General features: G+C 38.4%; 1 long non-coding RNA gene across 1 annotated transcript; it reads right to left on the bottom strand.

The window, feature by feature from the left end:
- Window positions 1–31,239: 31,239 nt before the first annotated feature.
- LOC116528913 lies at window positions 31,240–42,120 on the bottom strand. The gene is made up of 3 exons (XR_004259276.1): window positions 42,020–42,120; window positions 32,304–32,312; window positions 31,240–31,251 (listed from the first exon to the last, which is right to left on the bottom strand). It is a non-coding gene; the product is annotated as an uncharacterized LOC116528913 (long non-coding RNA).
- Window positions 42,121–72,089: the final 29,969 nt, after the last annotated feature.

Raw genomic sequence — 72,089 nt, 5'->3', positions numbered from 1 at the left:
ACAGCATGCGTGTTAGCAATTCCACTGTGTTTTTCTGAAAATCAAAACTTTGGCAGTTGTATTGAGATTCTTGTCAGATTTACAGAAGTGTTAACTCTCATTTTCAGAGCCTAGCTCTTTTGCTTTTTTATTCTTTATTTCTTGGAACCCATATTTTCAACAGGTTCACAGGATTTTGAACCTAAACACCGAGGTGAAAGTTCCCCACTAGGGTTCAACTCCACTTTTCACTACAAAATCAGTAGATTTTCTTTTCTGCTAATTTATACATTTTTTTCTTATTAATTATATTTGGTCAAAAAGCACAATGTTTTATTGCACAGCCATTTGTTTCTACATATTTTATTAAGATTTTAAATGTACACAATTATTGGCTCCCACTAATTATTAAGCTGCTTATAACTACTCTTTTTCCAAAACTACTGTAAAACAAAATAACAAAAGGCCAGTAAAAATAAAATGACCAATCTGGTCTCATATGGTGAGATGTAGGCTTTATTTCAATATGGAGATGAGGATCAATTACTTTCCTGTGAGCAAATTACTTGAAAAGAAAAATAATTGTTGGGAACCCGAACCAGAACCAAAATAGGTTCTCTAAAACCAAGGTAACCCAAACTGGCAATAGTTCCTTTCTTCATAATGTGATGTGGATAGTTCAGACCAAAACCATATAATGTATCTTCATTTTAGCAAGATATTTCTTCAGCAAAGCATTTAAGACTCTCATATGAGTTTTATGAATGAAAGTCCTAGTTTGAATAGGAAGTTCTGGCTCTGTGATGCTTGCAACGGGTTAAATCCATGTTTTGCAGAGTCCAGGCCACACATTGGGTCTCTAGTAAGAAGACCAGGGTGTTGATAATGCCCACAATATTGGCAGTAATACCTGGTGATACCTGTTGGGTGGCAACAGACAGGGAGATATGCAGAACCTGAGCAGGACCTGCTCAAAGGTTTTCTGATTCCTCTAGAAGGCCCTGATATCTGAAGAGAGTCACTCTATTCCCATTCCATCTCATTGTTGTGGACTTTGTGATTACTCGAAACTTGGGAGAATGCAGAATTTTCTATTTTTCCATCACACTCCAGCTAATGGTTCAGTGAAGGAAAGGAAACTAGAAAACCACAAATCAATGCTTCCACGTGGTTTCAGAAGCGTCTCTATTAACATGGATATTCTGGATTAGAAGAGAGGATCACACATCATATTTTCTTTAGAAATGTATTCGGTTTGCAGCCAGGCATGGTGGCTTATGCCTGTTATCCCAGCACTTTGGGAGGCTGAGGTGGGCAGATCACCTGAGGTCAGGAGTTCAAGACCAGCCTCGCCAACACAGTGAAACTCCATCTCTACTAAAAATACAAAAATAAACCAGGCATAGTGGCATACACCTGTAATCTCAGCTACTCAGGAGGCTGAGAGAGGAGAATCGCTTGAACCTGGCAGGTGGAGGTTGCAGTGAACCAAGATTGTGCCACTGCACTCCAGCCTGGACAATAGAGGAAAACTTCTCAAAAAAAAAAAAAAAATATATATATATATATATTCAATTTGCAATTAACCAACTGAAATATTTTTGTGAGGAATGAGGAAAGGTCATAATCTTTACACTTTAGTCACACACACACACACACACACACACACACACACACAGAGAGGATGTTTAATGTAAGAACTCATACAATTATGTATTTGGATTTATCCATTTTTTAAAAATCGAAATGTAATGACTCTTCTAAAGTTAAGATCAACTTGCTGGATTAGTCAGGCCCCATCTTCTCTCCTGATGATATACTAAAATTCAATGCAGTTTTATACTTAGTGATCATTTAATTTTAATGTGGAACAATTTAAAAGAGCTTCAGTGACCTTACAATGATTCTAGTTTCACAATGGTAGAGCCTCATTATTTCACATTTGTACACAAACACAATTTGGGGGCGTGTGCAATTTGTTTTACTTGATGATGAAAACAAATTCAGTTCAGTAATATTTTAGAGATAATAATGTATGATAAAGACCTGTCATATGTGTATATATATGTGTGTGTGTGTGTGTGTGTGTATCTATATATATATATACTTTATCTTTCAAAACATTTAACTATATTCAGCTTAGAGTGAAAATAAGTAGTAATGCCTTTGAGTAAAGGCAAATCACGAGGCCTAGTTTCAGTTCAAGGACCGATGGGAACAGCTCAAACTTGGCTAGTGTTACTTCCACTTGGTATCATAATCAAATGTGTCAATTCATGGTGCAAATTCATGAGATCTCAAATATATGGTGCCATGTGTGGGCTTCCCCGTGCCTCCCTCCTTCCTGATGCATTGGGAAAACACCAGTCCTGGTTGAGGCGGGTACTGCAGTTGCCACTACTTTGTAGCCAGGGGCATTTGGGACAGATGGCAGTCTAGCATCCACTGCTCGCCATATTGGCACAACCTGGTTACTTCTGTGTCTCCTTTCTTACTGTGTCTTCTGTACTTCTTTCATGGTCAGAGAAAAAAGCCTGGGTGTGGCCTGTGACAGGCATAACACTCAAGAGAAATACTTGAAACCACTATTAATTTTAAAACCGAGAAATAAGTTAAACTACTAGTCATGAAGTTGTTGGAATATGTCTAAAAGGCAGACACTACACAGAATAAATTGAGAGGCAGAGGAAAAGCACTGCATGAGATTTCCAACTTTCTTTGGGAAGAAGAGTAAGGTAGCACAGGGGTTCAATAAATGTCATAATGCTCTTGAAATAATTTAAGCAGATAAATATCCCAAATTAATACATTATTTTAAAGTGTTTGTAAGTGCATGCCTTTGGCTGTAGGGTACTGGTTATGGACATGCTCTGTGGCTCCATAGTTATGCTACCAAAGCTCAGTGTGTTCTGGTGCAAGTGGCTTAAATCATCTGTGCCTCAGTTTGCTCATCTGTAAAATGGGCAAAATCATAGCAACTTAATATCTTGTACATTTGTTAAGAAAGTCAAATGAATTAAAAAATGTAAAGCCCTCAGCGAATGCCTGTGAAAGTTAAATATGGAAACTAGTATTATGATTATTGCAGGATTCCTAGACACTACAAAATGATCGTTTAACATTTATAAATTCACACTGAATTCCACTGCTGTTTATCCTGTACTGAACACATTGCGATTTTCACTGGGACAGTTTCACCCTTCTTAGCTCTTTCTTTTGGAAATACACATGAAGTGAAGACAACCTACTTTGTTTCCTCACTGTGAGCGCTGGCTGCTGTCATGTCTAGCAGGAGAAGAGGTAAAATGACTGAGTAGTTACAGGTTTGGGAACGTTCTGAGGTAAGAGGATGGAACCCACAAGTGAGATGGAACATCCTAAAAGCAAATGCTAAGAACAGGTCCTGAAGATAGTTCAGCTCATGTGCTCTTTGATCATCTAGTCAGCTCTCAAGGTCAACGGTGGCTTCCTAACGCATTAAATAATGTTAATGGTAATGATGATAACCGTAGCAGGAGCAACGTTGCCATGTAACTGACATAGTTCTGACTACGCCAACAAATGTACTCTACACGTCATCAAAATATTAGCCTGGTGCAAAAGTATTTGCAGTTTTTTTTCCATTGAAAGTAATATTAGCAGGGACTTTTGCTAATTCTCATATTATAATGAAACTTAACATAGAAGAAACTTGCCCAAGGTCACACAACTTCCAGCTGGAGGAATGTGACCTGAAGTTCATATCCTTAAATAATAAATACCACAAACTCACTCCCAGTAAGTACTTGGAATTGAGAGACACGGCAGGAATTTTAATCAAAATTCTAGGGTCATTGATGGAGAAAGAAATCTCATGACACAGAGCTCCTGTGGACACACTGCTTTGCCTTCTGACTAAAGTAAACTTTGAAGGTACGTTTAAACCGTACTTAGAAGCAACAGTTTCACTGTCATGCCTTACTACTTGTTTCATAAAAAGAATCAGAGTTTAGAATAGACTTTATGTTTCAAAGTAAAAATAATGTAATTGCATACCTCTACTTCCTTTGTTGTTATCACTTCTAAAATATATTATAGGAAGTATTATTACATTCAGTAGTGTAAGAGAAGCTGTCCATTTTGGATCATAAACAATCCCCTAGCACTTAATTTTAAATCTCACTTAAAGCAAAATGCAAGTTCTTTTGTCTGAGATTACCTTTGTCAAGGAAAAAAATGAAATAAGGTTATAACTGTCCAATCGCATCCTTCAAAACCAGTGTTTTCTTGTTGAAGATAACCCAGTTATACATGTAATTATCTGAACAGACTCTAAATATTGCTCACTGCATAAACCAATTATTCATTCATGTCTTCATTCATTGAACAGATACATAATGAGGGACACAGAATGAGCAAGTGAGCAGAAGGGTGTGAGAAAGCAAGGAAAAGCAAGAAAGCAAGAGGAAGGAAAGGAGGGAGGGAAGAGAGAGAGAGAGAAAGAAAGAAAGAGAAAATGAAAGAAAGAAAGAGAAAGAAAGAAAAGAAAGAGAGAGAGAGAAAGAAAGAAAGGAAAGAAAGAAAAAGAAAGAGAGAGAGAGAAAGAAAGAAAGAAAGAAAAGAAAAGAAAAGAAAAGAAAAGAAAGGAAGGAAGGAAGGAAGGAAGGGAGGGAGGGAGGGAGGGAGGGAGGGAGGGAAAGAAAGAAGGAAAGAGAGGAAGGGAGGGAGGGAGGAAGGGAGGGAGGAAGGAAGGAAGGAAGGGAGGGAGGGAGGGAGGGAAAAAGAAGGAAGGGAGAAAGAGAAAGAGAGCAATAAAGGATGGGAGGGAGGGAGAGTGAGTGAAAGAGAGAGAAAACAAAATACTGAAAGAAAGAAGGCTGTGCTGAACATTATCAACACAGACCTGCTGTGGATAGGTTGGTTGGGGAAGGCCAGCTCTATTTGCAATTGGATCATGAAATAAATCTTACATTTCTAATGGGAAAGATAAATTCCATTTTCATGGTCTACTTTTGATCTACAGAAATAGTTTTCAAACATCAGTAATTCCCACATAGTCTCCAAAAGCAGGATCAAAACACACTCTAAAATAGGTCTTTGTTTTGCCTTTTTCTGTTCAGAATGCTTCATTAAAAGATATCTAAAAGAAGCCCCATCCACCCACTTAAATCCTAAAGAAGCACTGACTTACTCTCTGTTGGTTATGTGTTGTGCATAGTATTCATGAGAACAGCTTTGATTCAACACTAACTACTTTTCTGGTTTCTTTTATTTGAATAAAAGATTTAAAAACGCTAACCTAGGCCCATAGTTATAACCTTACCTGTCAATAATTTGGGTCCCTGCATTAGTTGATTTCCATTGCTATAAATACCAGAGGCAGGGGAATTTGTAAAGAAAAGGCATTTATTGGGCTTACCGTTCTGCAAGCTGTACAAGAGTCAGGGTGCTGGCATCTGCTTCTGGTGAGGGCCTCAGGAAGCTTCCAATCAAGGTAAAAGGTGAAGGTGGGTTATATGGTTTGGCTCTGTCCCCACCCAAATCTCATCTTGAATTCCCACATGTTGTGGGAAGAGCCCAGTGGGAGGTAATGGAATGATGGAGCAGGTCTTTCCTGTGCTGTTCTCATGACAGTAAGTCTCACGAGAGCTGATGGTTATTATAGAGGGAAGTTTTCCTGCACAAGGTCTCCGCTTGCTGCCATCCATGTAAGATGTGACTTGCTCCTCCTTGCCTTCCACCATGATTGTGAGGCTTCCTCAGCCACATGGAACTGTAAATTCAATTAAGCCTCTTTCCTTTGTAAATTGTCCAGTCTTGAGTATGTCTTTATTGGCAGGGTGAAAACAGACTAATACAGGGGGCATAGCTCATGGCGAGAAGGAGCAAGAGAAAAGGAAGGAGGTGCCAGTCTCTTTTAAACAACTAGATCTCGTGTGAACTAATAGAGTGAGAACTCATGCATTATTGCAAGGACAGCAACAAGCCCTTCCTGAAGGACCTACCCCCATGATCCAAATACCTCCCATGAAGACCCCACCTTCAATACTGGGGACCACAATTCAACATGAGATTTGGAGGAGACACATATCCAAGCCATATGAATGTCTGAATACTTTCTATGGACATATTAGAGAAGCTTGTCCAGCTAGTGACAAAGGAGGACAGCAGCTCTGTTTCCCCTGCTTCTAAGCACATGTCTCTTCTTTGTCTTATAAAACGTGAGTCTAGAAATGTTCTATTTATTTGGCATACTTTCTGTTAACAATTAAATGTGTGTGCTAAGGAATAATTTTGGAAGTTAAAATATTTGATCACTGCTTGAGATCCAGAAAATTCAAAAATTTTATGTTCTGGAAGAAAAGTAGCACCAGGCTGCTTTTCAGATACTTTCATATGGTGAGCTGTATGCCCAGGCTGCTTCCTAAATTGGGATTCTTTATCTCCTATGTGGTACACAAATATGTTTATCATTTCTTTCTCTACTATTATAAAGGCAATGCATGCATAATATGGAACATTTGAAGGAAAAAGGATTAAAAATATAAGTTATCTGTATCTCCACCACCCAGAAATCATCATTATAAACATTTTGGCATATATTTTGCAAATGATTCTCTTCCAAAATTAAAGACATATTGCTCCTACTATGTGTATTTTTTTACACTATAAAATATAGCCATGAGAAGTGTCCTGTGTCTTTAAATATTCTCCAAGAAAATAACTTTTAATGGTTTAATATTTTTAAAGTGAAAAAGCTGGCTGTAGAATATTCCATCACATAAATGTACCAAAACTCGTATTTAACCACTGCTCCATTATTTGACATTTTTGCTGTTTTCAAGTTTTGTAAGTAGAACTGGGATTGATGTCATTGCACATAAATGTATCACTTTACATGTATCACTAATGATCTCCTTAGGATAAACTAGAAGTTTGATTAGTGAGTTAAAACACATGAAAGTTTTAAATGCATTTTATATGTCTAGCCAAAATTTTTTCTAAAGGTTTTCTCAAGTCACACTCCCACTGGCATAGACTAAAAATGTTTACCACTATCTCTTTCATAGGAACTGGTTTTACTGTGATGAAATTTGGAACACCTATAGTCTTTGTAGTAGGAGAGGAAGATACATATATTTGGCCACATGGCAGTAATTTAAAATGTGGGTAAGGCAGTACTCAGACCAAATACAAGAAATTAAGTATTTATGCCACTAAACAAGAATGAATTAAATTAAACAAAGGTGTATCCTGGGAATTTAGTGACAGCACTTTCAAACTAAAACGAAGGAGATAAGAAGCAATGATATAAAACCAAAATAAAGCTAAAAATTAATTATCTGACAACTCTGATAGATTGCCTCTTGTCTACCCCAGTGGTGTCAACATCATGTGCTAAAGTTTTGTCCCAGTGGGCACAGTGACTGGAGACTGTAATCCCAGCACTTTGGTAGGCCAAGGTGCGTGAAACTCTTGAAGTCAGCAGCCTGGCCAACATAATGAAATCCCGTCTCTACTAAAAATACAAAAATTAGACCGGCGTTGTGGCAGGTGCCTGTAGTCCCAGCTACTCCCATGGTTGAAGCATGAGAATTGCTTGAACCCAAGAGGTAGAGGTTGTAGTGAACCAAGATCATGCCATTGCACTCTAGTCTGGGGAACAGAGTGAGACTCCATTTCAAATTAAATAAATAATAAAGTCTTGTCTCCAATGCAGAAAGAATATGAAAGCTACATTTTCCAGGATCATCTTCTAAATATGATTTCAGATTTTAGAGCCTATCAGTAAGAGGATCTCACTCTAGATTTGAAAGGAAGGAGGGAGGTTAGGGGCGGGGAAGAGACGGGGAGGGGAGAGGAAGTGTACTGTTGGTTGGCGGCTCTACCATAGCAAAGTAAGGTCTGAATAAACATGAAGATAGCATAAAAAAGGAAATAACACATCAAATTTTGAATTTCTTGCAAAACAAAATAGAACCCAACATACATTAAAAAAAAACAGCCTACAAAAATACAGATTTATTATAGCAAGGCAATTATAGTTAAAGATCAGGTGAACTATAAAAAGTAAAACATTTACATTTCATTTGATTCAAATAACATTTGAAAAATCCCAACACCCTTCTTGATTACAGAAAAAAAAATTGTATAAAATAGGAACAGTTAAATATTTCTTTACTTGATTAAAAAAATCACAAGTAAAATGAAGCCATGCATCATACACAGAGGAGAAATGCTAAGAGGTAGGAAGGCTCACTGCTAGCATCAGCACTTAGAAATCTTTTCAGGAGGACCAGCCAGAGCAAATAGACAAAAAAAAAAAAAAAAAAGAAAGAAATTGTAAAATGAGAAAGGATATGGAAAAATTATCCTTTGTAGGTGAAATAATTCTGTACCTAAATCTAACAAAATGAAATACAATTAAAAACAACATTAAATACAAGTCAGAAAGAGATCAGTTCCATTAATACAGCCAAATAGAAATAGCTCTACTTTTATCTTTAATTAAAAGAAAATATCAGATGTATGATAATATCCTTAAAAAGTGAAGTTACAATATCTTGATCATTTGTCAAAGAGATATCTGTACCCCCATGTTTACTGCAGTGCTATTCAGAAAGGCCAAGATGTGGAATCCATGCTAAGTGTTCATTGTAAGAATAGATAATGAAAGTGTGACATATACACACAGTAGAACACTAGTCAGCTATAGAAAAGGAGATCCTGCCATTTGTTATCAACATGGATGAACATGAACATGGAGGATGTTACGGTAAGTGAAATAAGTGCTAACCAGAGGATAGTATGGCTTGGAGAAGAAGTAGTTGGGGGAGTTGTTGGTCAAAGAATAAGTAAGCACAGTTAGAGAGGAAGAATATGTTCAAGAGATCTATTGTACAACATAGTGAGTAGTTAATGACAATAGATTGCATCCATGATAAATGCTAGGAGTAGACATTAAGTGTTCTCGTTACAAAAAATAACTATGTGAGGTAATGGATTTGTTAGATGTAACCATTTGAAGTCTATATACTTCAAAAGACTATGCTGTACATGATAAATATGTATAATTTTACTTTTTTATTGATACACAATAACTTACATATATTTGGTTACACATGATGCCTTGATAAATGTATAAATGTATAAATGTGATGAGCAAATCAGGATAATTGGGATGCCCTTCATCTCAAACTCTTTTCTTTATCTTAGAAGCATTCAAGCCTTTTCTCCTAGCTACTTTGAACTATGCCATAAATTATTGTTAACTGTAGCAGTAGTTATAGTTAGATAACTATTCATCCAACTGAAATATCTAACACTAGATCCTAATCCTTCTAACTGCATTATTTTACTCATTAACCAACCTCTTTTCACCCCCCTCCCCACTTTCCCCTTTCCTCACCTCTGGTAACCACTAAACTACTATCTACCACGATGCGATTCACCTTTTTAGCTCCCATATATGAGTGAGAAGGCGCCATATTTGTCTTTCTGTGCCTGGCTTCTTTCGCTTAACATCATAACCTTCCATTCCATCCATGTTGCTGCAAATGACAGGATTTCCTTCTTTTTTTATGGCTGAATAACTTTCCATTGTTTACATATACCACATTTATTTATGCTTTTGTCTATTGATAAACACATGCAATTTTACACATCTATTGTATAAATTGGAAAAAAAAATTGATAAATTTAACCATACTTATATAAAGTAAAAGATGAAAAGGACAAAAATACATACTGACAGATAATGTAAGAGAAAATGGTACTTTTTTTTTGGAGATGGGATCTTACTCTCACCCAGGTTGGAGGGCAGTGGTGTGATCTCAGCTCACTGCAACTTCTGCCTCCCAGGCTCAAGTAATCCTATTGTTTCAGCCTCCTGAGTAGCTGGGACTACAGGCACACACCACCACACCCAGCTAAGTTTTTTTGTATTGTTGGTAGAGACAGATTCTCATCAAGTTGCCTAGTCTGGTCTTGAACTCCTGGGCTCAAGCAATCTACCAGCCTGAACCTTCCAAAGTGCTGGGATTACAGGCGTGAGTCTTGTGCCAGGCGTGGCACTCTTAAAATTTTTTAAAAGTAATTACAAATTGACTGTGTGTGTGTATATGCATTTTTATATATACCTAGTACAATGTAAACTAGCAAAGCACATGACCAAAGAACACACAGAAAAAGAAATTAAAATTCTGTTTAACATATAAAAAAGGGCCTCTGATATAAACGACCCCCTCTTTCTTACTTTTATCTAATTCCTTGTCACCCCGCACAATCGGGCTCGCGCGTCACCTCTTCCAGCTCTGCCACTCTCCCTCCCACACTGTGAGCTACATCAACCTCCTGGGAGCCCTACCAGCCCCAGGACAGCCCACCGCTTCCCCTCACTATAAAGGCCTGTTAAGTCAACTTTCCCCTCCATCCACTCACACTTCCTGAGAACTCAGTGTGAATCTTACTTGCTTTGAGTTCTAAGTCCTACTTGCAGTTCCTGGCAAATAATGAGCACAATATAAATGTTAATTAAGTGAATAAATGAATGAACAAATGGTGTTTGGATTCATTTGCCATGGTCTATATTCAATATTAATGAAGACATTATGCAATCATAGAAGTATGTGTTGACCCTTAAATAATCACAATCTTGAAAGGTCTTATATTTGTTTAATTATATGTGAATTACATAATGTGAATTATAATAATGTCATATAATACATGTCTCTGACATTTTAGTAGGTCATTGAAATATAAATGTACTTTGATTTTTCCAGCTTCTCTAAATCTGCTTATTATTCTTCTGCCTGGAATCCTTCACTATTCAAAATCCCACTTTTCCCTGCAAGAAATCCCAAAGCCCCATCTCCTCTCAGATGCCCACTCTCATTTCTGTCTAGTTCATAGGTTTTGAAATAATTACATTTTTTTCATTATATTCTTTTCCACATATGTGACAGCAATCTCTATTGGTTTATAAGTTCCTTAAAAGCAAAGTGTATATTGCTTTCATTTTTATATCACTCCAGAATCTGGTAGAATTTTTTGCAGGGAGGAGATACTTAATCTTTTTAAAATTAAAGACTGGGACTTCCAAAGTCAGATCAAGTTAATAGAAGATTCTTAATTACGACGGTGATTTCCAGTGCAATGCTTTGGGAATTATGTTAAGCTTTTTACATGCATTAACTTATTTAATTCTTAAAATAACCATCTGCATGAGTATAATTAATATCACTGATTTTTAGACTGCCATATGAGAATTAGAAAGAAAAGTGACTTGTCAAAATAGATGCAACTGATAGTGTGATCTTAACTAGTATGCTGTCTGCTTATGGAAGTTATACATTGGCAATAGATTTTTCCCTAATTGCATTCATCTTTTTTCTTTTTTAAAAACAAGAAAATAAAACATACTTGCCATTAGGTAATTCAGTTCAGTTTATTTACTCAAGTATTAAAAGATATTTTTAAGAATCATGGGTTAATTTGATTGAATTTACATACATACAAAGAGGGAGAAAATGAATCTCTGAATAAAATTTTTTTAAGCAATCCAAAATACACAATGGAGCTGACATGGATAATTACACCACTGAATAGTTTCAACCAAGGTGCTTATTCTCCTTCAAGGATGGATGTGGTTTCAGTTCTAGGAGGGAGCAGGCATTACCTTTGCTCTCCCTTCACAGATAATTAGTCAGCTTAGCCTCTCTGCAAGTGACAAAAGACCCATCTGCGATTCCACAGCCCTGTCACTCTATCTCATTTGAGCTAATTGTGGTATCTGCAGACAGACAATAAAGGGCTCCCTCCTTTCCAGGAGACCCATTTAGTGTGGTGTTGTCATGGCAGTGGGCTTTTCTTGGTTGCAGAGAAGTGGCTGTCCTAATTCTCCTAGGGTGGCAAGGATCTGTTTCTTACCAGTGCCTTGAATGATTCAAAGACAGTATGGGATAAGTCAGTGATGGGAGCTGTGTCAGGGTCTTTTCTGCCCACTGCCCCATCCCGCTTGCCCAGTAAAAGCTCTTGCTTCTCCCCATGTGATATGCAGCTGAATTCAACCTTCTGGGAGGACTCTATGGCAAAGGGAAGTTGGCGCAAAACAGTAGATTATCAAAACTTCCAGGAGGACATTTCAGCTAAAACGATACACCGTAGGCTTTGCTGAATAAAGAATGAACACCTTAGGTCCTGTATTAGTCTGCTCTCGCATTGCTATAAACAATTACTAGAGACTGAGTAATTTATAAAGAAATTACTGACTCACAGTTCTGCAGGCTGTCCAGGAGGCACGGCTGGGAGGCCTCAGGAACGTGAAATGAAGGCAGAAGGCAAGGAGGAAGCGAACACTTCTTACCATGGTGGAGCAAGAGCGTGAGCGAGCAAAGGGGGAAGTGCCACACACGTTTAAACAATCAGATCCCGTGAGAACTCTATCACAGGAACAAGGGGGAAACCCACCCCCAGGATTCAATCACCTCCCACCAGGTCCGTCCCACAACACTGAGGATTACAGTTCAACATGAGATTTGGGTGGGTACCCAGAGTCAAACCGTATCAGGTTTCTGCACCTGTATCTGTTTTGTTGGGAAATCTCAAAGTATCCTATTCATTGACAGCGTAAATGAAAACGCCTCCTCATTCTGGGACCTGAAGAGAGAAGACAGTGTCTCCTAGGGTTGCGGGGAGAAAGAAGAAAGCCTGCTGTCTCCCAGGGTGGGGGGTACACTGGTTGCTTTAACCACGCAATTGCCTACCCTTTGCTGTATAACTTTGTGGGGTCCTCCCATGCTCACTCTCGCCCTGGCCACGTGTCTTGACTGATGGTGTTTAGCGAAGTGGTGCAAACAGAGGTTTGAAAAGCTCAGTGTGTTGAATCTTCCTCACTTCTGCTATCACCATGGCCGACTACGTGCCTAGGCTAGATTGCTGGAGAATAAGGCACATGTGGAGTCAATCCAAGTAAGGCCACCTTGGATCAGCCACAGATGTGAGCAAGACAAGCTGAGGTCAGAAGTACCACCAGCTGCAACCAGTCTAAACCACCAGCCTACAGCCTCATGAGCTAAATGCATGCTAATTAAAGTCATTAAGTTTTGGAGTCGATTATTACTCAGCAATTATTGTGGCATAAATAAATGATACAACTAAGAATGCTTTTAGTTCAAAGATTTTTCTCTCATCAATTTATCTCAAGTTCCACATAATTTCTCAGTAAATTATTTTTCATGGAAATTGTGAATCTCCTTGTACATCTCACTAGACTGGAAACTCTTTAAAGATACAGACTTTATCCAAGTTACCACTGTAGCCTAAGGGGCTGTCATTTATTATCTGTTTAAAAGATTTTTGGCAAATAAATGAATTTATGAGTGAATAAAAAAAAGGATATTCTTTGCAAGCTGGAAACAGGAAGAAAAATGTCTGCTCTCAAGGTGCAGGAATAACAGTGTTAGTTCTCCTTAAGTTGTAGGTCAAATAGCAGGAAATTGCCTGCCACTTTCTTAGCCTTTGAAACAGAGGAGGACCTTCCTTATTGTGCTGCAAATGTCCCAGAGTCACTTGGAAGTCAGTGCCCGAGGCTGTTAACCAACCCTCTTCAAGTCACAGGCTACTCTCCTATTTAACAGTAACCCGCCCCCCCTCCCCCACTGCCCAGTCCCATGGCTCTCTATTCCACCTCTCTGTATTGGTTTCTGCTTCTCTATGTCCTTAGATCTGTTTTTCTTCATATGTGCCTTTTTATTTTGACAATTGCTTTGGACATTGTCTCTGGTGGGTTGACTTCGGTTTTGCTTGCCTTTTACCCTGCCTTTACTGGTCCTGCCATCAATACAAGAAAGAGTCCTATCAGTATTAGTGATGTTTCTAAACCTTCTGCTGAAACCTGAGGAGTCTAAATAATTATTATCAAATGGAAACTGACAGGAGAGGGAATGGACAGCAGAATTAACAACACTTCCAGGGCAGGACCGTGGCTATGGGAAGGAAGAGGTACACCAAGACTCAAGTCCAAAGGCAGGGGGTAGATTGAGACAGGAACATGACCAGGTAGACAAGCCTTGGCACAAGGTATCAGCCAGATGTGAGGGTGCGCCTGTCAGAGGATTCCGAATGTCAGACTTTGAGTAGAACCAGGTGCACCAAAAGGTGGAGAAAAGGCAAGGGGTGGTTATGGCAGCTTAGATGAACTATTTGAGGCTGCCACGGAGGCAGAGGCTTCTCAATGATCTATCAGTAAAGTGGTTTTCCTTTGACAAGGGGATAGTGAATTGAGATCCTAAAACTTTGGATTGACTCCTCCTAGATCAGTTTTTATTCATATAGCTAGTGAGAAACTTTAAAGGTAGTGTTCTATAAATGGATTGCACATGTACCTTCAAATGGTGATACCTTTAGCCCTCTGGGTAGCCTGATGGAGGTGTCCAGAAGAAGCCAACAATTTAGTCACATCTAGGTTGAGAAGACTTGAGATGGGGCCCTCTCTTTGGTCAAACAGAATACCAAGAACTGAGTGCAGCAAGGGAGGAACTCTTTGCTTTGCTTTGCTTTTTTTGAGACAAAGTTTCACTGTTAGGGAGGAACTCTTACTCCCCCCTCCACTTCATCTATTTCAGCAGTGGCCCATGGAGAACACTGCTGCCTTTTGCAGATAAACAACTATGAGACTGCCAGACATGTTTGTATTCCTGGTGTTCAAGGTGTGAAACAGGAAGTCCAAAGAGTTTTGAAGACAAGAGGGAGATGAAGAGGGGGCTGTAGTCTTTAAATCAGACACTGCTGCTGATTTACAGGTAATGAGCTCATTTAGTAATATCCAAGCTAGGTTGTGCTTCCTATAAATAAATGCTTCATCATTATTTCAAAGTACTTTATTTGAAAGTTTTCTTGAATTTTAAATACATTTTGATTTTTACAATATAATTTTAACACTTGGACATTTTTAAATGGCTATATTCATCATTCAATTTGAGCATTAATTCATCCACCTCCCCACATTGAAGCAAATGCCACACACCATGTCATTTCATTTCTTAGAACCTCACCATCTTCTTACTATTCCAAATACAATTATTTCTTATAAATCCATGTGAGAATAATGACGAGTAGCAATAAGGAGCAAAGTGGAAGATGTAAGGTGAATCATGTTACCTGTACATTTTCTTTCCTATTTTTTGAGACGGTGAATCATGTTATGTGTATATTTTCTTTTCTTTTTTTTTTTTTTTAGATGGAGTCTGGGTCTGTCACCCAGGCTGGAGTGCAGTGGCGTGATCTCGGCTCACTGCAACCTCTGCCTGCTAGGTTCAAGTGATTCTTCTGCCTCAGCCTCCTGAGTAGCTGGGATTACAGGCGTGTGCCACCGTGCTGATTAATTTTTGTGTTTTTAGTAGAGACGGGGTTTCATCATGTTGGTCAGGCTGGTCTCGAACTCCTGACTTCATGATTCACCTGCCTCAGCCTCCCAAAGGGCTTGGATTATAGGCGTGTGCCACTGTGCCCAGCCTGTGTACATTTTCTATATGAAAAACATGCACACAGAGGATACGTTTTTACCCATACTTTCCTTAGAGATAACTGAAACACTCCAGAATGTGCTTAACTTAAATCTTATCCGTTCATTATGAACAAAGCAGTTAATGAGGTTTTGTGCTTGGCCCTACCTGACTTAATTAGCTACGTTAAAAGATTTACCAGGCGAAACTGTTTAACATAAAGTCAAGACCATAAATTAAAGAAAAAATACTCAAAAAGCTTCCGTTTGGAAAGAGCAACATACTGAGGTTGCCAGAGGCCTGCACAATGGGTGAGAGTCCCAGACTCCAGTCCCAGCCCAGCTCATCAAGAATGAGGCCGTCAACCCCATTACCTCATCTCTATGGCAATATAGATCAGGTTGCTAGGGCTACGACAGCAAAGCGCCACAAACCAGGGGGCTTAAACAACAGAAATTTATGGTCTCACAGTTCTGGAGGCTGGAACCTGAGATCCAGATGCCAGCAGGGTTTGTTTCTCTGAGGCCTCTTCCTTTGGCTTGCGGATGGCCGCTTTCTTGGTGGGTCCTCCCCTGGTCTTACTCTGTGTATGCCTGTGTCGTGATCTCCTCTTATTAAAAGGAAACCAGTCATATTGGATCAGAGTCCCTATATGAGCTCATCTTAACTTTATTATCTTTCTAACGATACTATGGAGATCCTATTTCCAAATACAGTACAGTCACATTCTGAGGTACTGGGGGTTAGGGCTTCACTATATGAATTGGGGGAACCCAATTTAGCTTATAACAATGTCCTAGATGAATTAATTTCTTTGAGAATTAAATTAGATAGCATTTGCAAAAGTTGTTGTTACATTATTATGCATTATATGGTATGACTTTATTGTTGATCATAATGCATCTATCAATTCACCAGAATTTCATCATGTCAACAAAATATATTCAGTGCTGAGCTAGCTGGTCTTGGAATCCTCGTATTTTAGAAATTCATCATCTTAAAAAGGAAGCAACACATATATTAAATAAATGACATATAAAATAGCCAGATTTGAAACAAGTACAATATTTGGTAATTCAGTCAAAAGAAGGGAGCCCCAACTAAGGTAGGCAAGATGACATCAGAACAGTGCCTTAAAGGAGAATTAAAATTTTATACCAGGGGAACGAAGAAGTGAGAACGTTATATCATAAAGAGTAGTTCCCTCTTATCTGTGGTTTCCCTTGCTGCGGTGTCAGTAGCCCATGGTTCAGTACAATAAGATATTTAGAAAGAGAGAGAGGAGACCACAGTCAAGTAACTTTTGCCATCGTCTACTGTCATAGTTGTTCTATTTAATTATTAGCTGTTGTCATTCATTTCTTCCTGTCCCTACTTTACAAATTAAACATCATTTTAAGTATGTATGCATAGGAAAAATAGAGCACACATGGGATTCAGTACTATCTGAAGTTTCAGGCATCTACTGGCAATCTTGGAACTTATCCTCTGTGGAGAAGGGGGATGACCATACTGTCTTCCTGGTATAGAATGAAGCCAGGCTAGACCCTAGATTCTGCCAAAAAGTGGTAGAAAATAAGGTTAAACAGGGCCAGATTTAAAAAGACTTTAAAATCCTGACAGATGAATTTTAATATAATGAAGAAAATTATATGTAAGTCATATATCTAATTATCTCTACATCGATTTGTTTATTCTTGATTTATATATTTTCTAATAATAAAAATAACCACCCTTAATAAGGAACATAAAATAAAAGTGTTGGTTGTGGTATTTATATGTGGCTATGATGTTATTCTCTTTAGTTTGTTTATAATCATGTCGAGCCAGTGTATTAGTGAGCTATTGATACGTAACAAATTAGCCCTGTTACTGAGTAGTTTAAAACAACCAACATTTATTATCTCACAGAGTATCTGAGGGTTCGGAATCGCTCAGGAGACTGCAGTCATCTCATGGCTCAACTGGGCTGAAGGATTTGCTTACAAACTCCTAACATGGTGTGAGGAGGCCTTTGTCCCTCTCCTGCTTTGCCTGGTGATCTCTGTTCTTGCCATGGGAGCCTCACCATAGTCTGACAGAGTATGCAGCAAGATGGTCACTGGCTTCTACCACAGCAAGTGAGGTGGGAGAGACAGGGAGTACATGCTGCCCTGGACTGCCTAGGCTCTGAGTCACACTCCTGTGTCTTATTCTAATATTAGGAAGAGGTCAATAAATCTAGCCCATGCTCAACAGGAGGGTGTGGATAATAGAAGAGCGTTCTGAAGACCAGCTGGAGCTCATCTTGGACAGTGAATGCCACAGTGCTGCAGTTTGAATGTTTGTTTCACTCATGCTGAAATTCTATTGCTATTGTGGTAGTGTTGAGAGATGAGACCTTTGGGAGAAAATTAGGCCATGAGGGCCTTCATTCTTCCAAGTGGGAATAATGCCATTATAAGAGGGCAAGTTCAGTCATTTCACCTTCTGTTACATGAAGATGTAGCATCCTGACAAGATGCCATCACCTTGATCTTCCCAGCCTCTAGAATTGTGAGAAATATATTTCTGTTTTTTATAAATTAGCCAGTCTCAGATATTCTGTTAACAGCACCACCAATGGTATAAGACATACAGCTAGCAATAAAGATATGTTTCTGCTTTTAAAAATGTTAGCTTTTGTCAATATTAGACTGAAATCTATCCTTTATATTATCAAGGTGAACAAATTTCATCTGTCTCTTTTCATTATAAAAACAGCTCAAGGTTAAATTAACTTAGGAGCTTTGTGTGTTGTTTAAACATCTTCTTTCGTGGAATTAATTTTCGGTTCAGTATTTGAAATATCTTGAAGTTTGTCAAGTAAAATTAGCTACTTTTGTAATTCCCTAAGTGAAATTTTAGGAACACAATAAATATGAGGAGTGGTGTATGAGAATTAAGCATATCCACAGGTGAGAACCCAATGTAGCATCCTACTATTATAGAGGCAGGTGGAAAGATTGGAAAAATATTATTTTTTTTTACTTTGACAGAATAAGATATAAAACATTGTTTAAAGGCTATTTGGCATATAAATTATCTAAGAAAATCTAAGCCTAAAGAAACACACCCTTATAAGGCAGGCGAAGTTTCTTATTTGTAGTACTGAAGACAGGAGCAATTAAGCTGGGTCATAAGGGTTTAGGATTATACTTCCTGGAATCTGAGTTTAAGAGGACAGATGGAGAATTCATGATTCTATGAAATGATGTGGAAAGTGAAAAGTATGTGGTAATTTTCACTTTTAACTTTCTGGATGTGAGGTTCAAATTAGATGTCAGGCACAAACAATACCTTTCAATATAAGCAGACATTTTTCATGAGAAACATTATAAATTGCACTTCTCAAAATAAACAACTATCAGTTCCCTGTCACTAATGTTCCTGAATAGGATGAGCTGTTGAAAGCTCTGGAACAAAGGATCTGTGGGCTTCATGTTTTGGGGATATACCAGCACTAGGGATTTTTTACTGTCACACTCCTTAGGAAGGTGCACGTCTTCATACTTAGGGAAAGAAGCCGCAGATTCATTTTGATAATGGCAAACTACACTGAGAAAAGTGATTATGTTTGTGAGTGTGCACACAGAGAAAAAGGGTCAACCAAGGTAATTTCAAGGCTGCATAGGGATAAAGACTGTAACTTACCTGCGAAGCCAAATATTGTCTAAATGAATAAAACCAGCACAAGTATCGGTTGATTCAGGAAATGCAGACCCTCTTTTCTCCTCAGTTAATGGCAGGTATGGCGGCAGGTAAGAAAGTGCTCACCACCGTAGAATCACTGAATGGGAGAGGGTCCTACCCTATGCCATCATCTTCACCTTCTAGCTGAAGAAACTGAAGCCTCTGGGCAGAGCTGGCTGCATGGAGGAGAGACCGATGCTGTTGTATAGGGCATGCTTAGAAGCACTCCACGCTTAACTTAACGCTCTGCTATCACTGTCAGAAAATTCTCCATAAGTTTTGAACAGGGCCCCCCCATTTCATTTTGACTGGGCACTGCAAATTATGGAGCCAATTCTGCATATAGAGCTCCCACAAGATGTAATGATAAATAAGGAGGAGCCTGGGTGAATGTTCTTCCTGTGGTTGTTTTAGCAGAGGGGTTAAGAGCTCCGCTGGCTCTACCACCACCTGCCTGTATGGTTTGGGTATGTTTCTTAGCTTCTCTAGGCCTCTGCCTCATCAGCTCTAGAATGGGGCGGTGATAGGGCCTGCTTCGTAGGATTTCCATGCACTGAAGTGTGCAGAGTGCTGATCCCAGGGCCGGGACAGGAAAACCACTGAGGAAGTGTTAGCTCTTGTTATTGCTGTTGCTGCTGTTACTGAACTGCTAGGAAAAATAAATCCAGTCTAAGCTGCCAGCAGCCCTGTCACCAACACGCCTCACTCACCAAGTTGGACGTGGAAAAGTGACAAAATCCATCAAAGGCTGGAAGTTACCTTTTACATTTTCAATGAAATGACCGATTTGATCAGTTGATTGAATACTTCCTAGATAATTCATATACACACACATTAATATTTAAGGCGGCGAAAACTTGAAATTTATTGTAAAAGTGGAATGTAGACAGATGTTCATTTTGCCATTAGTCCAACAACCCTCTTAAAAGTAGAAAGGAATCCACCTTGGGGTCTTTGGAGTGAGGGTGAGGTACAGTAGAAGGTGACAGGAGAATAGGAAAAACACACTTGGCAACATCACACAGTGTTGTGGAGGCTGCATTGCTTGCTCTAACTTTCAATAGTAACGTTTCTGCTCAGTGAATCCATGGACCCGCAATCTTACTAAATATCCCAGGTGAGTAATCTAGGTAGTCCTCATTTCCTTTGTCTCTCAAATGCAAGAAGATACGTGAGAAGGAGTAAATATGTTCAGAAGAAACTACCTTTTGCTTATGTTTGACAGGTAACACACATTTAAATTTCATCTTCTACAAACACGTTAATTGCTAAGGTACAGTTCCGTGAAAATTAACATAGTAATCAGATACACTGTAAACCAATGTGTAGGAAATTGTGAGTCCAATTATTATACCAGACGTAAAAATATATTAACCAATCTGAATCATAACATTAGCCAATTTACAAACCCCTAATATGATTCTTCCTGGGTGGAGAATAACATAACAGACAACCAACCCAATGGAAACGTTGCGTGTAATGAAATTCGAGGAGGGTCATGAGTCCCCTGGGTGACAGGTGTTATTAAAATCTGAAAGGACATTATTGTTACAGTTGGGCAGGGAATTTCAAACATTGGCATTGCAGGCCATTAGGGCCATCTGTCTTGCACTCTGCTCCTCTTGATGTTGAAGGGAACAAGCTGCTACATATTTGAAATGAGGCAGGATCCTGGAACCACGTATCCTGAAGCACACATTCTCAGTATGTTGTCATTTCTGAATTTCAAACTGATTCTGCCTGTACATCTTTGAATCAATCCTTCTTCCCCTTTCCTATGGACATATTTCTAATATTTCCCAGTAGAAGCCTCACATCTAGAGATAGGAATTGAAATCACTTATGCTCTGAATCTGTCTCTATTATTTGCATGCAATTAAATTATTCACTTAATAGGCATTTGCATAAACATACCCCCAAAATATCTTCACTATTCTTTTCATCACACATAAAACATGAGGCTAGAGTATTCATACAGATTCCTGTTAGTTTAAATACTTTTGGGGAAAAAAATCTTTTTTTCTCTGATTCTTTCCTGTATCCTCTCATATTTTATCATATATTCATGTCATTGAGGTGCACTGAATGTCACAGAGTTCATTCTTTGTATTTAGAATTCTCCAGCTTCGTTGGTATGACAGATGGAAGGATTATACCTCAGGGTACGATGATTCCTTGGTTATAGCTGAAGTCACTCTGGATTTGCCTATCTCCTATTGCAAACGGTATCTGTTTTGTAATCTAAAAGGCTTTCCCAGCACTAACACTGATGGCTTTCCCAGCAGCTCCCGGCTGACTGGTTGTGCTCAGGATTGCTAGTCTCTAGAACTATTAACTCAAATTATCCAGGCTAAACATTACCTTGTTATTTCCCATGTGTATTTTAAGCTTGGTGATGTTTACAACGCTTTCTAAATTGGGATTGGTTCAGAAATAATGAAGGAATTGCCATTTGTCCTCATTTTCCAAGCCAAAAATAAATATGCATAATAAATTCAGTTTAGTGTTAATCCCAGAGAGTCTTCAATAGTAAGCTATCCTGAAATCAGAACATCACAATTCTGTTGAATTTTTTCAGGCTTCGCCTCTTTAATACTAAGTAATTGTGAGCCAGTTTCACTTACTTAATCTATCTTCTTTCATAAAATGTACCTAACATTGATGAAATATTTCCGAAATAAGAATTTTGCTTTTACTTTGAATTATCCTTTGTACCACGTTTTCAAGAGATAGTAAAAGAATGAGTTCAAAGTCTTAACTTTCTCTGTAAATTAGCAAAGAGTTTTTGGGAAAACGTCTGTGCCAAAAATCACTAGTTTTATTTGTCTTTGTGCTTATTTCTAGCGTTTCAGCAAGAAAATAGGCACCGAGAAGGTATGTAAAGAAAAATATTGAATGCTGTATTAAAGGACCGTCAGCATAATTATTGTTTCAGGGAGCTGTGTTATAAATCACCCATACTACATGTGAAGTCTGCATGTGTTCAAAGGCAGGGAGACCCACCACTGATGGAGCTGAAAGGGAGTCGTTACTGGGAAGAGCTGAAGGAAGTGGGAAATGCTTAAGTTGGAAGTGGAAATTGAGAGAAACAGATAATTGCCTCACATATGATGGTGTAGCATGCTGTGGACAAGGGGTCATGTTTAATTATGGGCCATTTCGGGGTCCAGAAGTGGAAACCTGTGAAGTCACATACAAGGGGAGAGAGAGAGAGAGAGAGAGAGAGAGAGAGAGAGAGAGAGAGAGAGTGTGTGTGTGTGTGTGTGTGTGTGTCTGTATGTGTGTGGCGGGGGTGGGAGAGTAATTTAATAATTAAAGGCACCCAAACTGGAATGGACTTCCTTTTCAGGCCATTTACTGTCAACCATGGATAATCAAACAGAGGCCCCTGAGCACCTGTCCACACTGGGTGGGTAAGGTGTGGGGGTCATGCTATCTCTGGCATGATTCGTTATAGTTTTGTCTCTGATTTGAAGTTTAGAAAACTACGAAAATGCCTGGAGTTCATGTACATAGAAACACTGATAGTAACAAGCATTGGAAAATAACAGGAGGAAAAGGAGTTGGTATGTCCTAGTTTTGCAATTTTTTTTTTTAATGAATTGCTGTGTCATGCTCTTGGCATCCACACCTCAAGCGTGGAGACCCGTGAAGCAGCTTTGCAAGGGCTAGTGTGTCATAAACCAAACATATGGCTGTCCCTGTTCAGCTCCTTCCCCTGAAAGCTAGTACATGGTTTTAGGTGAGTCAGGAAATGAACCGAAGACTAGCTGAACGCATTGATGGAGTCAACAGTGGACCATGATTATCAGTACCTATGCAAACTGCAAACCGCTGTGCAGGTGTATATTGGTGACAAATGCATCTGCAACTCTGAGACAAGATTCGTAAGTCAGAAGTAATTACTTCTTGAAACATAGACGCAAACATGAATTTTGATCTTATGTACTATTCATCTGGCCATAACAAAGTGATTTGGTTATAAGAAAAAGAAATTGCTCTAAGATATTTTCTGAAGATAGTAGCCACCACTGCCTCCTTCCCAGCCAACAGTTCTGTCTCAGGGACATGTGGGTCACCAGAGTGGCCACATCTAATAACATTTTTTGAGTTTCAGAACACAAATGGACACCTATAATTAATTAACCATCACCTGAAATGGGCCTGAAGCTCAGGTCATCATAGAGACAGGAACAATGATGATCAGATGTCTTTTGGCAAAGCTTTGATGGGGACAACCTCAGAAAGTTTATTCTGTTTCTAGACTGGTTCAGTCACTTGGTTGGAACCCTCTACCTTTGTAGCCTGAAAGCCACCATGGATATGTAAACAAGTGAGCTTTATTGCTTGGCAATAAAGCTTTAGTTACAAACATTGAAACTTGAATTTCACATAATTTTATCTATCATAGACCACTATTCTTGTTTTGATTTTCTTCTGACCATTTAAACAGGTAAAAACCATTCAGGGCTCATGGGCTGTACAAAATGGCATTGAGAGTTAGCTTATGGGCTATAGTTTGTCAACTCCAAATCTAGTATGTTAAGAAACTCCTGCCTTAGTTAAAAATAGTTTTTAGATACTATATGATCGTTCTCAATATTCCAAGCTAATGAGTAACTTTCAGTGATTAGAATATCTAATGCACATGCTGCTGAAAAGGAGATTTTTAAAAGATACATCCCCAGAGCTGACTGAGGATGGCCATGACTTGCTGTAGCTGCTCCGGCTGTAGTACAAGCTTCAGCCTCTTGTTTACAGCCCACATGTCTATCATCCCGCTCCCTAGGCTCCCAGGGCTGCTGTGTTGAGTGTTAGCATCTGTGCTGTGTAGTTAAGAAAATCATAGTTCCATTTGTGAGAATAAAAATTTTAAATATCTTCAGATTAGTTAGAAGAGTGGATTCCAACCTATCTGACAACAAAGACGACTCTGGTTATTTTTGGTCCCACAGAAAATCTGAGAATAGCTTATGAATCTTGTTTAAATAGAATCTGTTAACCGCTGAAGGCAATGTGACAATGGCACAATTTGGTTTAGATACTGTGCTTGTTCTTCTGACACTGGCATAATCCATGAAGGATGATGGGAGCTTTCACTTATTCATAACTGTTTAGAATTAGGTAATGAGAAGCGACAAGGTTATCTCAGTACAAATTCAATGTGGGCTTAATCTCATTCCTTTGTAATAGAAATTTCAGCCAGGAGCTGATCTACACTAAAATACACCTTCTTCTAAGGCTGTGGCTTCCACTCCCATCTATAATTCAGACATCAGAGAGACAGAAACTAATAAGTAGCTAGATCTATAATAATATGCAATTATGTTTACAAAACAAATGTGTTAGATTTTTTTAAAAAGGCAAGAACTTGGCAAAAATAGAGTTGCTAGCATTGCCAAGCAATACAGAAAAACTTGTGATATACTTGAAAGTCAAACAGAACAAGTGGCTCATGTGCTGACAAATCAGTTTTGTTCATCAAAGTCTCAGGATGAGGATGAGAACTGAATCCACTCATTGACAATTTATTCCACAGAAACAGACTTGAGCCAATGTTATTCTATCTCAAACTATTCCAGTTTTCTCTACCAATGGCAGAAGTTCAAGTTGAACAATGTCCCACTTCTAATCACAAAACAGCATGGTTGAGATAGATTCTTATTGGTTTTGCTCCAGGATGCTTACATTCTTAGCTTTTCAAAATTCTTCTCAGTGTCTATTAGTACCATTATGTTATCGCTTTATTTCAAATATTATGTACTAACTCTATTCCTTTAGTACCATTAGTACCATTATGTCTATTAGTACCATTACGTACTAACTCTATTCCTTTTTATTAAATTCTTAAATTTCATGTATCTGTCCTATTTTCAATTAAAGCAAAATAGAAACATATGAGTTCTACTGATATGGCAAATACAAACATTCCTTTGTTTGGGGAAGCTACACAATTTGGGAGTCAGGGAGGGGATGGCTGAATAAGGCAGAAGGGGGAATATGATTCTAGCAGTAATTTTCTATCATCTGATGGCAGCCATTGAGTGCTACTGATATAAATAGTGTATTCAGGATTGAAATCACACACCCTGCTTTTTTTTTTTTTTTGGTAAGAAAAAGATAATAGTTGCTTGTCTTTGACCAAGTCCAGTCTTAAGTTTGAATAATGGCAAAAATCCTTAGTTTGTTGTGAGCATCAAGCGGTGTGGTTGGTTTACTCATGGACCACATTTCCCATTTTTTTGGTAGTTCTATTGGTTAAAAAGTCTGTTTTATATTCTAATATAGATAATTTTTGTATTTTGTCACTGTGTTAGTTCATTTCCAGGTTGCTATGAAGAAATACCCAGGACTGGGTAACTTATAAAGGAAACAGGTGTAATTGACTCACAGTTTAGCATGACTGGGGAGGCCTCTGGAAACTTACAATCATGGTAGAAGGGGAAGCAAACACATCTTTCCTCATATGGTGGCAGTAAGGTGAAGACGGAGAGCCGAGTGAGGGAGAAAGCCCCTGATAAAATCATCAGATCTCATGAGAACTCACTATCAAGATATTAGTGAGTTCATGATTCAATTACCTTCCACCTGGTCCCTCTCAGGACATGTGGGGATTATGGGAACTACAATTTAAGATGAGATTTCGGCAGGGCACAGCCAAACCATACCAGTCACTCATAAAATTAATAAAATAATATTTTAAAAGTTAGATAACAACATTGTAAGAAACAGGGCAATAGTTTTTAGCTTAGAAGGCATCCATTTTATTCACGAACGTGGAAAACTTGGTGTGACATTTTCTCCAAGATTCTGCCAAGGTATGGGATGTTTTTCCAGTCTAGGTTGTAAACAGTCGCGTTATGGAACATCTCTAGATCATGAGCGTTGTTTTCATAGTAATGAAACATCCTCCATCCCTGCCTCTCAAGATCCCACCAAGAAGTGGAAAACATAGAGCAACATGTCAAATGCTGCATTGTTCGAATTCACATGCATCCCAGCTTATTAAATGCCTTTGGTTTCCCCCAAAGACAACTCTAGCAGAAGCTTAGGTTTTCTGTGTTTTCTCTCTTGTCACCTGGTGTCCCTGGGGTCTCCTTAGACAATGCTATAACTTGCTAAAGTTTCATAGCCAAGAAAGCCAGAAGGATGTCTAGAACTTGCCTACATGTTTCCATTTCCAGAATTTTGTCTTTTAATCTCAGAAGCTGTATATTTTTGACTTGTCATTGCTAAAAAAAATCATTGTTTTATTGCTAAAAAATAAAGCGATAGGTTACATTTTATATATAGGAATAGTTGCTATCTATAAACCCAAAGAATCAAATTAAAGATGCATAAAGCAATGCCTGAGTTCAGTAAGGAGACTAGTGAAAAATATATATATACATACAACAAGTAGTTTTACTTATACCAACAATGCACCACAAAGGTTAAGTTAGAATACAAAAAAAAATACATATATTTAAATGTATATGTATACACATATATATATATACACACACACACATGCATATATATAAATTAACCAGAAACAACGTTAACATAAAAATATCTGACTAATATTGTGTGACTGAATACATTTTTGTAGAGAATTTATTAGGCATAAAAGGATATTAAAAATAAAAGATACCTCTATATACCTTAATAAAACATATACATTTCCCACAAGTCTAATAAAAATATCAGTGTCACTTTTTTCCAGAAATGACTCTAAAGATTTTCTAAAACAATACACATGAGAAAAGAGAGAAACAAACTAACAAGATGAATAACCTATAAGTATCAAAATATAGTATGCTATAATTAAAACTTGGGCTACATTAGACACTGAATTGCTGGAACAGAGATTATATTCAAAAATGGCTTTCAGCATGTTGAAAAATTTATTATATAATAAACGAATTATTTCAAATCCATAGGGAAAAGATAGACTATAAACAGAGTTATAAAAACCAGCTGGCAATTTGGAGGAAAATTGAATATATATATCATCGTCTTTACACCAAAATAATTCAATTGTTTGAAAAAAGAGATTGATATTTATATACTACTTTGGAAAGAAAAAGACCATTTAAACACTGCACAAGGTTGACAGACTTTAACACTTAAACATTTAAACTCCTTTTTCTATGTCTCTCACTGCAAAGAAAAGCAGTAATAAGCAAATAAAAATATATTTACATCATATGTAAGAAAAACTTAATACTTTAATAAATTTAAGGCTTTTAATTCATTAAAAGATAAATAATGAGCAACAATCATCTATGACCACTTACCTAAAGAAAATATTAAAACAACGAAAAAAGAATATAGATATAGTGCTATATTTGAAAGCACCATTTGTTCAGTAAATTTTTGGATTGTCTACTCTGTGTTAGGCACAGTTCTAGGTGTCCTAAGTGAGTATATCTATGTGATATGTAGAGACACTGTTATATGGGTATATGATTCTACCCTTTGTGTTACAAGATGGTTCTTGTATTTCTTTGCTTTACTATATATATTACATATAGTAAAAAGCTAGTTTATTTTTAAGACAGTTGTGTGTGTGTGTATGTATGTAGCTTTAAAATTATTCAGAGCTTGAACCAACAGTTTATTTCAATTCTAGAAATTGATCCTAAGGAAATTATCATATATTTTTTAAAGAAATGTTCGTTGAGCATTGCTCATCAAAGAGAAATTGAAAATAGCCTATGTAACTAATGCTTTGAGCCTCTTCAATATGAACATCCCTTTAAGAGAAACCCAAGTAGTCGTTTGTGCCTGATCCTAGCCCCTCAGCCCATTAAGAAGCAAGGCCATTTCATGCTCCACTAGATGAAGTCAGCTGTAGTCCTTCAGCTTCAGCCAAAGAGATGCCAAGGAGTTGTTTGAGGAGAACTCAAACTGGAACTGAAAGCTCCATATGTCTTAATTTGTCCTGCTACTTACAACTTCTCAACAGGTCTTGCTCCTCCTCTTTCTCTTCTTCCTCCCCATCCTGCCTGTGCTGAATAACTCAAGCCTCATTCTACCCTGTGAGCTAAAGCAAGGCAGGCGCCTTTTCTGACAGCAGAGAACAGGCAGCAGTGAGAGCTCAAGGTGAGGGAAGCGCACCTGGGAGGTCCTGCGTGTCACAGTGTCAGACAGAGCCCCAGCAGTGGGAAGAGATTATCCTTCCAGGGGTGGCCTCCCAGAGGTTGAAGCCCAAGTAGTTTGAGGTGAGCATTCGTGTAGGGAAGCAGGTGGAAGTGGAAATGGGAAGTTGATTATACACAGGAGGAATAATCATAAAAGTTAAAAAATCAAAAAATAGTAAATATCTTAAGGATGATTCAAACTAAGTTTTTCTATTTTGATAGGAAAGAGTTCCAAAAAATGGGAAAAGAGAAGATAAACATCATGTGATGTTGGATAGGAGTTGGATGTGTTGGTGTGAACTGGTGGTTTTCGAAGTGCGTGGATAGATACAGACATAAATATAAATAAATGTAAATGTGTGTGTTAATGTGTGTTGCACCAGGTCTGTGTACTGAGAGAGACAGAGGGTATGACACCCCAAAGAAATAAGCAGACTTAGCAGTTATTTTCTTCTAAAGAAACAAGGCTCTTTGGAGAAAGCTTCAAGGCTGGGTGCAGGGTGCAGGGGGCATGAGTCTGAAACATTCTGTTTTGCCAGAAGACAAAGCAGTGCTCCAAGTATGATGGAAATGTCAAAAGGACTCAGTCCAGTTTGGACAAGTGCCCTGGTTAACTCAAAGACAACTGGAGCATCAAAGTAAATAATGAGAGTAACAGATTGTGACCCGTTGACTAGAAAATGAAACCCTGAGTTCATACGGATAAAAATAAATTAATAATTTGAAGGCATGATGAGAAACAGGATATTTACATAGTTTCAGATTATAGCTCCACAAAATATGTATTAATTATAAAGTAGAAAATATAGGCTAGCAGTGGAAAATTCTGGAAGACAACACCTTCATCCGTGATCAAAGTGAACATCATCAGTGTGGACAAATCAATAGCATGCACCACTCGAAGATGGATGAGAAGAATACAGTGCCACTTCAGCGAGACTTCTACCAAAGGTGCATAATCTTAATCACATCACGTAAGTAGCAAACAAGTCCAAACTGAGAAACACCCTACTTCATACTCAAAGGCATCAAGAGCATGACGTACAAGGGAGGGGCACCGAGGGATTCTTCCAGACTTAAAAGCCTGAAGAGACCGACTGTAATGCTTACCTCAGACTCTTTGATATTAAAGACAGCATTGGTACAAGTGGCAAAAGTTGTATGGGGTCTGAGAGTTATAAGGTAGTCATGTATCCAGATTCATTCCTGATTTTGACGGTTGTATTTTGCCTTGTATTTTCCTTTTTAGAACACTATAGTATTCGGTGTTTGTGGGGCAATGGATTGGCCACCAACTTGCAAGTAGTTCTGGCAAAAAAAATTTTGACTGCAATTCCAACTCTTTTGTAAAGTTGCAATTGTTAGAAAGGGGGAAAAAGAAAAGAAATACTCTTTGATATCTGTGTACGTTTTCTAACTTCTCCTAACTTTGGGTTCTCTTTCTGTATAGGGTAAAGTAAGATAAAAATAGGATTATACATAGGAAAAAATTTGCAAACTGCCAAGCATTATTGAACATAAGCTTTTGGCTTAAATAATAATAATATACTGCATTAAGAAAGCCATTCACCCATTATTTCTTTTTTCATCTATCCAACAAACAATATGTAAACACATAATTGGTGTCAGGTATTGTGCTGAATTGTAATCTCAAACAAGACGTAGAAGAGCATGAAGTGCAGCAAGGAAGAGGAAACAAGTAAGTCAGTTCTCCTGGCCAAGTATGATAAGGGCTGCGATACAATAAACTGCAGCTTATAAGGAGAGGACTAAGGAGGATCACATACATCAGAATGTGGCACCAGGAAAGAGTTTACGAAATAGCGATGCTTAACCTGAGTTTTCGAGGATAAAACATAATTTCAAGGAGGAGATACCATTTCAGATAATGCCAGCATAAGATGTGATGCCTCAGAGTGATGAAACACGGTGTCTTTGGGGGGATCCTCCGGTAGCTGAGTGGCTGTACAATGCCTATCACAGAGTGTAGATGCCTGTGCTGCAGGCCAGAGGAGAGTTTACATGAGAGGGCTGTGTAGGAACTTGGCATGAGGGGTACCATGTCCTAGGCTAAAACGTAGGTGATACATTAAAAAGAAAGTGTAAGAACTGATTTCCTTTAGCAGAACAATGGCCTTGCAGTGGCATGCAAGATGACTCTGGTGAGTTTCCGGAGACTGGAGGTGGAAACACCAGTAGGTGCAATGGAGCATCCGTGCGGGCCTGGGTTATGGTCCTGTTTGCCGAGGCAGGGATTACAAAAGGAGGATGACATTGGATAACGAAGAGCTCAGTCCTGGGAATCCTAATGCTGAATTTTCTGAGGGATTCTCAAAATGAAGATATTAAGTATGAAACCACTTTATGGGATGTGCTGGATCCCAAAGCCTGGAAGCAGAAAGCTGCTCTGCGCCCTCTCCCTTCCTGGTGAATTCACCCAGCAGAACCATTCTCCCTGGCTTCCAGGAAAAAGTTCAGGCAGGCTTTCTAGCTTTCCCAGTTTCTTTTAGTCACAAGCGCAGCCTCATTTCAGCTTTTAAAGAGCTCTCCCTAGAATGCAATCAGAATCCCAAGTTCTGGTCCAATGTGAACTGCTCCCTGTCCCAGTTCTGTCCTGCTTCAGGAAGTCTGCAGAGGAAAAAGGCGGGAAGGCCGGCTCCTTCCTTCACAGTTCTCTCCTTCCTGGTCTTCTGATTTCCACTTTTGACTGCCGCAGGATGAGGCCCAGATGGGGAACAGCTTTCGGGAAGCGTGGCACCATGTGACCTTGTCCAGCAAGCACGAGGGATGTTTCCGTAGCTCACCTTCTCTTTGGCTGCCCTTCGCTGGCTGTGGTATCTTTAGCTGGGACCCTCCCACTGCAGTTTGGCACAAGCTTCTGTTACTGATGCTTCAAACTCACACTTCAGCCCCTGGGCAGTCCATCCTTCTGTGGGGGTCTCTTTGTTCCACCTCTCTTGAGTGGGACCCCTTTTAAGCAAACTTCAGGCCAGCTCCCATCAGAAGGGTCATACTTGGTTCCCTCAAAACGCCAACATTTCCTTTTGCTGTGAAAAGTAGCTGGTCCCCATATAACCGCTTAGCTTTGCTTTTCAAGCATTCAGGTGGCAGCTCTGGTCTTAGCTGCTTGTCTTTAGACTTTTAGCTGTGAGTCCAGTATCTGTCCCCATGTCTCTCAGTCTAGGGGCATGTGCCAAGCCCTCTGAAGATGCTCCTAGAGCCCCTTCTCATTTGCTTTCTGGGAGGAGAAGCCCCCCACCTCCTCTTTCACATGAGTAATGGCAGAAACACCGTAACACTCTCACAATTTTATCACTTTCTTGTACCTTCTTGTTCAATTTTTTATTTACAACTGGATGATGGGCTGGCAGAACGATCCTTCCATCTCTGGCATTGCTGTTAGGACATGCATGTTTTGGCCGAATTGTTCCTATACTCTGCTTGGAGTTTAGAGCGTCTGCCAAAACCCAGAAATGACCTGATGAAAATACACATAACACACAAAGTTGGGGGTTAAAAATTTTAAAGAAAAATCTTTGATTCTTAGAAGTCACTATGACGTATCATTAACAGCTGAAGAGTTTCTGTTTGTCCAGGAGGCCTAGAAAAGTTGTTTAGCCATCATTCTCAGCAAACTGACACAAGAACAGAAAATCAAACACCACGTGTTCTCACTTATAGGCGGGTGTTGAACAATGAGAACACACGGACACAGAGAGGTGAGCATCACACACTGGGGTCTGTTGAGGGGGTGACTAGGGGAGGGATGGGGCGGGTAGGGAGGTTGGGGAGGGATAACGTGGGGAGAAATGCCAGATATGGGTAATGGAGGGATGGAGGCAGCAAACCACATTGCCATGTATGTACCTATGCATCAATCCTGCATGATCTGCACATGTACCCCAGAACCTAAAGTACAATAAAAAATATATTTTAAAAATAAAAATAAAAAAATAAAGAATGAAAACAAAGACAGGAAAAGTTGTTTAAACTCTTTTACTTACACTGTCTTCATCTCTGGTTAGCTACCAGCAGGTAACAACTGGCTGTTAACCAGATTAAGGTGATGTCTAAGCAAATTACCAATACAGTTAGCAAGAGCATGCCAGGAAGATAGAGGAAGAGCATTACCCAGATACACTCACTCACTCACACATGTTTTGCATACTGGGAATCTATACTATTTTATTTAGCTTCACTTTATCTACCAAAGACTTTTGATCAATTTCAGAATCGTGCAAGAACTAAGCAAAGGCTGTGTCTGTGAGCAGAGCAGCATTTCTGCTGGTACATACGGCATAAAGAAGCCTTGCTTCCACCTGCAGCGGTTGCCAGCTTCCCGCCTCTCTCCTGTGCATGGGCAGACGTGTTATGATGGTGACACACGTTGACTCAGCAAACTGTGAACTCAGCTCCCTCAGTGAGGATTCTGTGACTTGCTTTTCATAACATGGAAAAAGAAGCTGAGGCAATTTTTTCCAGTTTCATTTTGGCTTTATTTTGAAATTGTTTTATACTTTTAGGAAAATTGTTTACCTTTGAGGGTCTGTTGTAGTACATTTGTACCTGGTGTACACACTCACTGTATTGCTGAGGAATTAATGAATGCTTTTGCTACCCTAAAACCCTGACAGGTGAAAAGATGCTATGGTCTGTGTGCCCCTACCAAATTCCTGTATTGACATCCTAACTCCAAAGATGATAGTATTAGGAAGATGAGGACTTCGGGATGTGATTAGGTCATGAGGGTGGCTCTCTCATGGCTGAGATTAGTGCTCTTATGAAAAAGAACTGGCTGGGCATGGCGGCTCATGCCTGTAATCCCTGCACTTTGGGAGGCTGTGGCAGGTAGATCACCTGAAGTCAGGAATTGGAGACCAGCCTGGTCAATATGGTGAAACCCTGTCTCTACCAAAAATACAAAACTTAGCCAGGCATGGTGGCATGTGCCTATAATCCCAGCTACTCAGGAGGCCAAGGCAGGAGAATCGCTTGAACCAAGGAGGTGGGGGTTGCAGTGTGCCAAGATCATGTCACTGCACTCCAGCCTGGGCAAGAGAAAGACTCTTTCTCAAAAAAACAAATAATATTAAAGACCCCAGAGAATTCCCTTGTTCCTTACACCATGTTAGGGCATGCCTAGAAGGTGCCCCCCTATGAATCTGAAAGTGGGCCCTCACCAGACACCAAACTTTCTGGCACCATGATCTTGGACTTCCCAGTCTCCAGAACTGTGAGAAATAAATTCCTTTAGATCATTAGCTACTCAGTCTATGGTATTTTGCTACATTAGCCTGAATGGACTAAGAAAAAAGGTAGGTAACTTTTGAGGAAATGTGAGGCTTTGTATTTAATGTGACTGTTGGTTTCAGCTCTTCATTATTTCACCATTAGTTATGTCTCCTTGGAATGAGAGCTTGGCTCTTGACAGGCAGTGACATACGACACATCACACAGCAAGGAGGAAACCTAAAGGGAGACTGGGCTTCAGGGGCCTGGAGTGATGGCCCCTGATAACCAGGAATCCAGTGTCAGGCATCAAGTGTGAGTCCCTCCTATCAAAATGTGTGGAATGCAGACAGAATTCAGAGGGCAATACACAGTTTCTAAAACATTTATCAGGAAATAAACTCACCTTGAACTTAACAGCAAGAAAAATGTCAACAGATTAAACATAAAAAACAAACCAGGAAAGAAAATATTAAAGAGAAGACAAAAATGAAATACAATATAAATATAATAAATTTAATTACTAAAGTGGAAAAATGTTTCTTTTAGAAGACTAATGATATAGGAAAAAATATTGCATGTACGGATTTTTAAATTTTAAGCAAATAAGCAGGAAACAGATTTTATAGGGTCAAATTATCAAAATGACTCAAAATGTAAAATTCAAAATACAGTCTAAAATTTCTGTACAATGATATTTGAAAACCTAAATTACATGGTTAAATTTTTCAAAAACATTATAAAATATAAAACAACACAATGAGAAATAAAGAAATGTGACATGGCCAATAATTATTTAAAATTTTATGACATTCAAAATATTTTTTTTAATTATTTTATTTTATTTTTAAGATAGAGTTCCATTCCTGTTGCCCAGGCTGGAGTGCAATAGTGCACTCTCGGCTCACTGCAGCCTCTGCTTCCTGGGTTCAAGTGATTCTGCTGTCTCAGTTTCCTGAGTAGCTGGAATTACAAGTGCTCACCACCATACCCAGCTAATTTTTGTATTTTTAGTAGAGACGGGTTTTCACTATGTCGGCCAAGCTGGTATCAAACTCCTAACCTCAGGTGATCCCCTCTCTTTGGCCTCCCAAAGTGCTGGGATTACAGGCGTGAGCCACTGCACCAGCCAGTTTTTTGCTTTTAATAGCCTACACACATGAACATGCATGCATCTCTCTCTCTCTCTCACACACACACACACACATACATGAACATGCATGCATCTCTCTCACACACACACACGAACATGCATGTATCTCTCTCTCACACACACACACACTCACATGAACATGCATGCATCTCACACACACACACGAACATGCATGTATCTCTCTCACACACACACACTCACATGAACATGCATGCATCTCTCACACACACACACATGAACATGCATGTATCTCTCTCTCACACACACACACACACTCACATGAACATGCATGCATCTCTCTCTCTCTCTGTCTCACACACACACACACACACACTCACATGTGCGTGCACAACAGTCACAGGCATATGTGTCTTTATCAATTCTGCCAAAATTTTAAGGAATTCCTATATTATACAAGTGGCTACAGAAAATAGCAAAGAAGATAAAATAAATGGCCAGAGAATAGAAAATGAGGGGAAAGACCTAGAATGCCAATATCAAAAATAAACAAGGGTGGTAAAAAGTTAAAAAAAAAAAAAATCCGAGTTAATGTTGATATATTTGCATAGGTGAAACAATTTTACATAAAATACTAGCTACCAAAAATGTATTTGCTACCCCAATGCAAATGTATATTGTAGCAAAAATGATGTTATAATCAAATAACGTTTTTGGTAGAAATGAAAGATGGCTTCACATTGTACATATATCAATAATGAATTGAAACAGAAAAAAATAGCCATCTTGATATTGTCAAAAAGGAATTTAATAATCTTTAATTCACTATTAAAGTGAGAAACAAAGTCTTTTTAGTGTGCCAAATATAGAACTCTCTCTAAACTTGTTATAGGATACATAAAAATTTCAAGAACATAAAACAAACATCACATTTAATGAAAACCCTGGATAAATATTGAGTATTCCCTCTAAGGTTGAAGGAAAGATAAACATTCCTCTTACAGTTGAATAATGTGCAACATATTATGAGAAAATGAAGGAAGAGACCAAGGCCCTTAAAGGGAAGAGATTAAATTCCCTTCATGTATGCAGATGGTATCACGTACTTACCTTGAAAACCCAGAAGCATTAATGAACAAACGTCTAAAACTATTATCCAACTTTAGCAAGATTGCCAGATGCATGAACAACATCCAAAATAAGCCATGTTTCACTAAAGCAGCCATAATCAATTAGAAAATAACGTAGGAACTTGAAGGGCATTTAGAGTAGCTTCAGAAACGTATAAGTGTCTAGGAATGAATCCACTAAACACTGAAGAAATCCTTTATGAAGATAATCCTAAAATTAGACCAAAGGACATAAAATAAAACCTGAACAGATGAAGGGGTTTTCCACTTCGTAGGAGAAAGTGTTGTAAAGATGTGAATTCTTCCTTAATTAAGGCCTCAATGCAATGCAAATCCTAACAAAATTTTCAAAGGCAATGGACAAACTGTTTCTAAAATTTTACTTCCAGCAATATGGAGGCCTGGATGTTCTAAAATTCAATCCCACGGTCTAACTGGAAATGTGGGATAAAAAGTAAATCTTTAAATACATACCTATGGCTCCTAAGAAAGTCAACAAAATTGCCAGAGGCTAAAAAAAAAAAAGTAAGGGAGTTAGGGTATCAAGTTTGTACCCTGATTCCAAAGCTGCAGACATTCTTGGGGCAATTTTAACAGGTAGGGATGCCACTCCAGAGAGCAATCTGACACCTACAGTGAAACGGAGTTGTGGCACTCCATCAACCAGGAGCCTTACTCCTGGGGAGATTTGGGAGGAGGAACCCAGCTCCTTCTGTGGTAACAAATGTCGAGGCAATTTCATGTTCACTATTGTAATAGATATGCAAAATTTAAGAGATGCATAGAGGGGGATACTATAAAGAAAAGATTCATGGGTAATTAAGTAGATAGAAACATGGAGAGCTCTCAGATACATATTATATATATATGTGTGTATATATATTATATATATATATGTATATTCAGTATAAATGAAAAAACCACGAGATTTATGGTATAATACTATTTATGTAAATTATAAATATAAACACATAGTATAATACTATATAATTTCCTAACTCATATATGTAATTAAATCAGTAGTTCTCAAATCTAACTAGACATTAGGATTATCAGAATATATATAAAACAATGTACTCAGGACCCACATACGAAGAAACAGCTCTGAATCACCCAGGATTGGGCCCAGGCATTGAATTTTTTTTTTTTAAGATCCCTAGGTGACCTAATATATAGCCAAGGTGGTGAATCACTAGTCTAAATAAATGTTGTACCATATATTCAAGTGTATGCAAAGATGGTTAAAGATTATTAAAAGCAGCCAATTCTGCTGTAACATTTGTTGAGAAAAATTCGAATTTGTTCCTATATGACTGATATATTTGAAAACAATCTGTGTTTAATGTGTATTTTGTTTTGTCTATAAGAAATATTAGATATATACAAAAACCTGCACCCAGATACAGAGCCATGTAGAAAGACACAAAATGCACACACTTCATACCTCTCTCTACCAGCAACCTCAGCTTGACTTCTGTGATTAGCCACACCTATCACATCTGTTGTTTCAAATAACCCTACTGCAATGACCTCGCAGTATCTCACCAGCTGGAGTCATTTCTGCGCCCCTTCCACAAGCAACCTGGGCTCTTTTCCAATTTAATGTGTCATTTTTACTGTGTTAGTTCTGACCATTTTACATGTGAACATTGTGCTGTCATTTTCATTAGGCTCGTATCTTTTTTTTCTTTACTGTGTCACTGACAACGTTTTTGAGTGCTGTATCCCTAATCTAATTTCTTCCCCTAGCCCTATGGTTTTTATTGTGCAATTTTGCATACTGTTGTTCTCTTACGGACTGTGTATGTCGTGTTGTGGCATGGGAGACAGATTGACACTAGGAGGAGAAAGCATAAAATAAAACCTCAGGCTTATTTTTCTAGGTGCAAACAACATCACTGAGTTTCAGCATCTTCAAGTAACTGAAGAGTAATGGGTAGGTCCCAAAGCAGGCAAGGGAAACCAGCACAGTGAAGTTCCACGGAAGGAATTCCTCTTGAAACAAGGAGGAATCCATCCTCTTCTAGTCCAGGAGGAATGGAAGACTCCATTGCTTCTGATGAGCCTTTTGTCAGTCAGAGCTTTATGATCTTGGTCACATTTACCAGAGAGTATGTAAAAGTTTTCTGGGGTTCAAGGCTGGTCATGGTGGCTCACACCTGTAATCCTAACCCTTAGGGAGGCCAAGGTGGGGAATCACCTGAGGGAATCAGCAGCATAAATACCCTAGCCTTCCTCTCCTTCCTTCCTCCAGTCCCGTGCTACTTAGATCTTTTGGCTTAAGCCAACTACAAGCCTAAAGACAAGGTAGCTTATTTAATTTATACTGTTCAAATCGGCCTCTTAGGGCAAAGGACAGAGTAGAGAAGTAAATTCACAGTCTGAAGTGGGAAATGGAAATATATAGCACAAGAAATTTATAATAATATTTTAGAATTTTTTGAATGACCTAAAATTACATATAATGATGAATAAAATAGAAAAAATTAAAGTATAAAAGTATTCATATCTGTCATCTTAGACATATATATTCATTGTGCAGTTCTCCACATAAGCATACTAAATTATAATCTTTGCATTTTTCCACAATATGGGTTGTATGATTTTTGTAAAAGCAGTGATACATGGTTAAAATGCAAAGAAATAATTTTTCTTAAGATTCTAGGCATTGGCAAAGTTTTGAAGCAAAATTCAATTTCAAGTACTTAGATACTATTTAAAAGTTAAGACATAAACAAGATCAAAATCATACTATTCTTAGTCACATCAGTGATGGCTGCGTTATTTTTTCTGTTGAGTGCCCTTTCTCAAATAAAACCAAATGAAAAGTATTAGTAGAAGTGATTTTGTTTGTCTATTAGAAAACATGAGCTGAGATTTTCAGAGTTTACCAAGAAAACTTATGAAAATATCTTTCTAAAAAACATCAAGAGGAAATCTAATGGTAAGTTTGCTTTCAATTATTTTTAAAATGGCTCATGTTTTCATCCAGTAATTTAAGGATTTATTCTATAAATTAAAAACACAGATTCACTTGAAATTTATGTTTAAAGGTAATGAAAAATACTTTTTCATATCATTGTGCTATGTACATGCAAGACGATAATTTGCATGTCTGATAATTTTCAATGTTTCTTTTAACTTTCAATTTTCTGACCCCCAACCCCTGTCAATGCAGATACATTGAGCGTTTCTTTACTCACTGTCTTCGGGGTAGTGAGTAAAGATTAGAGAGTCCAACTTTGAACTTGAGATTCAAAATTTGTGCTGTTAAAATTATAATAGAAACAATAGCCTGGAACATCAAGCACTTTTTTAAGTCGTGTAATTGCTAACATATGAGTTTGCATGTTTTAGGGAACAGAATCTGGAAGATACAGAAACCGTAAATTGTGGCATGTACAGTCAGAGGAAAGACTGCGGGTGGATTAGGAGACTTTACTTCTAGAAGCAACATGAAAGAACAGCAGGAAGAAGCACTTTTCCTTCTCAAACTTGTGGGATGTGACACAATGGAAGATGCTTCAGCATTCTCTTATGTTTAGTGTTTCTCTCATTCTTGTTACTATGAAATTCAGCCATGGCACATGTAACAATGACTATTTCCTTTTTCTTCTATTGCTGAAGGGTCTTCCACTGAATCACATCCCACAAGTTTTCATCCATTCTCCCAGTGATGCGCACTGGGGTTGTTTCCGTTTGGGGACTATCACACATAAAGATGCTCTGAACATTTGTATGCAATTTTTTAATAGACACATGAACTAATTTCTCTCAGCAGAGCCACACTAACAGCAGGGTTTGTTTCTGAGATGGGAGAGAATAGAGATCATTGCAATGTAAGCAAACCTAGGGTCGCAAATTGCCGTTGTCTAAAGGTGTGGGGCAGAGAGGAGTTGTTAAAATTACTTACAGTCCAATCTTGAGTGAGAAGGAAAAACGCTTCTTCCTGCTCTTCTCTCTTTCATGTTGCTTTTGAAAGTAATTTTTCTAAACCACTATATTTCTAAATGGATGGTGTTTGTATATTTGCCGCCTATTAATTTAACATATTAATTTTTCAACCAGTCAGCTTATTAAGCTTCCTTATCTTTTCATTTCAGTTAAGTACATTCAGTTTATTCTTTTGGATTTTTCCTCATTACTTTCAAATGATCTTGTGTGCTAAAACGTTAGCGCACTTTTTTCCAGTCTCTTCAGTACTTTAGCTAGTTGTCCCAAACCGTGATAAAAAACCGTTGGTGTTCTGATTATTTTCTGACTATAATAAAAATGCCTCTTGTCTTTTACCGTTATTCATTATTCTAGGTTTTGATTCAATATATGCGCTCATACATTCCTAATTTGTTAATAACTTTTATCATAAATGATGTAGAATTTTATCAATTAGATTTTCAGCTTCTATCAAGATATTGCTTTTTCTCCTTTGATATATTAATAATTTATAATGTATTAGCTTACTTCCAAAAGAAAGCTATTAGTCTATGTGCTACATATAAACCATGAAATACTACACAGCCATAAGAAAGAACAAAATAATGTCCTTTACAGCAACACAGATGAAGCTGAAGGCCATTTTCCTAAACAACCTAAGGCAGGAAGTAAAAGCAAATACCATATGCTCTCACTCATAAACGGGAGCTGAACATTGAGCACTTATGGACACAAAGAAAGGAACAACAGACCAGGACCTACTTTAGGGTGGAGCATGGGTGGAGCATGAGCATTGAGAAACTACCTATCAGGTACTGTGCTTATTGCCTTTACTCAATGCCAGGTGATTAAATAATCTGTACTCCAAACCTCTGTGACATTCAATTCACCTGCATAGCAAATCTACACAGGTAGCTCTGAATCTAAAGTAAAAGTTCAAAACAATTTTTTTGGTAATTTCTTTTTTAGATTATTAATATTTTCTTTATTATTATTATTTTTAGTTCTGGGTACATGTACTGGATAGGCAAGTTGGTTAAATAGGTAAATGTATGCCATAGTGGTTCACTGCACTTATCAACCCATCACCTAGGTCTTAAGACCCACATGCATTAGCCATCTTTTCTAATACTCTCCTTCCCCTTCCCCACCTTCCGATAGGCCCCAGTGTGTGTTGTTTCCCTCCCCATGTCCATGTAATCCTATTGTTCAGCTCCTACTTATAAGTGAGAACTTCTGGTGTTTATTTTTCTTTTCCTGCATTAGTTTGCTAAGGATAATGACTTCCAGCTTCATCCATGTCCCTGCAAAGACACAATCTAATTCATTTTTATGACTGCATAATATTCCATGGTGTCTAAGCAAAAAGAACGAAGCTTTAGGTATCACACTACCGGACTTCAAACTATACTGTCAGGCTACAATAACCAAAAGAGCATGCTACTTACACAAAATCAGACACATATACCAATGGAAAAGAATAGAGAACTCAGAAAAAGATCATACATCCACAACCATCTGATCTTCTACAAACCTAACAAAAACAAGCAATGTGGAAAGGATTCCCTATTCAAGAAATGGTGCTGGGATAACTGGCTGTCCATTTGCAGAAAATTGAAAATGAACCGTTCCTCACACATTATGCAAAAGTTAACTCAAGATGGATTAAAGACTTAAATGTAAACCCCAAAACTACAAAAACTCTAGAAGAACATCTAGACAATACCATTCAGGACACAGGCACCAGCAAAGATTTCATGATGAAATCTCCAAAAGCAATTGCAACAACAACAAAAAAAAATTGGCAAATGGGATCTAGTTAAACTAAAGAGCTTCTGCACAGCAAAAGAAACTACCATCAAGTGAACAGGAAACCAGGAGAGTGGGAGAAAAATCTTTGCAATCCACCCACTGGACAAAGGTCTAATATCCAGAATCTACAAGGAACTCAAATTTACAAGAAAAAAGCAAATAACCCTGTTAAAAAGTGGGCAAAGGACATGAACAGACACTTCTCAAAAGAAGACATTCATGCAGCCAGCAAACATATGAGAAAAAGTTCAACATCATTGATATAGATTGGCTCTGTCCCCACCCAAATATCATCTTGAATTGTACTCTAGTTATTCCCACATATTGTGGGAGGGACCTGGTGGGAGATAATTGAATCATGGGGTGGTTTTCCCCATACTGTTCTCATGGTAGTGAATAAATCTCACAAGATTTGATGGTTTTAAAAAGAGGAGTTCCCCTGCACAAACTCTCTCTTTGCCTGCTGCCATCTATATAAGATATGATTTGCTCCTTTTTGCCTTAGACCATGACTATAAGGCTTCCCCAGCTACCTGAAATTGTAAGTCCAGTTACATTCCTTTCTTTTGTAAATTGCCCAGTCTTGGGTCTATCTTGATCAGCATGAAAATGGACTAATACAATCTCTGCTCATTAGAGAAATGCAAATCAAAAGCGCAATGAGATACCATCTCATGGCAATCAGAATGGCCATTATTAAAAAGTCAAGAAACAACAAATGCTGGTGAAGTTGAGGAGAAATAGGAATGTCTTTACACTGTTGGTAGGAATAAAAATTAATTCAACCATTGTAGAAGATGGTGTGGCAATTCCACAAAGAGTGAGAACCAGAAATAACATTTGACTCAGTAATCCCATTACTGGGTATATACCCAAAGAAATATAAATCATTCTGTTACAAAGATATACACACATGTATGTCCATTGCAGCACTATTCACAATATTAGGGACATGGAATCAACCTAAATGCCCATCAATGATAGACTGTACAGGTTTTAAACATTTTCAAGATCAATTTTAGACATTTCATCTTTCCTAATAATTATCATTTAATCTGATTTTCAGATTATTAGCTTAGAGTTTAGCAATGTAATCACATCTAACTATTTTCATTTGTTTTGTATTTATTTGCCATTGTTTTTATGTATTTTTCTCATCTATTGTGATTAGGCTAATTACTTAATTGCAGCTATACAAATGACCAATGACTAAATTGTATGTTATGGAGTTTGGAAATTAATTGCAACTTTGACGTTTGCCTCTTTGTCTTGCATTCTGTGGAATTATTTAATTGTTTCAATGAGGGCTTCATGATACAGTTGGGTTTTCTGCTGCCTTTACTCAAATTGTATTTTATTCCCTGTATGTTTTCTGATATTTTTCCTTAAACTCATATTCAACTTTTTCTGTGAAAATCCTTTTAGGCCTGTTTTAAAGTTGTATTCCTGAAAGAGGAATGGTATTTGTTTTGCCAGGCCCCAAGGATTACTACCTCCTTGAGGCTACTTTAAGTTAAATTGTTTGCATAGGTTTTTCAGAGGCATGTAGGTAATGTGAACTCTTGCTGAAAGTGGCTTAAGAACTGTATTGTGGTACTGAATTCTCAGAGTATTACTGTTCCTATCCCAGACTTTGCTGTAGCACAATTACAAGAAGTGTGTCTTTCCCTTCAAAAGTGTCCCAGTTTGGATGATAAATTACGGGGTCACTCAATGCTGAAGTTACTGCCGGTGAGTTTCCTTCCTGCCTTCTTTGATTCTGCAGGTTTATTTATTGCTTTCGTGTACAAAAAGTAGTGCTAACTCTTTGGGATCAGCTCTATTCAAGGAATTTCTATGGGACTTCCAACCTACGATAGCCCTAGGTTAAGTCTCCTGTCTTCTGTCTCTCTCATTCTATGCAGTGCTCAAAATGAAATTTCACATATATCAGAGCCCTCAGCACAACACTTGAATTCAGTGTATAATATGTACAATATCGGCAGCACTGGATTCGTGATGATTGTAAATCTTTATCTTATATTGAACATTAATCATCATAAAGCATCTCTTTATGCCTTTCAATATTTTTGCCTCGTATTTAAACTTGCATGGCATAATCTTATGATCCCTGAATTCATTTGTATACATTTATCTGTTAATTCTTTTCCTTTCCTTTTATTCTCAGTATTTATTTATCAGTATGTTCTAGAATTCATTGTTTTGTGTACAAATGTTTGGCTTCTATATTTGATAAAGTCAAAAAAGTGTTCCTTTAGTTTGTTTGTCATCTCATCTACATTTATGGATATGACACATGACTTTGATCTCAGTTTTGTCTTCTTCATTATATTTTCATTTTCTATTTTTGTTCCTTTCTTTTTTTTCCTTAGAGTCTTGCTCTGTCATCCAGGATAGAGTGCAGTGGCACTAACACGTCTCACTGCAGCCTCAAACTCCTGGGCTCAAGTGATCCTCATGCTTCAGTCTCCTAAGTAGTTGGCTCTGCAGGTAGGGCTACCACACCTCCCTAACTTCTTTTTTTATTGTTCTGTAAAGACAGGGTCTTGCTATGTTGTCCAGGCTGCTCTTGAACTCCTGGCCTCAAGTGATCCTCTGCCCTCAGGCTCCCAAAGCTATTTCCTTTTTAGTAATTATTCAATTTTTTTTCTCTTTTTCTCCATTTTCTCTATGGTTTTAATTTGGGGCTTGTGCGTGTGCCTTCCCTCTATGTATTTAGAAGTATTATAGTCTGAGTTTACTTTGTCTTAAAAATTTATGTTTAAATGTTAATAATATCTGTGTAATACTTTTTTTAAAATCCAGAATCTATAAGAAACTTAAAGAAATTTACAAGAGAAAAACAACCCTATAAAAAAGGTGGGTGAAGGATATGAACAGACACTTAAAAGAAGACATTTATGTGGCCAACAAATATACAAAAAAAGCAAAACAAAACAAAAAAAATCCTTATCACTGGTGGTCATCAGAGAAATGCAAATCAAAACCACAAACGAGATATCATCTGACTCCAGTTAGAATGGTGATTATTTAAATCACCATTTAAATGGCGGCAAGGCTGTGGAGAAATAGAAAAGCTTTTACACAGTTGGTGGGAGTATAAATTAGTCCAACCATTGTGGAAGAATGTGGTGACTCCTCAAGGATCTAGAACAAGAAATACCATTTAACCCAGCAATCCCATTACTGGGTATATACCCAAATGTTCATTATTCATTCCACTCTATAGACACATACACACATATGTTTATTGCAGCACTATTTAGAATAGTAAAGACTTGGAACCAACCCAAATGCCCATCAGTGTTAGACTGAATAAGGAAAATGTGGCAAATATACACCATGGAATACTATGCAGCCATAAAAAAGAATGAATTCATGTCCTTTGCAGGGACATAGATGAAGCTGAAAGTCATCATTCTCAGCAAACACACACAGGAACAGGAAACCAAACACTGCTCTTACTCATAAGTGGGTGTTGAACAGTGAGAGCACATAGACACAGGGAGGGGAACATCACTCACCAGGACCTATTGTCAGGGAGAGATGGCAAGGGGAGGAAGAGCATTAAGACAAATACCTAATGCATGTGAGACTTAAAACCTACATGACAAGTTGATAGGTGCAGAAAACCACCATGGCACATGTATACCTATGTAACAAACCTGCACATTCTGCACATGAGTCCCAGAACTTAAAGTAAAATTAAAAAAAAAAAAACCAGCAGTGGATACTGGTGAGCAATAGTAAGAAATAAAGACAGGCTCACCTCTGCTTTTCTTTAAGTTCCAGATGAAGACATTAAAACATTATGAATTATTCTTTTTTCTTTTATCTTTCCTACATCAATAATATACGTGATTATGTTATTATAAATTGTTTTTTGATTTATTTATGCTCTTAAACTTCAATTAAGTTATTATCTTTAGGTAATTCTATTGATGCCTCACCATGAGAGATGCAAATATTTAAACACTTCTCTCTTCCACTCCTCTTCCCTTTTATACTGCAGCCTAACTTGATGTTGTGTTGTTATTTATACCATTCATTTCCTCCTCCATACCTTTCTTTAATACTGGATTCAACACGTACCATTAATTCTGTACCCTGAACATCTTCATTCATCTCTTGGATAGCTGATTTTATTATCAAGTGCTCTTCTTTCAACAAGACTGTGTGGTCCCTAAAAGCATGAATTCTTGAAAGTATTCTTTATTTTGATTATTGAATGGCACTTGAGTGGGTAAAGTGGCACTACATATTGGCTGATCAAGGCATTGCATAGCTCCTGCCCTCTGTCTGCCTCCCTTGCAGCTAGATGTGGCCTCATGGGACCTTTACAAATAATGAAGTATAGGGAGGCCTCTGCTGGGAAGTAGTATGCGGCATCAAGGAAAGACAAATGGCAGGTGGGATTTCACTGGGTCTTGCACTTTCATCTTGCCTTGGATACAGAGGTGACGCCTGGAATTGGAGGCAATTGTCTTTCAATCAATTAAAGATGAATGTGTTTGATGACTGGATTGGCTCTTTGCAACTCCATTCCAAGCTTCTTCTATTTAAAAAGGTAAGAGGGCTAAAATCACATTCTTCCAGAATCCCTTGAAGGTATGTCCTGCAGCAAACTTGCCTCCACCAACTAGAGTAGTACTTAACACAATACACTAAAGCTAAATTAGTAAATATTAAAAGACTAGTACTTAGTACACTAAGGCTAAATTAGGAAATATTAAAAGTCAACATAATTAGAACCAATGAACCATATATATATATTCCCAAATCAGATGGCCATTTGAATGTAACTAGTATTAAATGGCAGGTAACTGCATACATCTTTAACATGCTTCTGCAACCAGAATTATCTTTCACAGAGTTAGCCATCCATTTATTTTTAAATGAATAGAAAAATTATTTTATTCAATAGTTCCAAAACGTGAAGAGATACCACAGCAAAAAGGGGGTTTTGACTTCCTCCTAATTTCCCATAGACACAAATAAAACTAGATACTGGAGTGCCAAAAAGAGTTTAAAAAAAATAGGTTAAAAACACCTCAAACCAACATTGCTTTTAGTAATATTAGCCCCCAAGTCAAGAAAAATATAGGTAATCACCAGGCAACTGCTTTTCCTGTGAGTCTTAGCAATCATAAAACCACTCAGAGAACCATTAAATAAACAACACAGAGAAAAGGAGAGCTTTGTCCCATATTTCTAGCATAAGGGATTTTTATGTCAGTTCCCTATCAAAGGATTCCATTATGTATTTAAATGATAGAACACCAAACATAATCTTACTCTTTTAAAAATATAATTTGCCCAAAGATATTATTAATTCCATGAATACTTACTGAACATCTTATATGTTCCAAACACTTTTCTAGGTACTGAGGATGCAGGAGTTAATGAGACATGATCTTTCCTCAAAACTATCCCATTCGCTTGGAGGAGTGTCTTAGCCTCTACTGATGCTCCTCCTCCACAGCCCCACTGCCCTTCAAGTCCTCTGCAAAGTGAGTCTGATTCAGTCTTGGGCTCCACAGTTCTGGAAGAATTGATCTCTGAATCTTTTGCTCCTAAGAAGCACCTATTTTATACCTCTTGGAACACCCATTAGGACAGGGATCCCCAACACCCAGGCCATGAACCTGGTAGGTCCCTGGCCTACTAAGGACCAGGCGACACAGCAGGAGGTGAGTGGCAGGCCAGTGAGCCAAGCTTCATCTGTATTCACAGCCACTCCCCATTGCTCTCATTACTACCTGAGCTTCACCTCCTGTGAGATCAGGCCTGGGACTGGATTCTCGTAGGAGCTCAAACTCTGATGTCAACTGCGCATATGAGGGATCTAGGTTGCACACCCCTTGCAAGAATCGAATTCCTGATGATCTGTCACTGTCTCTTCTCACCCCAAGATGGAACCATCTAGTTGCAGGAAAACAAACTCAGGGCTTCTACATTCTAGAATTGTATAGAACCTACCATCGATTCTATGTTCTGGTGAGTTGTATAATTATTTCACTATATATTACAATGTAATAATAATAGAAATAAAGTGCACCCAATACATGCAATGCATTTACATCATTGTGAAACCATCCCCACAAACCCCAGTCTATGGAAAAATTGTCCTACCCCAAGCTGGTCTCAGGTGCCAAAAAGTTTGGGGACTGCTGTGTTAGGAGACACATGCCCTGCTGGCGCTGTGTTTCTGGGAATAAATAAGTGCCTTTGCTCTATTAGGATGGATTGATTCATGTTTGGCCTTAATAAACAAATACGTAGCAGAGAAATAGGCAGTGCATCTCTGTAGCATATTTCTAAAATTTTAATTCAGAGAAAACCATAAGCAGAACAAGAAAGTAAAACCATTTAAAAATGAAAAGAGTGTGTAAATATTAAGAGCATCGGTTGGTATTAATACTCAAATAAGTCTAACAAATTCTGGATTAGAGAAAGAAGTTGTATATTTTAGGATTTTTTCTAATTTAAGAAGCTTTGCTGGTGCCTTTTCTCTCTTAAGAATTCAGCTAAAATTAGTTTCCTCTTCACACAGAGTTTGAATATATTATGAAAATAAAAGAATAATTGTCTTTCACACAATAAATCTCATTTACATTTCTTTTTATTCTCTTATCTTTTTTAAACATTTTCATCAGACAATGAAATATATGCTAAGTCCCGGATTCAGGTTTACAAAAAAACTAATAGCTACGGTCAGCACAGATTATGATAAAATACCCATTTTTCCCTGCAGCTTATAAAGAGTGCTGAACTAAAATATAATTCACATAAGAAAACAGGTACAGACAGTCTAGCAAAACCCTTACGAGCTTCTACGTAAAAAGGAGCCGATTTTATTACAGTAGCAAGAACTTCACATGTGCATGTTTTATATTTATTTTAAAGTCTCCTTTTAAATTCACGTGAACAGGAAATCAAAAATATCTTATCTAGGAGTAGGAACATACTAATAATGTTTAAAATGTCTCTTTTTTATCATTTTCTTTTAAAAATATTTTGTAATTACTGTTTCAAATGCCTGGCTTATTAAAGTACTTAGGTATACGAATTCTACAATGTTTGTACAACACAGTTTTAGAAATTTATCATCAAGATATTTATTAGTAACAGTCAAAACAGGCTCAGTGAATCTTTATGTTGCCTTTTGAGGACAGACAAATCTTAGCATGTTGTTTGTTCTTGGTCTTGTTCGTGTGTGTCCAACAGCACAAGCCCACAGGACTTGGCGGCTGCTTAGTCAGGGGCTACTGGGCTGCTCACCACATCTTTCCTCAAACTGATTGCAAATGCAGTTTACAAGTATTGCTAAGCCCTTGTTAAACAATCTTCTAAAGAAAATATCTAAGTGATTATTAAATGGAAGATGATGGATTCGAGAAAGGCTAAAAATAAGTGAGTTGTGCAACTAATTTGGGCTCAAAAGTCTTTTCACTTTTTGAGAAAATAATTATTGTTACCAGGGTATCTATACTATAAGACCTGATTTATATCAGAATCATCTGCTCACATTTCGTAGGTGGTAAATCACGTAAAAGCAGCACAGTAAAAATGCCCATGGGAGATTTATTGGTTTATATGTTTCTCTGTATAATATTTATTTATTATTATTTTTTAAATTTTTTTGCAGAGATGGGGGGGGCCTCACTTTGTTGCCCAGGCTGGCCTTGAACTCCTGGCCTCCAAATGATCCTCCTGCCTCAGTCTTATTTACTATTGTTAAGGCTGAGGAAAGTCATTCAATAAGTGGGCGACTGAATGGAGTTCCTTCTGTAGTTGTAGACACTGCATGAGCAGTGATATCCTACTACTTTAAGAAGGCACACATGAATGCGCTATGTTTCTCTCAGAGAAGGAGGAGGGTCTGAGCCTCTGATGGTGTCTCCCGGCGCCTCACAGACCCTACTCCTCTGCTCTGAGACCAGCCAGGGCTGCCCATGCAACTGCAGGGAGGGGCAGGAAGCTGAGCCAGGACATGCGGCCAGTCAGCGGAACTTAGCAAATTTCTTAGGAAATTTATTCTTAAATTTATATTAAATTTATTAGCAAAACTCTTCGCAAATTTATTCAGGGACAGATACCCCTATTAAAAACTAAAAATTGAAGTGTTAGCCAATAAAGAACTCCTAAATCTGATACTCCATGAATTAAAGATATTTCATCAACTAGAAAATGTCAATTTTCCATTCTCAAAACAATGGGAGTAGACAGAGAAAAAAATACTGTGCTTTCAATACAGAGGCACATTAAAATTGAAATACAATATAGATGATAACACCATTTCTATCTATTATTGTTTATAGAGGTATAATTCACACACCATAAAATTCGCCCTTTTAACATATAGAATTCAGTAGTTTCAGTACGTTCAGAGTTTTGCAACCACAATCCAATTCCAGAACATTCTCATCATCCCAAAGAAACACCCTATCCATTAGAAGTCATTCCCTATTTTCTTCTTGCCTAAGCTCCACACAAACACTAATCTACTTTCTGTCTCTGTAGATTATAGGCATTTCATATAAATGAAATCATAAAATATGTTGCCATAAATGTTATTCTTTCAATTGGATTTAGTCCTGAATAAATGAAAGATATCATTTTGCTTTAGTTCACTGTCATGATATCATTTTCTTTTAAAACATTGTAAGTTAGTATATGAATAAGAGATGTGTGGATCAATTGGTTCAAGTGAATCAATTCACATAGTGAAAAGACATCCGGTTATTGATTGACATTCTTATTTCCTTCCTTTCTTTTAAAACCAAGTAATCTAAAGCATTCCACTGTGATGCTAGTGACTCAAAGACAATTAGGTTAACTAACATTTCTCATCAAATCGATTCAATTGCCTAGTTGTTTAAGGATATGCATAGGTAAAAAATCAGTAAAACAAATTACTAAAAAATGTTAGGCTGAAAAGTATTCTGTTTAAAGACAGTGTTTATTCTGTCTCCACTGAGACTAATTACTGGAAGAAAGCAATTTATTCTGCCTGGTACAGTGGAGAAATGATAGATGAGAAGCATGAACGTTTCACAGTGCAAAAAGAGGAAGTGGGTAAGGATTACAGTGAAATAGACATTACAAAATGGTAGACTTATTCTACTTATCCTGAGAAAGAACAGTGTGCTCATAAAAAGTGTGATTGGCTTTAGCATGTTATTAATAAAAAGAAACCCCATGCAGCAATAATCCCTACACACCAAGAAAGGAAGAAACACCTCCCTGTATTCAACTGCCTTTTCATCAGAAATGTTCACCTTATCTGGGGAAGTTCAAACTCTTCAACCTAGAGCTCCTGATGTAAACAGAGAAAATTTAAAAGCAGTGCCTCCAGAAGAAAAAAGAAAGAAAATTAAATAAACAACTGAGACAAATGAGTCCTCATCTCTGCTCCAAATCTATTCCTTTATCTATTTTTTTTTTTTACTCTTTCTATCACCCAAGTAAACTTTCCCTATGAGCAAGATGGGCAAGGTAGATTTTAGTCAATAGCTTAAGTAACATATGAGATTCTATCAGCCACAAAAATATCATTCGCAGTAGTGTGCTACAATATTGCAATTTCAATCATTAGGTCTCATTATTATTATTACATTAATGTAGTATCTCTGAGACAAACAAATTTCCAAGACGGACATATATGGGATGTTTTGCTGCTAACTACCAGAAAACAGCACTGAATACCTAGAAAAACAAATGGCTCCAAGAGTGAAGATATTGAGAAGAAGACTAATTTGCTTTGTTTTACCCATGGATTTCAAGCTCCAGGGATTGTGTTGTGCTCTGGGCATACTTGTATGACTCAGACAAAATCATCGCCTCTGAAGAACTCAATCTAGTGAATGGTGACAATTATCCTGAAAAATAGCATAAAATTGAAACTGGAGGTGTGTACAAAATATTATGAGGCAGAATGTAGTTCATAGAAATGCCAGCATCAGGCTTGAGACTGAAGAATGAGGTAGCATTTAGCAAAGAAGAAATAATTTACAATGTAATGGAGAGAAAATGTCAAAGTAAAAAAAAAAAAAAAAAGGGGAAATTGCTCCACATGCTAGAAGCATAATAAAATGTATAAAGTTAGGAATAGAGAGGTAGGCAAGGGCTATTTCATTAAGGTCTTTTCTGTGCTAATAATAGGACTTTGTAGATTATCTAATAAGTGAAAGAGAGCCATTGAATTAATTTGTAGAGAAAGGCATTAAAAAATGACTTATTCCTACAGAAGTCATTTTAACAACAGTGGGGATGCCCTGAACCATTCCTACCCAAGCGCTGTCTCTGAATCCTCTTCCAGTCTGCAAGTCATTTTTTCTGGCCTCAGACATGTTAAGAACTGTGCTCCAGAATGCAAATCAACTACTTCAGGAAGTGCACTTCATTTAGTTCAGCTGATTTCTAAAACTTACACGTTGTTGAAGATAGTAATGCATTAATTTACATCCTGACTCAAGCTCCTCATCTCTTTGTAGACCAGCACCTTGGGTAGCACTGCTTACAGGTGAGACGATAGTTCCCTGTTGAGCAATAAGCATCTTGGAATGGTAGAGAAGTGAGCTCCAAAAGGGTGTCACCGGATGTGGCTTGCACTCCATAGCTGCTCTCAGCTCTGACTACTCAAGAAATATTGGGCTGACCGTTGAATGGGAACAAGCCTAGAATATTGTGACCCATTATGGTGCTGTTGAAATAGTCCAGGAAAGAATGACTTTCCACACCAAGCTATTGTCAGTAGAGACAGAGAGGAGGGAAAGATATGGAGACACGTATGACTTAACATCAACTAATGTATGGCTAATCAGAAGTTTTGAATGAGGCACATTAGAGACAGGGAGTGATTTAGAGGGTTCCTTATGGAAATTTGGCCAGGGGGATAAAGTGAGTGATGTTAACTAATTTCTAGTTAGGTTGTACAGGAGGCATATCAGGGTTTAGAAATGTTCAGTTTGAGTTGTTGGGTTTATTTAAAAATCACAAATATGTGTCTTTGGTTTTAAAGAAATTGAAGTTAGAAATGCAAATCTGGAAGCCACCACCATGTGCAGAGAGCACAGCCCGGAGGAATATGAGCATTAAGAGGAATGTGAGGCTGGGTGCAGTGGCTCATGCCTGTAATCCCAGCACTTCGAGAGGCCAAGGCAGGCAGATCACCCGAGGTCAGGAGTTCAAGACCACCCTGGCCAACATGGTGAAACCCAGTCTCTACTAAAAATACAAAAAATTAGCTGGACATGGTGGTGGACACTTGTAATCTTAGCTACTTGGGAGGATGAGGCAGGAGAGCTGCTTGAACCCAGTAAGTGGAGGTTGTAGTGCACTGAGGTTGTGCCACTGCACTCCAACCTGGGCAACAAGAGTGAAAATCTGTCTCAAAGAAAAAAGAAAGAGAAGAATGTGAGACGGGACAAGATTAGCTCACATACCAGAGTAGCATAAATTTTTGCAGAGTAAACAGTAAAATCAGGAAGAAATGATATAGATAAAAAAGGATGAAGAAATTTTCTAGAGAGAGAAAATGGGTAAACTGATACAAATGTTTCTTAACTCGTACAATGCAGTAATTTTCTGATTCTGCCTAACAAATTATCACAACCTTAGAAGCTTAAAACGTGTGTTCATTATCTCACAGTTTCCATGGGTCAGGAGTCTGGGCATCACCTATCTGGGCCTTCTGCCCAGGTTGTCAGGATGCTGCAACCAAGGTGTTGGCTGGATGTGTTCTCCTGTGGAGTCTTGACTGGGGAAGATTCACTTCCAAGCTCATTCAGGTTATGGCATTTATTAGGTTGGTGCAAAAGTAATTGTGATTTTTAACAGTTATGGCAAAACCACAATTCTTTTTGCACCAACCTAATCTTTTCTCATGTCTATATGACTGAGTAGCTCCATTTTTTGCTAGGTGTTGGCTAGAGTCACTCTTGGATCCTAGAAACACCCCACAGTTTCTTGTTGCTTGGCCTTCCTCTTCATGTCTGCTTACTTTATCAAGGCAACAAAGAGAATCTCTCACTCCATCTGCCAAATGGAGTCTTACATATTCTAACATAATTATTGAAGGGACATCCCATCACCATTGCCATATTCTATTGGTTAGAGCAAGTCACAGGTTCTGCAGTTAAGGGAGAGGGTTACAGAAGGATGTGAATGTTGGGAGGTGGAAATCATTGAGGGATCCTGTAGAGTCTACACACTACATTCAACATGGCATGAAAATGGCCCAGGGATTGATTTGTCATTTAGGAGATCACTGGACCCTAGAAGAATCTCAGTGAACTCCTGAGGCAGGAAACAAATTGCAATACCCAGAAGATGGAATGAAAAGTGAGAAAATGGAGACAGAAATTATAAACAACTATTCTCGGTTTCCTCTCTAGGAAGGGAGGAAGAGAGGGCATGCCTACTGGCTGGTTAGTGCCCCCAAGAAACAGAACCTCCTGGTATTTGTCTCTGATTCTTAGCATCAGCTTAGGATCTGGAAAGAGCAGCTGTTTAGTAAGAATGTGTTGAATGACAGTAGCCCAAGTGGAGAAAATCTGGAGAATTTTTGTTACAGTTTAAGATGGAGCAAACTCAAAAAATGCCATTAAATGGAAGAGAAGAGGCCAATGGAGAGAAAGAAGTTAAAGATGCAGGAGAAAGGAGTTTTTCATAGATAGAGAACTCCCATGAAAGGAGAAGCAATGGCATCTATGGAAGTGCTGGGAGGCACGGATGCTCTTGTTTGTCAGAGAAACACCTGGAAGACTTCCTGGCGCCCATGATGCCTTCTGTCAACGTCCAGCATCAGTGTTCGTCTTCCCCATCCTCCTGTTGCTACATGAACCAATCACGATCCTGACTAAGGCCAACTGCTCCAGGAGCCCACTGGGGAATTACTCCCTGTCTCCTCAAAGATGGTGCTAGCAATTCTTGCCTCCCTCTCTTGCTTCATCATTTTTTCTTTTATGGTATTACACTCATTCACTTATACATCTATTCCCCCAAAGGAGCAAAAATAAAACAAACAAAAAACCCCAAATCTCTACTTACAGTTTTTCCGCTCCAACAAACAACTCAGTTTTCTGTTTCTTCTCACAACAAGTCTAGGAGACAGTTTCATTCATTATCTCTGCAGAAATGCATTTATACATTTTGTTTGTTTGTTTACTAGCACATGTTAATCAGGATGGTGAAATGTGAAAGAAAATCATCTTATATATTCCAGTTAACATTTTACAATGTAGGGAAAATGCAAGGATAAACACGATTGTTCTTCTTGAAAATAAATTTGATTTAGAAGATGATAACCACTGCCACCTGCTCTCCATTTAGCCAGGATTCTGAAAGGAACCAAGTCTGTTTGCAGTGGCATCTTGGTGGCTTGGATCTCTTTGGGCAAGAGGCCTGACTCTGATAGGGAGGACATCTCTAGCTACTGCGAGGACAACTTCCCCCAGGGCTGAATAAGCAGAGTGCGGACCCCTGGTGCTCCTTTCTACGGGGTTGTGTCTTCGGTGGCAGACCTTTCAGAACAGAGATCATGGACCTTTGTATTCAGGGAAGTAACACGGCCAAGCTGCAGGTTTTAAACCCTCTAAATTACTTTGCTTTCATAGCTTCCAAAGACTTGTTTGCCTTTCTCTTTGAATTTGATGTCACAGTTTTATTTAGAATTTGATTTTAAACCAGACAACAAGACTCTGTTTTCTCTGATGCTTTCTTGCCGTAAGCATTTTCATTGTGGTTTAAATTGGGCATGCTTAAATCCTCTTTCTTTATGTGGCCAAGATAAGTTATTGAAATAGTACATTGTTTCTGTACTTCCCGAAATTTTCTCCTTCTCCTCATTTCAAGCAAGTAGCTAGGATTTGTAATTCTTTTAGAAATCCTTCCTCCACCCCCACTCCCCTGGGGTTCTGGCCGGGATGAAAGCAAAGGCAGCCTGTCTCTCCCTGTCTTTTGTAAAAGCCTAAACCCCCTGAAGAGATTACCCTGAATTTTCTGGACCGTCTGTGCAGGAGGAAAGTCCTGGGAGCCAGGAAAGGGCTGGGGTAAATCCCAGGACACCAGGAAGGGAAGGGGAGGTGGGGGGTTAGAGCAGGGTCTGAGAGCTGAGTCCCTTGGCAGAGGGGCTCTGCTGCTTCTAGGCCTCCTTGATGGAGTTATGGGACTTGAGGTGATACCGGGAGCTCCTCCAGACAGCAGGACTCCCTCTGGAAATTCCAACTGTGCCCCTGCAGAGGCACGAATGCAGGTCCCCAGAGTCACCCGAGGGCTAGCATGGCCCCGGGCACACGTGGGTCTGGAAGAAGCGTGGTTGCTGTGGTTTGGGCAGTCGAGGAGAGCGGCTTCCTATTGCCTGATGTTCAATATGGCCCTAGACGTTCACCCCCTGCAGGGCCTGAAAATAAACAAAGCTGAATTTTCTGTTTTCTGCTCAGAGTCAAAACTTTTGGATACCCAAGTTTTATAAATATATATACTTTGCTGACCCGAGTTTGTGGACTGAGATTCATACCAGCTACATTTAGCAAAAGTCTTAAATTTTGTTGATTTCTGCCCTCAACCCTCTATTTAGTTGTACTGTTTATTCCTCACTTCCACTTTTGTAGGCTACAGACATGTTTGCTCCAGAATTACCTCCCTAAACGGGGTTTAATTTTCAGTGTTTCTTTCTCAGATAGCAGAAATCAGAACGGGGGACAAGGAACACAGTTACTTCCATCATTTATCTTGATCTAGTCAAATTTTAAAAATTGTTCAATGATAACTGCAGTCTTATTTTATTTTCATTATTTATTTGTGGCTCATTATTTATTACCCTAAAATAAATGATTGTCCTATACCCTTATTGGTGGGCATATAGTTGTTTCTTTTCTTTGTTTTTCACTTTTAGAAACATCCTTGAAGATACTGTCTTGTGTGTGCACCTATATGAATAGATACGTCTAGAAGTGGAATTCCTGGTTCAAAGATATATTTTTCATGTTAATTGTTCTTGTCAAATCAACCTCCATAAAGTGAGCTCAATGTATATTCCTCCCAGGAAAACGAATTTAAAAGCACACAACTGGTGTGAATTCAGGCCCCATTGCAATGCAAAGAGCAATCTGTAGTTGCAGATGCAGCCAGGGGATGTGTCTGGGTGAGCTTTTCCCAAGGCAAGTCAGGACCCTTCGTGAGTAGGTGTTCGGCTGTGGACATCACACCCACCCTTCCTGAGCATGTGGCCCTCTAGGGTCCTGCTCCTTGCAGAGTGCCTCATTTGCCTGCCCTCCTGCCAACCCCAGAGGCTCTGCCACTCCTCCCTGCTGGCTCCTGAGCAGCCAGCAGGATACTTCTGGATTTCTGTTCTTGCTCAATTTTTATAATGAAGAACTTTCCTTATTTACTTACCTTTTCAGTCATGCATTGAAGAAAATGTTTGAAATTATTATCTGGTACGTTTTCAGTATTTAGTGGAAAGGTTGTTTACCTTTTCTGATTGGTCATATGTTAGATATAGAAATCTTACTTGTCTGTTTACTTTGTCTGATGTTCTTTCTATAGACTAGCTGTGAATTTTTATGGAGTCAAACTTAATCTTTTATTATATAGCAGAGGTTACAAACTGGTGGCATTTCTGTTGGACAATGTGATATTTTGTAAGATTCTAGAATGAGGCAGGTGTTACAGGGCCTTGGTTTTTATAGTGTTTGGGTGTTTGTCACTGCTGAATTTACATAAAATTATAGAATAATGTGCATAGTGTGATCTCACAAAGTTCCTAAACATGAAAACGCCTATGTGTGTGTGTGTACCTAACTCTAGTTGAAAAAGAAACAGAAGAAACTCTAAAAAATCACTTTATTAAAATTGCATCAGTGTATTCTTGCCCAGACATTTTCCTGACTCTAATGCATGTCAGTTTATAGCTCCAGTTTTTTTACAAGTATAAACAAATGACTACCAATTAGACCAATTTCATTCCAGATTTTCTGACTACTGAAAACTCCTTAGCCATCTGAATGTGTATTTAATATCTGTGAAGTATTATAATTCTTCTTAGAAGTTGTACACACAAATATGGTACAAATGCATCCTAAGCATAAAGCTCAACTGATCTAAACTTTTCTATAGCTGAGAAAACATGACACATGAGAAATCAGCATTACAATGAGGTTACTTCTAATCTCAGTGCTAAGCAGTCTAACAACAGTATATCTTTAAAGTCAGTTCTACAATTGTTCTATCGAACTGGCCACATTGGTAGTGACCAACATTTTAAACCATGACCTTTTATTATATGACTGAAGCTGTATGGATACCTTTCAACTGGAAGTTGGGTTTTCACATTGTTAAATCAGCTAACTGGTCTCCCAAGAAGAGGCAGTGAAAAAAATCTGCTGATGTCATAAAAATCAAAGAATGTTATGGACAAAAGTTTTCATTATCTGGAAAGATGAGAAATATAAAACTGAAGAAACACAAAGTCTCTAAACGAAAAGACGATTCATTTTCTATATGATAACTTCTTCCTTCAAAAATACCTTACTGCTGACAGTCTACAATTCAATACTTAACTCAATAAATTGAATGGCATTACAAAGTTGGAAATTATGTTTCCACATAAAAAGTTTTAAGTTGTGGAATTGGAGATCTGAATATTATTTAACGAATCTATTTTTCTATCTATCTGTCTATCTATCTTATATCTATCACCTATTTATCATCTATTATCTCTCTGTCATCTATCATGTTTGTCTATTTAGCGATCTAATTATTAATCATCAGTTTGTCTGTCACCTGTTTGTCTATTTACCTGTCATCTGTTTGTCTATGTATCCTCTGTTTGTCTATCTTTCATCGATCATCCTCTATCTACATAGTTTTCACCTTTCGTTACTGTGCATACAATTGTTTGTTTCTTCAGAACACCCTTATTACTATAACTATGACATCTTTCAAGCTTGGTCATTTTTTCTCCCTGGTATCATCTGCTTTTATTGTTTATTAGATATTCCAAATACAGTGTCAAAAATCTCACCTCTCTCCTCACCCTTTTTCACTCACTTTCTGCTGGAGTGCTCTGTGCTCCTGCAACTTGCTAGATTTTCTGTGTCCACTCCACATCTGTTTTTGTTTTCCGTTCCTTCATTATTCTCTAAGATGTGTTACCCTTGCTTTGATTCAATTATTGGTTCCATTTTTTTAAAACTATCCTTTATTTTCATAGAGCGCACCATAACATAAAGTGGAAATAAATTTTGGTCAAATTTTTTATTTATTTTTACTTCACTGGAAATCTTGCTGCAACAAAAGTCTAAGTTAAAAATTGTATTACTTAAAATTCTGTAGGCATAAATCCTCTGAGCTGCAGTTATTCTTATTTCTGGAGGGTCTGATGCCTCTTTGATTCTTATCCTTTTGTGGTGATTTTTATTCTGGGAATTTTAGGAACCTTTCTTTAAATTCACTGCTCTCAATTATTACGGCAGCACGCTTCCCATGCATCTGTCCTCCATCATTTCACTGGACGTTTGTTAGGCTTACTTCATCTGTAGACCCCTGGCCATTGACTTCAGGAAAATATTTTTGTTAGATTTTTTTACCATTTCCCCATCTATTTCCTCCATTCTTTCTTTCAAGAATTTTTATTAGTTAGACGTAGTTGAATTTCAATTTCTTGGAATAATTTCCATACCTCTTGCTTCCACTCATATTTTTCATTCCCATTGATTCTTGTTTCACTTTCCAGGCTATTTCCTTGATTTTAAATTCCTAACAGTAATTAAATATTCTAAAATTTCTTAAATCATAGTTTTAATTGTCTAAGTGTACTTTTTGCTTTCAATTTTTTGTTAAGTATCTTGTTGTTATTTTATGGATGAACTTTTTCCTTGACTATCAATAGACACTGTTTTACTCTTTGGGCTTCATCTATTTTTGGAAGCTTCTGTGATCGGTTGTTCTAGGTGTTAATCTTTGTATCTTTTACATCACAAGGATATCATTAAATATAAGGAGGTCTCAATGGTTCAGTTGTGTTTGAGAGGAAAACAATAAAAGCTGCCTGTAAGCTCTGTTTGTACGGGCAAGTCTTGTCAACTAGCAGTCTTGTTTTGGGGTAATGATTCAGGAAGCAGGAAAGTAACTTGGAGGGCTGTCATGTGAGCATTTTGGTCCAGATCAAAGTTCTAGATGAAAGACCTGTGCAATTTTTTGCCTGGGTGAACATTTCGGTTCTGGGGAGACGTGAGGAGATTGTGTTAGCTAATCTAAAAACAACTTTGCAACACTCACTCCTCCAATCTTATGCTCCAGCACTCTTTTGTAAATGGTGTTTTTCAGACTCAGTGCTCCTTGGGGTTCTGCAGCTGCCTCCCTCCTCTGCCACTACCCCCTCCTGCGTACTCTAGACCCGCATTGGTCCATGTGTGGTCTGTGGGTCAAGGCATCCACCTCACTGAGGAGGTTGATACAAATACACATTCTCTGATGCCACCCTGGACCTAACTGAATCAAAATCTCTGGAAGTGGTGCCTCCAAGTGATATTTTAACAGGTGGTTTTTGTGGGTTCCTTTTTAAAGAATGAACAATTTTGAGAGCTGCTGCTCTGGACTGCAGCTTCCTCGTCTCCACTTCACTAGGTACGTCTCCTCCAACCATATCCAGACTTCCAGAAATTGCTGATTACTGTTGTCAGCCATGTTTCCCACTCAATCTAGGATTGTGCTTTCATGCCAGATGTCACAAATGGCTCTGACAAAGTGAGTAAAGCTAATGAGTGACGTGGACCGGGTGACCAGCCTAGGAATTGAAAGGGGCTGAAATGCACTGGAGAGCACAGGCTTCCACCTGAAAGCCTTGGCTGCCACGCAGCCCACCAAGCCTCAGCCACAGCATCCACATGAGAATGTGGGCCACTGCTGCCAGGACCTCCAGGGTGTGCAATGTGCGGGAGTGCGTGACATTAGGAGATGATCTTCCCATTTAAAATCATCATGTTTATGATCAGTGCAGTGTGTGGGCTATACCTGTAACACCTTATTTGTGTTATTTTCCTTCTTCTATCTATCATTTTAGAGGGGGTTTGGTAAGAAAAGAAAATGAAAACCTATTGCTAATCTGTACCATTTCAGAAGAATCTTTCTATTCCTACTTTATTTTTGTAACTTGTTTTTGAAATATGATTTACATACATAAAATGCATCCTTTTAAAGTGTACAGTTCTGGTGGTTTTAGTACATTCTGTTGGTTTAGTACATGCGAAAATTACCACGATCTAAGTTTAAAACACTGCCATCACCCCAGAAAGGAACTGCATTCCCCATAGCACTCACTCCCCGTTCCTCTCCCCTCCAGTCCCTAGGAATCTTCGATCCCATTCTTATCTTTATGAATTTACCTGTTCTGAACATTTTATATCCAGATTCATGTAAATGAAATTGTACAATAAGTAACCATTTTTTTTATGTCTGGCTTCTTTCACTTAGTATAAACTTTTTTTCCAAAATTCATTCATGTTATAGCAGATATCAGCATTTTTTAAAATTGTTTAGCAAAGTGGCTGAATTCTACATTTTCACTAGCAATATATGAGGGTTTCAATTTTTCCCATTTCTTCCAATACTTTTTGTTTTCTGTCTTTTAAATTTCATCCATCCTAGTGGGCATGAAGTGGTATCTCATTGTGGTTTGGATTTGCATTTCCTTGATGACTCATTTAACCAAACAACTTTTCAAGCGCTTATTTACCACTTGTCTATCTACTTTAGAGAAATGCCCACTCAAATCCTTTGGCCATGTTTTTATTGGGTTATTTTTCATTATGTTGTTCAGTTGTAAGATTCTTTATGCATTTTGAGTTTTTACCTGATATATCACTTGAAAATATTTTCTTGCATTCTATTAATTTTCTTTTCATTTTTATGATGGCATTCTTAAAAGCATCTTTTTTTTAATATTTAAAAAAAAGGAATGAATATGGAATTTTACTTCCTGCTTTTTTGCTGTCAAAAGGTTTGTTTTATATCACTTACGATGTCCTGGTGATAAACTAAACTTGCATTTCCAAAACAAACTTGTGTCCCAATTTCTTAAATGCACAGTTTTGTTAACTTGTTTGTTGGCTTATTTGTGTTTTCCCCCTTGCAGCTTACACATGGAAGGTTTCATATAACCTGCCCCGACTTTGATAAACTGTATTACCAGATCTGACAAAGTGCCAATGTAAAATATTACGTTTATGGTGATTAAGCCTTTGTGTTTCTAACATTTTCAGACTTAACTATTTAATGCATTCTCATTCTGTGCACAAAGAAGGTAACATACTGGCTCTCCTGGGGCACATAGGGCCCATAGACATGTTTATTGGGATGGCACCCATAAAATTTAGAGATTCAGCTTTACTGAAAAAATTTGATTGGCTGGTACTGGGCTCATTTTCCACCCAGCGATAAGCAGTGCGGCTGGTTTCCAGCTTCACTTTGGGGTAGAGTAGGTGGACTCCTGGTCGCCATCATTTCCGGCAGTGTCGATTATCATCCAGTCATTGACAATATCCTTTGGCTCCTGTGTAAATGTTTGTAATCTCTGGAGCAAAAGTCAGAACATTCATATATTACTCATAAATTTTCTCTTCTATGTCGTCTGCGCTTACACTGTAGTACTTCTTTATAGATCCCATTTGCTGTGTGTGTATGGATGTGCACGAGATTTCTTAACTCAGCCTTGAACAAGGCATAATGTTTGCCATATGTTAAGATAAAAAATTAGTTTTTGGCCCTGATGTTCTGCCCAATCATGATTGAGTGTTCTCATATCTGCTACCAAAAAGCAGATTGGTGTGCAAAGCCCTCAGTCTAATTCCCAGGTCCAACACGCAACAGGCTTTGATTTTTCTCTATCGGTGTCTTCCTTCCCCACAACCCACACCGCCCACCACACCCACCAGCCCTGGAAACAGCTGGGAGCACAAGCAGAGATTCACAGCCATCCCTGTTACCAAGATTTGCCTGCCTGCCCCTTGCAGATGTTGTTTATTTGTGGGCCCTACACAGCCTCAGAGTGTACCATAAAAGTTGTGTCCTACATTTTGTGCATTATTTTTAGAGATTTACAGTATCTCTGACTTTATTGCTGGGCCTGAAAAAAACTTAATTATCTCCTTGTCAGGTGTCGGAGTCACAAATAAAATGTAGCAAATAATAGAAAATATCTTCCTACCTGTTCTCAGATGTTGTCTGCTTCCTGAAAAGAAGCCAACATCTCTTCTTTTTCTCAAGCCCCCACCACAGACCTTATAATTAAAATTAATTCTTCCCAGATTCTGTCACTGAGTTGACAGCTCAGTAGTCCGTGATGATAAAAGGTGTTTACTTTTCTGTGTCTTTCATAAGTATTTATTGGTAGATGGTTGGTGGTTACAGACCAGGCAATAGTGAAGATGATGGGGGAATGATGGTGCCGTTGATATTTGTGAAATGAATTTAACACTTTCTCTGGGCCAAGCACTACCTTGTGGCCTGACACATCCGTAAACTCCCAGGGAATCTGAAACTCTGCTTCTGTTCTTCTCACATTTTTGCATTTCACTTTCTATGCCCATAATGCCTCTAACTGAGTTTGGCTTGGAGAATTTTGCGTAGCCTGAAATCTTGTGAAGCTGGGATCTGGTTATTTTGCACCATTTGGAAACTAAAATAGAAACACTAAATTTATGGAACACTAAATTGTGTCAAGCATCATTTGAAATATTCATGTTAAGGATTTCATTAATACACATAATTTCCCTAAGGAACCAGTAGTTATTATTCAGAAAGATACTAAACGATATCAAAAATATGTTTAGTCTCCTTATTTAATGCAATAAATATAGCAATAAATACACTTTCCTTGAAAATACTTAAATTCAGTGTGTGCCTGTGTGTGTGTGTGTGTGTTTGGTGTGTGTGTGTGTGTGTGTGTGTGTGTGTGAGAGTGAGGTGTACTGTTAATAATATTAAGTGTAATAATAGAAATCTGAAAAATACAGAACATAGGATGGAGAGGATTTCTCTGTCGAGTGAGGGGATTCCCTGAAAGTGAAGCCTGTCTCTGGTGTTGAAATTTGGTTATCCCATTTTAAAGATGAGGAAACTAACTCAGAGACATTAAAGAGTTTGACATAAGCTACAGATATATGACGGGGTCAATATTATGCCTACTTTACAATTATCCAATAGTCATTTTTCAACTTTTGCAAGATCGAGTAGCAATTTTAACTTTTTCACTATATTAATAAATCCTTAACTATCTCAGAATATCAAGCTCCAAAAACACCTTCCAGGATACTTTACGAGTCATTTTGACCAGTTTTGCTTTTCACTAGCATGCAAATAAAAACATGTAGCTCAGTTGACAGCAATTTTATTTTTTCTGATCACCAGCTATTCTAATTATCCAGCACTCAGCACCATCCACCCACCATGCTTCATTGACTTTGATGTCACAGGGATGTGTGTGTGTGTGTGTGCGTGTGTGCGTGTGTCCGTGCATGCGCGTGCACGTGTGGTGTGTATTATACATACAGTATGTACATGAATAAATAACTTCTTCCATTAAACCTAATTTCATGAAGTTTTGTTAGGCATCTTTCAAAGATGTATGTATGCCACTGTCCTCAAAAGAAGTTAATTCATTCTCACAAATAACACCATCAATAATTTTAATAGTTTATAAGAAATTACTCTTATATAAATAGAGAATACAGTAAATTGTTTCTCACTCAGATATATCCTGTAAGGAATTAGTTATAATGTTTAAAAAGCATGTGTTACATTTATATTCATTTTAATGACTTATTGTAATAACCTAACACAATTAAGCTATTATGTTTGGCTTTAAAGTATATTAAAAACATATCTAAGGGTTTCATTGGTTTAAATAAAGCCATTATTGTATATAAATAAATTTGAATTAAATTATATGTTCTAAAAGCCAAAGTGTTCAGTGATAAAATACCAATTTAATGCATGATATAATTCATTCGAAATATCCAAGTTAAAAAGAAAAGGAAGAAGAAAACAACTGTAATCAAATATCTTATCCTGGTATGTGGACAATATGGTAATGAGTTAAAGTGATGGGGAAAATTTGATTTAATTTAAGCTGCTCAATTTCACTTTTATTATTTTAGTTGCTCAATAGAAACCACATTAGTTATCTGCTCGTCAGAGTTGTGAAGTTCTGTGATAAGAAGTCAAGCTTTGTTGAACACTCAGAACGGGTGATGCAAGGGTGATGTTAAACTGGCATAATTTCCTAATTCCAGGTGTGGTTTTCTCCTGTTCTGAGGCTCATTAATGTGATTATTAGTGCACCCAGAGGCCATCATGGTCCAGCATACAGACAATGTTGAAATTCAAACTTTCATAAACATATGCCTGCCAAGTGGGTGAGTTGGCTGAGTTCCCCACTAGTCCATCTTGCCGCATAGATGAGGCCTCATGGAAGGCATGACAACAAGGGGAGTTGGCGATGATGGTCTTCATGGGTCTGGTCCACACACCATGACATCTCCTGTAGTGTTACATCTTAGTCACTAGCTGAATATCTGCATTCAGGGGCTCATCCCTTTTCATCCACAGTGAAAATCTTAAATTCCTCCATACTGTTAAATACCTTAAATATGCTTTAAGGTAATTTGAATAGTCACTCTTTGCATTCAATTCCCAATACCTTTAACACTAACCCTTGTACAACTTATAAATAAATTGGTTTACTTCTCATTATTCCATATAAACATTTTTCAGCTAAGTGAAAGATGGGAACTGTAAAAAGAATATGGTTTTCATCTTTTTAATAAAATATTCATGAAAAATGGTTTAATTACTTATTTATTTGACTTAGGTGTTTAGAATGAAATATGTGGTCTGATTGTATAATATTTTTTCAATCTTTTAGTCTTCAACAAGTTTTCCTCTTAAGCACAAAAAATTGTTTATTTTTCCCAAATTTTCACAAAATTTTCCAAGTGGACAGGAAGCATCGGCCATATTATAATAAATATTTCAGTGACATTTGGGGACATAATACATTTTAAATTGCATATGTCAATCAAAGCAAGAGAAATGATTCATGCATTTTGTAATAAATACTTATTGAGATCCATTTTATCTCAGCTACTAGAAATATAGAGATAAATAGACCCCTAAAAGTTTCACATTTAAATCTGTATAGCAATTAGTATAAACCTCTGCTTGGGAAAATGCTTACTGTTCACTAAATGGTTTTTCAATATCTCCCTATTCACTAAATGGTAGGCCTCTTGTGAACCCCTTTTGAACCAGGGGCCCACAGTCTAGTAAGCAGGGAGATATGCAAAAATCAGTTACTGTATAATAAGCATTTGCCCAAGCAGAGGTATATACCAATTGCTATACAGTGTTAAATGTGAAATGTTTGGGTTAGCTTGGGGCCATCTAGAAAGGCCCCATTGTGAAAACAGCAACCAAGAAGAGATTTGAGGAATAAAAAGGAGTTTTTCAACTAACAGGTTGCAGAGGACACCCAAGCCAAAGGGAGTGTCATCTACAAAGACAAGAGTGTGAGACCAAGTGGAAAATTCTGGTCTCTTTAAATATTGCCATATGGTTAAATAAAAAGTATGCTGACAAAGTGTACCAGGAAGTGAGGCTGGACAAAAGGCAAGAAGCCAGTTTATAAAGGGATGTGCAAACTCGGGAAAATATTTTAGAATCTGACAAGAAAAGGGGAGTTGCTGTTTTTTTCAGTTAAAGTTTTCAATGTTTGATAATTGTTGATTCACATTTAGTTTTAAGTGTTCATGTCCTTTGCAGGGAAATGGATGAAGCTGGAAACCATCATTCCCAGCAAACTAACACAGGAACAGAAAACCAAATACCACATGTTCTCACTCATAAGGGGTAGTTGAATAATGAGAGCACATGGACATAGGGAGGGAACATCACACACTGGGGCCTGTTGTGGGGTGGGAGGATAGGGGAGGGGTAGCATTAGGAGAAATACCTAATGTAAATGGCAGGTTGATGGGTGCAGCAAATCACCATGGCATGTGTATACCTATGTAACAAACATGCATGTTCTGCACATGTATCCCAGAACTTAAAGTATAATTTAAAAATGTGTAAGAAAAAAAAAGAAATAATATGAAGAAATGTCATGTACCTTTTACCCCTTCCCCAACTTTCCCCTTAGGCTACATCCTGTAAAACGGTTTTGACATTAGGAGAATTGGTCTATGGATAATGTGAGATACATTTATGAGATAATGGGACAAGGAACCATTTAGGAGGCTGCTACACAGCTCAGGATAGAGAAAAAGGCGGGCATAGTTTAAGCTGGTGAAGATGAAAAGGTGAGGCCAGAATATTATGTGACACATAGTTATAATAAGTCATCAGCATTGGGTAATTGATCAGATGCTGGTACTATAGAAAGAAAGGGATGAAGAAGGCTTTCAAATTCCTGTATTTGAAGATGTAGGTGAGTCCCCAAAATATAGAGAAGGGATGGCAGTTAGTCAACAGCAGGTGAAGTAAAATGACTAATAATCATGATGAAATATATCAAATAAAAGTCGCCGAGGTCCTTAGAAGAAGGAACATTTGAAAGCGGATAATTGCTCTCCCTCACAGCTGGGCTTCTGGGTAGAAAAGGCTAAACTCACTGTGGCCAACTTCTTGACTGATTTCCCCTTCAGTTTACTGTTCAGTTTACACTGCAATCTGGTTTCTTATTAAATGGTGACTATAGTGTTTGAAAGTTATTGAATAATAATACTGTATGCACCTAAGAGTGTAAGAGTTTCTAAGGATCGTGTCTTCTTTCTGCCTGCTTCCAAAAGAAGATATACATAAAGAAAAATGGAAAATAGAAAATGGAAGTTTCTCTTTAACATTCAATACTCGAGTGCCTGATACTTGGTTCCAGTAGAAACGGAGGATATCATTTAGTTTTAAGGCCTAAAGAGAGTCTCTCCTTTCTGCTAATCTGGATTTAAATTGTGTGACCAGCACATCACCAATGTACCAAAGAGCTCAGAGCCCCACCGATGAGAGCTCTCCCATGGAAAACGAAGAGAAAAGGAGGAAGGTAGCTAAGTCTACTGTCCGGGCTCGGGTCACAGCCTGGACCCACTACTATTCTGCACCAGCAGCGACTAAAAAAAGAGCCCAAAGATCAAACCCCTCACAGAAAGTTGACCTTTTTGCCTATCCCAAAAACGTATGTAAATGTCTTTGAAATTTTTTTGCCAGCTTTAGAATTCAGAAATATCTTTCTCAAAGACCTGGGAGCCATCCCTTTGAAATGTAATAATCAAGGAAGAGGGGCCCAGATCTTATAGTCTCTGTGGGACAGTACGGGCCTAACTTAGAATTAAACACAGATGACCTAATCACGTTGATCCTAAGGTCCCCTACAGCTGTCCACGGGCTCACTCTGGTGCTTAGAAACTCTCCATCCTAGGCTGCAGTGAGCTGAGATCGCACCACTGTGCTTCCAGCCTGGGCGGCAAAGTGAGACTCTGTCTCAAAAAAAAAAAAAAAAATTAAAGAAACTCTCCATCTTTTGTTTCAGCAGAGTTCAGTTCAATCTCTCTCTTTCATGTATAATTGTCTTTTTTTTAGGAGGGACTCTTGCTCTGTGCCCACGCGGGAGTGCAGCAGTGTTCTTACAGCTTACTGTAGCCTTGAACTCCTGGGCTCAAGGGATCCTCCTGACTCGGCTTGCCTAGCAGCTGGGATTACAGAGATGCATGCACCACCACACCTGGTTAAATAATTTTCTTTTTAATTTTGTTAGCGACGGGGTCTCAGTACGTTCCTCAAGCTGGCCTCAAAGTTCTGACCTCAAAGGACCCTCCTGCCTCAGCCTCCTGTGTAGCCAAGATTACAGGCTCAAGTCTCTGTACCGGGCCAATTGTAGCCGTCCTGAATAAAGTCTTCTTTACTTGTTTAACCCTATCTGGTGCAATTTCTCTTTGAGGTTGTACTGAATAAAACATTTTTAAGTGAATTTATTTTCATGGTTGGTAAACGAAACATTTATTTTAGAACCCCAAATTACGGGACCTACCAGTATCATTACTTAGCACAGGAAAAAAGAAAAACTTACATGATACATTTTACTAAAAGTATTTATTGGAGCCAGTAGTCAAAACTCATTAAAAATTGAGAGAGGTAGCAATGAAGCACCATTTGAAATGTAAGAAGAGAAAGCTCTGAGGCTTGAAATGAAGCCCTTGTTTAAAGTTTAAGGTGAAAAATGTTTGTGTTTTCAAAGTTTCTTTCTGAACCTGCTGCATTCTAAATGCAATCTTACTAATTATACCTGTTTATAAGGATGTAAAGTACAAAGACATAGCACAGTTCAGTTGTAGTGGGTCTTAGTCTTGGAGGAATATTTTGAAATCTATGCCATACTTCACTCCAGACCCATAAAAGCTGATGGAAAAGCCTGAACGATTGAATGTGAAGGCAGGTCAAGAATTACTAAATTGCAGTGTAATTTCTAAACCATAGTTTCTCAAACCGTAATATGCAAACAAATCATCAGAGGAGCCTGTGAAAATGTGGACTCTTTTTCAGTACCATGGGATGGGCCTGAGAGTCTGCACATCTAACAGCTCCCAGGTGAGAGGGCCTGGGATTACACCTGGGGGAGCAGAGGTGGTTTTCAGCCATGACTGCTCATCAGATACACCTGAGAGGTTAACATAATCCTGATGTGCTGGTTCAGTGCCAGCTATTCTCATTTTCATTAGTCTGGTGTGCAGCCTGAGTATTGGGGTTGCCAAGGTTTAGGTCCCAGTTTATAAACCAAGATCTCCACCTTTCCCATGGCGATGCAGAACTCAGGAAAAGGCCTTGGACCTGAAGATAACCGCAGCAGGGAAGGACTTGTCCCAGAGACCAGGCGTCATTAAAACGGTCCTGAATGGTGCCTGGCAATGGTGCCGTGATGTCGGTGGTTCTTTGGAGCAGATGCTGAGCCCTGTTGTGGACAGGTGAGGCAGGCCCATCCCGCAGACTCCTCACTGGTAAGTGAGGAGTCCGAGATCTCATCTGAGAGAGCCCAGGAAATACAAAAGCGGGTCTCCAGAAGCCGGCATCTCCTTGGCTCCCAGCCCTCAGCACTGTGAGAGCCTCTGGAACTGAGAGCCTGAAATCCTCAAGGGGAATGGAAGGTTGATGGATGTCCCAATCTCTGACAGCACAGTCTGGTTTTCTGACCCTGAGGCCGCTGTTGACCCAGCTTGTGACCTCATCATAGCTGACAGCCAACAACTCTGAACACTGTAGCTGCTTCCTGAGCGTTGGTTCACAGCAGGGACACTTGAAAACCTGGAACGCTTTTCTTTGTTAAGGATGATGGTTTACATGCAGTGGGCCATTACTAGTGAACAGACAGCATCCCAAGCATTGTGCATAGATTAGCCGAGTTAGTCACACAAGCACACAGGGCCACAGGGGCAAGCCCCTCTTCACACAGGCAAAAGCAAGGCACAAAGATGTCCCATAACCTTCCAAGGTCACACGAGTGTCTGCACCAAGACAGCTGTCTCTAGAAGCCACAGTTGTAAGTACTATGACCTCATGCCTCATAAGTACAGTTCTGCCCCTCCCTCCAAAAGTCTAGCCATTTCCAAAGAGAATGTTTCTTGCACAATCAAATTGCTAGCAATGGTAGTTCTTTTAATACTGTATCACTGGAAGCTGGTTGAAACCCTGAGATTGGTGTTTTAGTGACTGTACCTGGGACTTGGGAGAACACCAGAGCTTTCTTCAGCTCATTTTTCTCTAACAGCCGCAGCTCCATATGTTAAGTGAATTTGGGTCAAATTGTTCTCATGTGAATACCGAGTGCTAAAAGTGGTATAATTGGAAGCTATAGTTAATTACTAAGACATGAAACTTTTTAAAATTTTAGAAAAAATGCTGGAGAAAAAGTGTTCTTTAAGAAAAAAGACAATTTCTTGTATTGTTAGTTGGCTTTAACTTACAGAATTCTTGGTCATCACTGAGAAATAATTTCTGGGTAATAATCTAGGTTTATTTTGTAAATAGAATTGTTACTAGTGTTTCTCAAGAACTAGAGTAAGAAAATCTGCTCACATATACGTCATAATAAGCAAAGAAAGTGTTCAAATTCTCACAGGCAACCTAGTGTCATACGTTTTTTGTAATAGAATAATAAATTGAAAAAGTATCAGATTTTACGTATTCCACCTTCCTTCTTTCAGTCAGACTAATTATGATAGAATGAAAAATGAGTCCCTTTTTCTTTTACAGACAAAAAAGTCAAGACCAATAGGTGCAGTCAACCAAAGGTGGCACCACTTCACAGCGGCAAAGAGAGAATTGAAATAAGGATGGTCTAAAGCTTTCAACTCTAGTCCTAACTTAATAAATTAACAATGGCTTCCGAGGGGCTGTTTGATGAAGGACTCAGTGCAAGCACTCACTGGGAATAGTGTACTGATTGGATCTGCCGTCTGTGAGGGAGGACTAAGTCCAAGCACCCACTGGGACTGGTGTGCTGATGGATTGGTAGTGACTACCATATGCAGGGATGGAGCAGGGAGCACTGTCCTATGGGCTGGCCCATCCATGTTCACTGCCCTTGATGAAATGAAGGGCTTGGAACCTTTCACAGGTCTCAGTGGGATTGCACACCTCCCTCAGCTGCTAACGAAAATCCCAATGCAAATATCGTTGCTCACCTGATACAAAACAGCATCTGCAAGTGTTCCGCTGAGTCACTCAGGAGGCCAGCCTGGAGTTGGTGCTGTGGGCGGGGAGCTCAGCGTGGGGAGGCTGGGAATGACCACGTCTCCCAGGGCATTCATGAATTTTGTCATGGGCGTCAATGAGAGAGCATTGTGAAGGCAGGAAACAGTTTCACCGAAACTGCTGAGTGCTGAAAGGCAAGTCAGAGAATGGTGTATTTGGGATGCTTTACGGGTGCTTTGAGAGCTTACATAAGGTAAGTGAGCGTGCTGTCATTCCTGGGCACCAGGTTAGTTTTGCTCATGTCTGCTAATCCATTGGGGTATGACACAAAAAATAGTAGTATTTTAAAGTGTGCTGGAAATAAACAGAAACCTTTGAAAATCCCTGGTTACCCCTATTCCTAGGTGTAAGCAGTTTCCACTGGCCCGCAGTGCTTCCCCAAAACCATCCCATGCCAGTCTCCTGTGGTTTGATGCCTCCCTGGGTCATGGGCTTGAGCTTCAAAGTTAGCAGCTTCACCACTGTGTCTGATGACTCCTGGCCCTAGAACAGACTTGTTTGGTGAGCTTTATGCCCATATAGAAAGAATAAAGTAACTGCTACTCTTTCAAGCTAAAGAGGAATTAAAAGGCACGTTCTTGGCCAGTCACAGTGGTTCACACCTGTAATCCCAGCACTTTGAGGGGCCAAGGCAGGCAGATCATGAGGTCAGGAGTTTGAGACCTACCTGACCAACATGGCGAAACCCTGTCTCTACCAAGTATACAAAAATTAACCAGGCATGGTGGTGGGCACCTGTAGTCCCAGCTACTCAGGAGGCTGAGGCAGGAGAATC

This window comes from Sapajus apella, unplaced genomic scaffold, assembly GCF_009761245.1.
Source record: "Sapajus apella isolate SASKATOON/1434 unplaced genomic scaffold, GSC_monkey_1.0 scaffold60, whole genome shotgun sequence".
NCBI lineage: Eukaryota > Metazoa > Chordata > Mammalia > Primates > Cebidae > Sapajus > Sapajus apella.
Note: the sequence above shows the minus strand (reverse complement) of the source record. Positions and strands in the feature narration are given on the sequence as shown.